Source organism: Coenobita brevimanus, chromosome 100 (genome assembly GCF_032717465.1).
Source record: "Coenobita brevimanus isolate Jiangsu-jjx chromosome 100, ASM3271746v2, whole genome shotgun sequence".
Classification (NCBI taxonomy): domain Eukaryota; kingdom Metazoa; phylum Arthropoda; class Malacostraca; order Decapoda; family Coenobitidae; genus Coenobita; species Coenobita brevimanus.
This window is the reverse complement of record NC_137053.1, coordinates 35,109,231-35,181,319: the sequence shown is the minus strand read 5'-3', so window position 1 is coordinate 35,181,319 and position 72,089 is coordinate 35,109,231. Positions and strand designations below refer to the sequence as shown.

At 41.6% G+C, this 72,089-nt stretch overlaps 1 protein-coding gene across 1 annotated transcript; it reads right to left on the bottom strand.

Moving 5' to 3' along the window:
• Positions 1–23,131: 23,131 nt before the first annotated feature.
• LOC145414630 (uncharacterized) lies at positions 23,132–43,796 on the bottom strand. Its single transcript, XM_080284156.1, has 3 exons — positions 43,739–43,796; positions 31,032–31,238; positions 23,132–23,406 (listed from the first exon to the last, which is right to left on the bottom strand). Exons 1-3 carry the CDS (start codon positions 43,794–43,796, stop codon positions 23,132–23,134), a joined length of 540 nt encoding a protein of 179 aa, XP_080140282.1.
• Positions 43,797–72,089: the final 28,293 nt, after the last annotated feature.

Sequence of the window (72,089 nt, the reverse complement as noted above, 5' to 3'; positions counted from 1 at the left end):
AAGGCAGTTTTTTTAGTTTTCGGATTTGCGTTGAGGAATTGAATTTCCGTTTGTGGTGCCCACCTTCGATATATGTAACGTCTGTCTCAGTCCAATGGGGGGAGACCTCACCGCTTTAACTACCCACCACTCCTCACCTATCTTTCACCTGGTTGAATTTAATGCCTCTTATCCGTCATTTGGCGGTTCCCGTGTCTCTCCTGCTGGACATTGTATCCATGACTTTGCCAATAACCATCATCTGCATCCTTTTCCCACTCCTCATCCCACTCATGTTCGGGGAGGTTATCTCGATCTCGTTCTAGGTAGTAACGTGGTACAACATGCTGTCACTGTTGACATTGTCCATATTATTACAGTATCTCAGATCACAGTGCCATCCTTGCCACATATTCCATTCCCATCCTACACTGTGAGCACTGCCATGTCAGGAAAAATGTTACTAACCCCATTGTGCTGCAACCCACTTTCAAGGACATGCTAACCAACTGGTTTGCCAGTCATTCATTCTCCACATCCACTAAACTTTACATCTCACTAATTACCGTAGTACAGACCTTTTATCATCATTACGTGCTGCAAGTCAACCACACAAACTCCTCTGCCTGCCAGGCTGGGGAGTGGGTACCTAATCACTGTCTACATGACAGCAAGGAGGATGTGAGGCGAGCTGCGGTTGTGTACTGCGCAGACCATATGGCTGACAACCTCCACTCATATCTCACTGCAGCCATGTCCTCCTACAACCTCAAACACACTGTTCGCCAGGAGTATTGGCATGACTTTCTCCAGCATGTTAATGCACACATTCCTCAGTCTAGGGGTTGGCAGCTTGTTTACAGAGTTGTTCATTCTCGTGAGTCTCCTTCCCCTCCTCTCCACTGCAATCCTGTGGAATATGCCGACAACTTAGTTAACCCGCCCCGTCCTGTCGACGTATGGGTACATTGCAACATTTTGCATTTGCCAGTCCCGACGACGTACTGGTATGTCGTGCAATTGCAAGGTCCCTAATTTGCACAATTTTCAATTTTCGCTCTTGATTTTTTGTACATATACACGGGACACCTTCCTCTATTCCTCTACAAGATGCCAAGCAGGTACAATGCCTTACACAGCATAACCTCCCCCCCCATTGTCTCGGCAATTCACCTGTTACCAGTGACCTGGCCAATAAAGACATTCAGGGCCAGAGTGATTCCCCAATCGAAGACAATGTGGAGGACAAAGTTCACATAGCATTAGAGGAAGAAACAGTCAGAAATGATGATCAGGTAATGTGGCAAGAGAAGGTCAGGAATGGTGATGAGTTAGTGAAACAATGCTTATAATGCTTATATTACTGTTTGAAAACCAATATACTCTCATACTACATATAAATTCATACCAAATAAATAAATAAATACCGTTTATGAGTGGTTAGAATAGTTATCCTCCCATAGAACTCATTTTCTTTGCAGCCAGCCTGATAGAAAACCCTGTAAGGTAAGGAGGTACTCCTACCTGTATCGAGTATTTTAAACCTCAGGTGAGCAATTTCTCTATGAATTTTCGATGTTTCTCACCAAAAGCGGAGGTTTTAGCCAAAAAAAAAAATTCCAAAAATGCTCGGGACTGGGGGGTGTCAGAGGTGCGAAAGTGCTAGGGACGTGACGGGTTAAGAAATGGTCCACCCAATCTCAACTGACATCCCCGCCTCCCCCCGATCAAGGCTAGCCTCCCGGCTGCTAGCGGAAACGGGCTAGCAGGCACTGCAGAGGCTCTCTTCATATCCTCTCCCCTCGATGATCACCCCATCACCAGTGATGAGATGTGCCTTGCACTTTTGCAAGGCACTGCTCCTGCCCCAGGTGATGACAGGATAACCTATGCCACACTAAGATTCATCGCTCCATTCCCTGGCATTTCCTTACCTACTCTGTTTAACCTGACTCCCCCCAGAGTGGATCCATAGCACTTCATCCCCATCCCTAAGTCTAATTCCTCTGATTTCCTGCCCATTTCCCTAACTTCCTGCATATGCAATGTCCACGAGAGAATTCTTTTAGCAAAGCTCCAAGATCTTCTTCAGGAACAGCTCTTTCCTCATCTCTTTGGTTTCCTTCCAGGCCGAAGCACACAATTTTGTCTTGCAGAATTACTCACCACACGTCTTTCTCCTGTACAGCCTTCATTGACCTCAATGCTGCATTTGACGTCGCTAACTATGACATCATCCTTGACGAATTTGCCCACCTGGGTGTCTCTGGGTTCAGAACCCATCACCACTCTCGGGTTCTGTTTTGTGGGGCAGCCACTGTATACCGACCCTTCAATCTTGGCACACCTCAGGGTGGGGTACTTAGCCCCTTTCTCTTCAGTCTTCTCACGAATAGACTCCTTCATCTTTTAGGACCCATTCATGGCTCCTCCTTGATTTAACCCATGCTGCTGATATCTGCAGCCACTTCCCTTCCCCCGTCACTCTTCAACGTCTCCTAGTTAAGTTTGGCCAGGCTGCATCTGCTTGTGGAATGATCACCAGCACTGCCAAAACCAAACTGTTCACTCGATCTCTCACTCATAGGCTTGCTTGCACAACCATAACCCTCCTCTGTCTCATCTTGAGGTAGTCCAAGATTATACACATCTTGGAATTCCACTGTCTTCCCTCTTTAACTCCTCCTAGTACGTCTCCACTATCTGCACCCACCTCCACTGCAGGCTTAAACTCCTTGGCATGCCCACTTGTGACTTGCATGAGGTAAGCATCCCCATCACTCAATCATTTTATCTGTTATATATTCACTTCCTTCTTGATTGTCATGCTATCCCTCTCTCTCTCATTCCCCCCAGCACAGCTTTGACCACTTGAAGTGGTACAAAACCGGGCGATGTGTCACATTCTTTGATGTCCTAGGTCTGCCAGAATAGTCAACGTGATCCCTGAACTCAATCTGGTTCATATTACCGATTGCATTCATATGTTTGGAGTCTGCTTTGCCACACAGTGTCTGGCCACATTTCCGTCTCTTACTCCATCCTTTTCCTCCCATCTGGTTGATATTCTCTCAGGTGCCGCCCACCTCAACCTGATCCGGCAGACTCACGTGCCTGGCCTGGCATCCTGGCTAAAAAGAATCCGTTCGGCACTGAACTGTCACCTCCAGTTTTCCGGCAGAGATCCCACCAGTATCCACGCTGATCTTGTCACTCCCATCCCTACTGACCCTTTGCTCCCCTACATTGACACGTACAACTCCTGCTGTGCACTACGCATCTTTTGCCACTGCTACTTTAAGCTTACAAAACCTTTTGCAGCTCTCCATCACCGAAACCCTTAACTCTGTAGCCCACACCTACCCTTCCCATCCCATTCATGTCTACACTGACGGTTCTGTCTTCACTGATGGCCAGGTGGGAGCTTCTTGCATTACCCTTATTAACTCTCCTTCCCCCATCTTCTCCACACCTCCCACCGCATTCCCAACTGGACCAGCGGTACCTAGTGTAAACTATGTGCTGTATGCTCTGCCCTTGACTTCCTTCTCTCCAAACACCTATCAAGTCTCATCATCAGTGATTCACAAGCTTCTCTTGCCCTAATTCTGAATCCTCCCCTACTCACCTTCCATCTCCTTCCCTCCCCCTACTCCCAACTCCATCAGGCTCTTGCTCTTGGTCTCATTGTTTCTTTCTTCTGGATCCCAGCCCATGTTGGTCACATCCGCCATGACCAGGCAGATCACCTGGTCCGAGTTACCTGTAACCTCCCCTTAGCTGCCATCTGCCTCCCTGTGTCCATGACAATTGTCCAGAGAATCTTTCTCGAGGAGTCTAGGATGGACCTAGCCCTGCATACCGATGCGGAATGTCCCAGTAGTGTCACCACCCAGCATTGTGACAACTACCTTGGCGTGAGACACACACCAATGGCAAGCACCCCACCCTCACCTGCCGCTGTGATGTGGCCGCAGCCCCCATTCGCCTGTGGTACTGCTCCTCAGGGGAAGTCACCGGACGACCGGCCGCCAACAGGCCATGTAAACTCTTTCACAATCCCATGGATGAAGCATTATCCCATCACTTCGTTAACTGTCCAGTTATTGCCCCCTTCAGACCCTCTGGAATATTATTTTCTGCTTTGTGTACCTACTTCATCACACATCTTGATGTACTGGAAGACATTCTCACCCTTCACCCTGACGTCCTTTCATTGTAATGCCCTAGTGCTAAAACGATATATATATATCTAGGCTGCTTCCCCAAGGAAAGGGAGGTAGCCGAGACAGGACGACACACTCCTCATGACTCATCCATTCAAACACATTTATTCGCATTTTAGCCCCAAAGGGGACAAGGGACAGATTCTCACCGCACAACACCGCACAAGGGTCAACTGCACAGTGCAATCAGTGACATCCGCAGCAGGGCCCGACAGCAGAGCTGGTTTACCCCTGCCACATCATAATAGACCCATCCCCTTACCTGCACCTGACCTGACTAGCTGATCAGACCAAATGCGGGAGAATATCTCCTCAGGGCTGCGTCATCATTTATTCATTCACAATTTCTCTCCATTTATTTCTGTCACGCACAGCCACTCTTCCTTGCTCAACAGACAACCCTCTCGCATCCAACGCTCTCTTCACACTGTCCAGCCATCCTATTCGTGGTCTTCCTCTCAGCCTTACACCTCTCACATCAGATCTAGTTATCTTTTTCACCAATCGCTCATTATCCATTCTCTCCATATGCCCAAACCATCGCAACGCCCTCGGCTCAACTCTACAAGCCATCTCTCGAACAACTCCAGTTCTCCTTCGCACATCATCATCTCGCACTCGATCCATACTCTTCACTCCACACATACTCCTCAGACACCTCACCTCTATTACATTCAAACTTTTCCTCTCTGCTACACCCATATTCCACGTTTTAGCCCCATATAATGCAGTCGGTACCACAGCACCCTCATACAGCCTTCTCTTTACATCCATTCTAAGTGAACATCTAAACACTTTTTTCATTCCTCCCAGCACCTATCCTACTTCATTCATTCTAAACTTCACTTCTGCATCTATTCTTCCATCCACAGCTACATGTGACCATAAATATTTAAAAGATTCTACCTCCTCAAGCAACTCGCCATTCAAAACTATATTCATTCCCCTACCATCTACCAACCTCGTACACTTCATCACTTTACTCTTATTTTCATTTACTTTAATTTCCTCCTTTCACACACCCTTCCAAACTCCCCTACCAACTGTCTCAATCTGGTAGAGAAGTTTGGAAGGGTGTGTGAAAGGAGAAAATTGAAAGTAAATATATATATATATATATATATATATATATATATATATATATATATATATATATATATATATATATATATATATATATATATATATGCAAGCCTCCTTGTGTGTGTGTGTGTGTTCTTACCTAATTGTTCTTACCTAATTGTATCTTTACAGGAATGAGTCAAGCTCGTACTGTCCCGTGTCTTAAACCATATTTATCGTATATATCCTTAAATTTGTGAATTGTTTTGGCACACACTATTTCATTCGGTAGTGCATTCCACTGATCAATTGCTCTGTTTGGGAAACTGAATTTCCTTACGTCTTTATCACCTCTCTTCTTATGCAGTTTTTTGCAGTGTCCTCTTGCTGATGCTTCTCCATATGTTAAGTAATCATTTATGTCTATTTTCTCCTTTCCTGATATGCACTTATATAGCATTATCATGTCACCTCTTTTCCTTCTCTCCTGTAGTGTAGGTAGATTCAGTTTATTTAGTCTTTCTTCGTAGCTTAGGTCCCTTAAGCTTGGTATCCATCTTGTAGCGGCCCTTTGAACTTTTTCAATCTTGTCTATATGCTTTTTGAGATGAGGACTCCAGACTACTGATGCATATTCCAGGGTTGGTCTAATGAATGATGTCATTATCCTTCTTAGCATGTCTTCATTTATGTATGTGAATGCTATTCTCATATTTGCAAGCAGTGTATACATGTTCCGTACCTTCTCGCTGATGTGGTCAGCCGGAGATAGTCTGTTATTGATAATCACACCTAGGTCTTTCTCTCTTTCTGATGTGTATAGGGTTTTATTTCCTAACTTATAATCCCAATCAGGTCTTTTTCCACTTTAACCAAACTTGATTACATGACACTTGTCCACATTGAATTCCATTTGCCATGTATTACTCCATTCATGAAGTTTATTTAATTCTTCTTGTAGCTCCCTACAAGAGTCTGTGCTAGTAATTCTCCTTTGTATTTTTGCATCATCTGCAAACATATGCAGATAGCTCTAATTTCCAGTGTTACTGTTTATATCATTCATGTACACTAAAAACATGATTGGTGCCAGCACCGAACCCTGTGGTACTCCACTAGTCACTTCTTGCCATGATGAGTAGTTTCCTCTTAGTACTGTCCTCATTTCTCTTTTTATGAGAAAGTCTTGCATCCAACAAAACAGTTTGCCTCGAATTCCTCCTTGATGGTACAGTTTCCATAGAAGTCTTTGGTGTGGTACTCTGTCAAATGCTTTCTTGAAATCTAAATAGATACTGTCCACCCATCCTTCCCTTTCCTGTATTGTGTTTGTTGCTCTGTCATAGTAGCTCAACAGATTAGTAACACATGATTTTCCTTTTCTGAAACCAAACTGTCTTTCTGTTATCATGCTGTGTTCTTCTAAATGATTTACCCAAGCTTTTCTTATAAGTTTTTCTAATACCTTGCTTACAACACTGGTCAGTGATACTGGTCGGTAGTTGAGAGGATTTTGTCTATTTCCTTTCTTGAATAATGGGACTATATTTGCTTTTTTCCAAATATCAGGTAGTTTCCCTTGACTCAAGGATTTCTTGAAAATTAAAAATAATGGTTTACTTAACTCCTTTGCACATTCTCGTAATACCCAACATGAAATTTCATCAGGACCACTTGCTTTTCCTCTGTCTAATCTACTTAACTCCCCCTGTATTACTTTTTCTGCTATTTTTTTATCTGGTAGTATGTGTGGACATGCGTGTTCCACATAGTCCCTCTCAAATTTTTTTTCTTCTGTAAAAACTAATTGGAAATTCTTATTTAGTGCTTCACAAATATCTTTCTCTTGTGTATAAGTGATTCCCTCGTCCGTAATGGATTGTATTATATCTTTTACTTTGGTTTTGCTTCTGATATAGCTGTAAAACAGCTTTGGTTGATCACTACTTTTATTTATTATATCCTCCTCAAACTGTTTTTGGGCTTCCCTCCTTATTCTTGTATAGTCGTTTCTTGCCTGTTTGTAATTATTATACGCCCTTTCACTATTGTGTCTTCTGTATCTATTCCACAACAAATCTCTTCTTTCTTTTAATTTTTTACATTCTGTATTGAACCATTTCTGTATTTTCTTATCTGCTTCTTTGTGCTGTGGGATGTACTTCTGGAATCCTATTTCATAAAATTCACAAAATTTTTTATATACAGCATTCAAATCTTGTCCTCTAAGCTCATTTTCCTAATCAATTTCTAAGAAATACTTCTTTAGGTTTTGATAATTTCCTTTTTTATAGTTTAGGCTCTTTTTGTAACTGTCATTGCTGTTTACTATGTCATATGCTATCCTGAAGTTATAATTTAGTACTGCATGATCGCTTTTGCCGAGTGGAGGGTGATATATTAAACTGTCAATGTCATTTTCTTGCCTAGTAAATATTAGATCTAGCACTGAAGGTACATCAAGTCCTCTTTTTCTGGTGGTTTCCTTTACATGTTGCGTTAAGAAAAACTCTTGTACGAGATCCAGGAGCTTTTGGTCCCAACAGCTTTCTTGGCTATTTATATCTAGAGTATTCCAATTTATATTTGTATTGAAGTCCCCAGTTAGTATAATTCTTTCCTATTCCTCTTCCATTTTATGTAGCAATGATCTTATACTCTGAATTGTACTCTCTGCCAGGTCCTCATATTCGTCTCTTTCCCATGTGTTTGATCTGGGTGGCATGTACAAATTGGCTACAATTACTTTACCTTCAGATGTGTCGATCTTTACTGCAATCAGTTCTACTTGTGATGGTATATCTAGGTTTATTTCTTTGACTTTTAGATTTTTCTTAGTTAATATTATAATTCCTCCTCCTTTTTTTAAATTTCTGTCTCTTCTCCATATATTGTATTCCTCCAAGTTTAGTATGTCATTGGATATCCTTGGTGTTAATTTTGTCTCAGTTAGGCATATTATTTGTGGTTCATTTTCTCTGACATAATCATTCATCTCTAGTAATTTAGATACCATTCCATCCACATTTGAGTACATCAACTTTATCATCATGTTTATATACTTGTCTTGACATGGTTCTACTACCTTCCTCCTTTTTCTTCCATCCTGTTTGTGTACCACTTTCGTACCTGCAATCCTATTACTTTGTAAAAAAATTTCTTCTTCTCCTCTTCTGATCTTCCCTCATTTTTTGTTTTTGCTTCCTCCCTTTTCTCTTTCAGTAATTCCAGTTCCTCTTGTGTTAGGCATCTTTTTATCCATACATTTTTGAACTCTTTTTCCATAAGATTCTTTGCATTTTTTAGTATCTCTTCCACAGTGTTTACACTCTGGAAAGTCACCTTTAGAGGTCTTGTCTTGCTTTTCTCGTATTTCCCTAACCTTTTGTGTTCCTCTATGTCTTTACTACAGATTTCCTCTGATACATCTTTCAGTAAGCTCATTACATTTGCCATCTCCTTTTTGTCTCTATAGTAGGACTCGCCTCCGTTTGCGGCTGTGGTGTGGCCCGCACCTGTGTACAATGGTGCCACGTTTCCCCAACTTGCGATGTGAAACGGAAGCTATTTATGTACAAGGCAACACAAATACGATAAGTTCAGATGAATAAAACTTACACTTGTGTATTTTGATGGATGAATCAACAGTAATCTTATTATGCCTAAAATATTTATACAGTAACACAGAAACATGGCATACATATTGTACAGTGTTGCTAAAAGAAATTGTAGTCACTTTTAATGTTTTTTAGCATAGTTTTAGGGTGGGTAATAATATTACAGTTATGGATATAAGAGAATGAGCCTGAAAAAAGAAGAAATATGCCAATATCCAAAGTAAAAGAAATAATTCATATAATTCTTGTGAGTGGCAGCACTGACACACCCAGTCTGGCCTAAGGTAAAGTACGTACCTCTCCGTAGACACAAGGATAGCTTGTACAGGTGTTGCTAGGGAAAAATGCTCACATTTACTGGCTTTTACCGTAATTTTAAGGGCGAGGAATAATCACATTTATAATCATAAGCTAATATGTAGGACAAAATAGTAGGCATATGCCAATACTGAAAAAAAAAAAAAAAACATTATTCACTCGCGAGCGGCAACACTTCCACACCCAGTCGGTGGCCTTGACCTCAGGGGTGGTGTGGAGAGAGAGATGGAGGAAGGGGAAAGAGAATGAATGAATGAAAATCAATCATGGTACTGCAATAACGGGTCATCTGTCGCCATATACAAAAAATGATAAATATCACTAAATATAACAAAACCAAAATAACAAATGAAAGCACAATTATAAACAACTCATAAAAGAATCAAAAGTACTCAGGGTGGCTCACATCTCCCGCCAGGAGAGAGAGAGAGAGAGAGATAACGTTATAGAAAACGTGGCAACACTGTACACAGGTGCGGGCCACACCATAGCCGCAAACGTAGACGAGTCCTACTATAGTGATCTTGTTTTTAACTTCTTCCTCTTCTATACCAGTGATTACTATTGATTTATTTATTTCTACTGAATCTCTGACTAACTTTGGATTGTTTTGGATTATTCTTTTCACTTCCTTTTTAATGCTTTTTTCCTCCACCCTTGTTTCTAAGTCTTTCTTTACTTTCACCATTTCAGCATACGTGGTTTCTACATCATTTTTGTAGCTTTGCACAGCTTCATTCACCTGTGTTATCTTCTCAATATCACTGCTCTGGTCCATAAGACTGCTTGCTTGTCTAATTGTCTCTGTGTCATTTTTTAACTCTTCCATAACACTCTCGTGATTGACTACTGTACTTGCCATTTCACTCACTTTCTTCCTAAGCGTACTCAATTCCACTGTTAGTTCACTGATGGTTGTATCTTTCTTATTGGCCTCCCTTCCTAGTTTTTCTATCTCTTCCTTTTGCAAGTGCATTTGCTTCTTTATTTCATCAATTTCATTTTTGAAAGCCATTTCTAGTTTGTGTACACGTTCGACCAGTCTATTGTGAGTCTCCACTTCAACCAGTTCTTGGTAGAAATCATCATTTTGCTGTGGTGTGGCCCGCACCTGTGTACAATGGTGCCACGTTTCCCCAACTTGCGATGTGAAACGGAAGCTATTTATGTACAAGGCAACACAAATACGATAAGTTCAGATGAATAAAACTTACACTTGTGTATTTTGATGGATGAATCAACAGTAATCTTATTATGCCTAAAATATTTATACAGTAACACAGAAACATGGCATACATATTGTACAGTGTTGCTAAAAGAAATTGTAGTCACTTTTAATGTTTTTTAGCATAGTTTTAGGGTGGGTAATAATATTACAGTTATGGATATAAGAGAATGAGCCTGAAAAAAGAAGAAATATGCCAATATCCAAAGTAAAAGAAATAATTCATATAATTCTTGTGAGTGGCAGCACTGACACACCCAGTCTGGCCTAAGGTAAAGTACGTACCTCTCCGTAGACACAAGGATAGCTTGTACAGGTGTTGCTAGGGAAAAATGCTCACATTTACTGGCTTTTACCGTAATTTTAAGGGCGAGGAATAATCACATTTATAATCATAAGCTAATATGTAGGACAAAATAGTAGGCATATGCCAATACTGAAAAAAAAAAAAAAAACATTATTCACTCGCGAGCGGCAACACTTCCACACCCAGTCGGTGGCCTTGACCTCAGGGGTGGTGTGGAGAGAGAGATGGAGGAAGGGGAAAGAGAATGAATGAATGAAAATCAATCATGGTACTGCAATAACGGGTCATCTGTCGCCATATACAAAAAATGATAAATATCACTAAATATAACAAAACCAAAATAACAAATGAAAGCACAATTATAAACAACTCATAAAAGAATCAAAAGTACTCAGGGTGGCTCACATCTCCCGCCAGGAGAGAGAGAGAGAGAGAGAGATAACGTTATAGAAAACGTGGCAACACTGTACACAGGTGCGGGCCACACCATAGCCGCAAACGTAGACGAGTCCTACTATAGTGATCTTGTTTTTAACTTCTTCCTCTTCTATACCAGTGATTACTATTGATTTATTTATTTCTACTGAATCTCTGACTAACTTTGGATTGTTTTGGATTATTCTTTTCACTTCCTTTTTAATGCTTTTTTCCTCCACCCTTGTTTCTAAGTCTTTCTTTACTTTCACCATTTCAGCATACGTGGTTTCTACATCATTTTTGTAGCTTTGCACAGCTTCATTCACCTGTGTTATCTTCTCAATATCACTGCTCTGGTCCATAAGACTGCTTGCTTGTCTAATTGTCTCTGTGTCATTTTTTAACTCTTCCATAACACTCTCGTGATTGACTACTGTACTTGCCATTTCACTCACTTTCTTCCTAAGCGTACTCAATTCCACTGTTAGTTCACTGATGGTTGTATCTTTCTTATTGGCCTCCCTTCCTAGTTTTTCTATCTCTTCCTTTTGCAAGTGCATTTGCTTCTTTATTTCATCAATTTCATTTTTGAAAGCCATTTCTAGTTTGTGTACACGTTCGACCAGTCTATTGTGAGTCTCCACTTCAACCAGTTCTTGGTAGAAATCATCATTTTGCTTTTTAATTTTATCCCTTTTCTTTTCCAAATTTGTTTTACTGAAGTATGTATCCATTTTGTAATACTAAATGAACAGAGTATGTACTTACAGAGTATGTACACTTTCCCCGTGTTGCTGTAGTATAAACAAACCCAGCTGACTCAACGCATCGTGGTTCTATGTTCTGTTTGAACCAGTATTATTTAAACTTATTATTTCTTTTCCTTTTAATAATGAAAAATCATTTAGTCTAACTTGGTACAGAGCTTGACTCATTCAAAGATACTAATTTAGGTAATGCCTCTGGCCGTGTTGGTCTGGTATGTGTGTGTGTGTGTGTGTGTGTGTGTGTGTGTGTGTGTGTGTGAGATGTCCACACACGTACACGTCAGGTGCATGTGCATGTATTTTCCTTGTGCAGGGGTTTTGAATCAAGAGATAACATTATAATGCATATTATTTCTGTCTATTTATCTACCTGTGTATGTGACTATGTTTATGTATCTAATTAGAGTATATATATATATATATATATATATATATATGCCTCCCTGTATATGTATATATGAATATATATCAAGTATATGGGTATGTAGTGTATATATATGTATGCACGTCTGTACACATACCCTTATCTTTATACATGCATAATTATCCTGTACATACAATATGTCTGTGTCTACATGTGTGTGGATATATACTCATATATATATATATATATATATATATATATATATATATATATATATATATATATATATATATATATATATATATATAGATATAGATATATATATAGATATAGATAGATAGATAGATAGATAGATAGATAAATAGATAGATAGATAGATAGATATACAGAGTGTTTCAAAAATAGTTCATACATTTCAGAACGAATAGAGTATGAAAATATAAATATTTTTTAGTATGTGACATTTTTGGGAAGTTACCATATTTACCGTGATATTACACTTTTTATGTTTAATAGGAAACTCTAGGGGATGAAAACGATCAACAGCTTACCATCACCTCAATACCTTTATTTTTTCATAATCTTGTGTACATAGATGTACAGTCACACGTACTAATTTCTGCTCAGGGGTTACCCCTTCCTTCCCCCCTCTACCCTGGACAGAGGGAAAGAGGGAATCGCGAACAAGTCTACCCCGGCTTCTGCCCCGAACTCCCCCACCCTCCACCTCCAGCTGCCAGTTACTGATTAGACGCAAATTTTCTCATGTCCTGTAAACATGACTAAACTGTCGTCGCACACGCTTTCAATGGCCAAGATTTGGACTATATTTTTAGAATAAATTATTATCGTATTGAACTGCATTCGCAAATTAAAAATATTCACCATCATTGTAATCCAGTGTCGTCCGCTGCACAATTCTGGGTTCCAGTGCTTACCTTCTCACTTCCCCCAGCTGTCTCTCTCTCTCTCTCTCTCTCTCTCTCTCTGAATTTACTTTTCCCACTCACTCTTTCTTTTTAAATTTATATAACTTTCTCTTTGCTTCTCTCTCCCTCTCCCCCTTCTCTCTCGTTCTTTGTCTTAAGTCTTCCTCGCCTCTCACCCCTCCCCTCCCCCCACCTTAGGCCTGATCAGCAGTCAATTATACCGTCACCGCTCCTTCGTATATCGTGTGCAGGCAACATTTATCACACACACTTAGGTCAGATGTATGGAAAGCTAATTTTTTTTTATAGATAATTGTATTTCTCATTATGTGTCAAGTTCAAATAGAGAACACCAGACCAATATTCGTAATTTTTATTAGAGTGACCGTTCCACTTCACATAGCTGGGTAGCTGGGCTTATAAACTGCACACACACACACACACACACACACACACACACACACACACACACACACACACAGTCAAACTCCTCATTCAATAACCGGTTATTGAATGAGGAGTTTGACTGGGACAGGGAAGGTTTGGAGCCAGCAGATCCAGTTGTTAGAATGACTATATTTGTAGTCGCCACGCTGTCAGTGCAAAATTTAAGTCGTGTGTGTGTGTGTGTGTGTGTGTGTGTGTGTGTGTGTGTGTGTGTGTGTGTGTGTGTGTGTGTGTGTGTGTGTGTGTGCAGTTTATAAGCCCAGCTACCCAGCTATGTGAAGTGGAACGGTCACTCTAATAAAAATTACGAATATTGGTCTGGTGTTCTCTATTTGAACTTGGCACATAATGAGAAATACAATTATATATAAAAATAAAAAATAGCTTTCCATACATCTGACCTAAGTGTGTGATAAATGTTGCCTACACACGATATACAAAGGAGCAGTGACGGTATAACTGACTGCTGATCAGGCCTAAGGTGGGGGGAGGGGAGGAGTGAGAAGCGGGGAAGACTTAAGACAAAGAACGAGAGAGAAGGGAGAATGAAGCAAAGAGAAAGTTATATAAATTTAAAAAGAAAGAGTGAGTGGGAAAAGTAAATTCAGAGAGAGAAAGACAGCTGGGGGAAGTGAAAAGGTAAGCACTGGAACCCAGAATTGTGCAGCGGACGACACTGGATTACAATGATGGTGAATATTTTCAATTTGCGAATGCAGTTCAATACGGTAATAATTTATTCTAAAAATATAGTCCAAATCTTGGCCGTTGAAAGCGTGTGCAATGACAGTTTAGTCATGTTTACAGGACATGAGAAAATTTGCGTCTAATCAGTAACTGGCAGCTGGAGGTGGAGGGTGGGGGAGTTCGGGGCAGAAGCCGGGGTAGACTTGTTCGCGATTCCCTCTTTCCCTCTGTCCAGGGTAGAGGGGGGAAGGAAGGGGTAACCCCTGAGCAGAAATTAGTACGCGTGACTGTACACTATTAACGAAACCTGCTTAAATGTGAACCTGAAGCAGCAAATCATGTTGGCCTCATGGGTCTGAACGAAGCTTCTTGATTTTAAGGTACTATGAGAAGGTGATAGAAAGAAGGATGTACCGGCAGTCTTAAGTCAGCACCGGATATGGAGCCATACACGCCTGCTGAGTACACAGACATGTTACTTACGTTGGGTGCAGCAGGAGGAAATGCTGCTGAAGCAGTAAGGATGTATAGTGTGCGGTATCCTAACCGGAGGCAAACATCTCTGCCTACTTTCCTCCGTGTAGAACGACGCCTGCGGGAATATGGCACACGGAATCCACGTGCAGTAAACAGAGAAAGGCCTCATTCTGAGCACTTACTCGATGTAGAAGAAGATATTCTCAACGCCATCGGAGATGAACCATCTACAAGTACACGTCGACTTGGTACACGATTCGGTGTGGCTCTTGCATCTGTATGGAGGATTGTAAACAGACAGGTCTGTATCAGTATCATCACCAGCACATCCATGTTCTGACCGAACGTGATTATCCCCAGTGAGTGGATTTCTGTAGGTGGCTTCTTACTAATGCGAGGGAGAACAACAGTTTTCTTGCACATGTTTTGTGGAGTGATGAGGCTGTGTTCACAAGAGGTGGCATGCTAAACCAACATAATACATGCACATGGGCGGCAGAAAACCCACATGTAACAGCAACAAGGGGACATCAAGAACACTTTGCGATCAATGTGTGGGCTGGTATTCTTGGTGATTGTCTAATCAGATCATTTTTGCCACCACAACGACTTACAGTCAATGTGTACACCAGATTTCTTCAGGATGACCTCCCCATACTACTTGAAGATGTGCCCCTCAGAACACGTACGAGAATGTGGTTCCAGCATGATGGGGCTCCACCTCATTTTGCATGAGGTATGAGGGATTTCCTAAATGCTATGTACCCTGACAAGTGGATTGGCCGCGGAGGTCCCATTGCCTGGCCACCTAGATCGCCCGACCTAACTCCACTTGACTTTTATCTCTGGGAACACCTGAAAAGCAGGGTGTATGCTACACCAGTCAACACCCATCAGGAACTGTGGCAAAGAATTCAAGAGGCATGCAGAGAAGTAAGGAACACACCAGGGGTATTTGAACATGTACGCCAGTCACTTCTGCGCAGAGCCCAAGCCTATATCAATGAGGGGGTGGGGGAGAAATTTCGAGCATCTATTGTAATTTTGTAGTGTACAATACATCGGTGTACACAAATGTATGAAAAAAATAAAGGTATTTAGGTGATGGTAAGCTACTGATCGTTTTCATCCCCCAGAGCTTCCTATTAAACATAAAATGTGTAACATCACAGTAAATTTGACAAATTTCTAAAAATGTCACATAGTAAAGTATATTTATATTTTCCAACTCTATGCATTCTGCAATTGAAGAAAACTGTTATTGAAACTCCCTATATATATATATATATATATATATATATATATATATATATATATATATATATATATATATATATATATATATATATATATGCATTTATTCCTCTCTCTGCATGTGTATGTACGTATGTGTGTCTGTGTATCCCTTTGCTCATTCTTAAACTTGTAATGATACTAAAGGCAACAACTTTGTCCCATGCATGTGTCATTCGCCCACTTGAACACCAAATTTAGTCACAGTTTCGACCCCCGACTTATGTACCCGGGCGAAAGAGTTATCATATCACCAAGAAATGGGGGCAGGGGTCGGGAGGAAAACTCTGTAGTATAGTAGCGAACTTTTTTGGATACCTCAGCCATTTCTCAAGTTACAAGAAGGATAGACACCAATTTGGAAATCGCATAAAAATCCTTAATTATTTTCATTTTAATAGACAACCCGTAATTCCCAATAGTTTTTCCATAAATCGAGGAAGTGATTTTTTTATAAGGCAGATTAGCGTAACAGCCGGCTGCGCAAGAAGTAACGGTCTAAGGTTGCGTGAGTAGCGCAGCAGTATTTTCCGACGATTGCTTAGAGAGTTCGTTTTAGGAAGTGAGAGAGATTATTTCTGGTGTAATCTAATAAGTTCATTTTAGTATTTTCATGTCAGGAAATCAGAGGAAGATGATGAGCCACGAGACAAAATACAACATTGCCTGACTTGCTCGCTAGCTTGCTCAAACACTTTTCACACTTTCAGTGTGGTCGCCTATTAAACGTTTGAATCTCTTTGTTCAATACTATGTCTGTAATGATAATTGCTTCTATACCTTTTATGCTATATATATGTGTCAATGTAACCCTTTGCTCTCACGCACCCTTCCCTACTTGGCCTTCAGCAACAATGTTCCCCAGTCTAAATAAAAGAAAAAGAGAACATAACAGAATTGCATTAGTGCCATGGTATCTCGGTAAATATACCTACATATCTTTTTAAAAATGGTGTGTGTGTGTGTGTGTGTGTGTGTGTGTGTGTGTGTGTGTGTGTGTGTGTGTGTGTGTGTGTGTGTGTGTGTGTGTGTGTGTGTGTGTTCGAATGTACAATATTTCATGTATTTATGAAAGAAGGAACATGTTGGCTTCAATAAGCCTAACTAAGGTCTTGTTAGTTTTGGTGCTTGGGGCATTGCGGTTGCCAGTTTTTAATTCTAGCTTACAAGCTTAACTGAAGTCATATGACTATTTTTTTTTCTTATCGGAAGCTAGTTCTTTAGGTGTTAGTGCTTAGTAGGGTGACAGCTCCTCGAAATTAAGAAAAATCCTTGTAATTGCTGGATAGCGTACAATCCCCCAAGAGTAAACTTATCTGACCAATCAACTACGTTATGAAGTTGGCGCAGGAGGCCTCGAAAGCTGCCGAAAAAAATTTAACCCAGCTTGGTTATGAATTATTATTATTATTTTTTTTTTGCTAGGAAGAAGGAACCAAAGGCCACGAGCCCGCAATAACTCTTCTTTCCAAGAAAAAACAAAATACAAGACAGAGCCAAATTCAAGATCCCATCATTTCGAGATGCCGGGACACACTGCGTTTGAAAGACTGGAGAACATAGCTAGCAGGAAACACAGACAGAGGGAGTCAGTTCCAGAGTTAACCTGTTGCATAAATGAAGGACTGGGAGTAATGGTTAACTCTTGCATTAGAGAGTTGGACAGAAAAGGGATGAGAACTAGCTGCCAGACGGGTCCTACGCGCCCCATCATAGAGATGTAGGGATGCAAGCAGACAGATCAGAGGAGCAGTGACCATTGAAGTAACAACAGAAAAGAGATAGAGATGCAACAATGCGGTGAAGAGAGTGGTTGAAGGGAGTCAGTAAGAGGAGGAGAGTTAATAAGACGAAAATCCTTTGACTCCACCCTATTGAGAAGAGCTGCATGTGAGGAGCCTTCCCACACATGAGAGTTGTACTCCACACAGGGGCGGACAAACCACGTGTATGGAGTCAACATTTCTGCAGGGGGTGAAGAAGGAACGGAGCCGGCTTAGCACACCCAATCTCTTGGCAGCAGATTTTACAAGAGATGTAATATGATCTTTCCAAGATATGTCCCGAGTTAATGAAACCTCAAGCATATTCAAGGATGATGCAGGATTAAGCTGAATATTATTAAACTTTAGTGGGCACACCTGTGGAAGAGTTTGTCGGGTTGATAGGTGTAAGAACTGTGTCTTTGATGCATTAAAAGCAACCAGATTATTTTAACCCTAGTCAGAGATACTAGCCAAGTCAGACATTAGGTGTGCCATAGCCTCATCTCTTGCTTGTTGAAGTAACTGCTGAGATGGACGTTGCAGGAACCAGATGGAAAGGTGAAGGGTGGATTCATCAGCATACGAGTGGATCGGGTTAGATGTACAGCTTAGAAGGTCATTGATGAATAAAAGGAAGAGAGTTGATGATAAGGCAGAACCTTGAGGAACACCACTGTTGATAGGTCTAGGAGAAGAACGATGGCTGTCTACAACAGCGGCTATAGAACCACCAGAAAGGAAACTGTAGATGAAGGCACAGATAGAAGGATAGAAACCGTAAGAGGGGAGTTTGGAAATTAAAAATATATGCCAGACTCGATCGAAAGCTTTTGAGATGTCAAGTGCAATGACAAAGCTTTCGCCAAAGTCCCGAAAGGAGGATGACCAGGAGTCCGAAAGGTAGGTGAGAAAATCGCCAGTGGAGCGTCCCTGACGGAACCCATACCAGAAAGAAGGTTGTGATAGGAAAGAGCTTTAAAATTTTTCTATTGAGAATTGACACGAACACTTTTGAAATACAGGATGTTAAAGCAATTAGACGATAGTTAGAGGGTTGGGAATGGTCATCCTTCTTTGGGACTGGCTGAATGAGACAAACTTCCAGCAAGAAGGAAAGGTACAAGTTGATAGACAAAGGAGATAAAGTTTACCTAGGCAGGGTGTAAGCACAGAAGCACAGTTCTTGAGGACAAGAGGAGGGACTCCATCAGGCTCATATGCCTGTGATGGCAGAAAATACATCAGCTGAAGACATTTTAATGTCAGACATGAGGAAGTCAGAGGAGGGAAGTGATGGAGGAACAGCACCGGAATTGTCTAAGGTGGAATTGGAGGAGAAAATCTGAGTGAAGAGATCTGCTTTATCAGTAGAAGAAATAGCTACAGAACCATCATAGCAGAAAAGAGGAGAGAAGGATAATGAGATAAAGTTGTTAGAAAAGTTTTTGGCAAGGTGCCAGAAGGAGTGGTAAGAATTCGAGTTGGAGAGTTGAGAGCATTTAGTAGGGATGAAATTATTCTTAGCAGAGCGAAGAACAGACTTAGCACGATTCCGGACAGAAACGTGAAGATGATGTGATTCAGGGGTGGGTTGGTTCCAGTACCTTTTATAAGCCCTCTCCTTGTTGCGGACAGCATTAGAACAAGTGTATTTAAACCAAGGCTTTCTTGCATTAGTCAAAGGATATGAGAAAGGAATGTTTGCTTCCATGCCCCAGAGAATAACCTCCGTAATGCGTAAGGCACACTAAGATGGTTCCCGGCCATGGAAGGTATAATCATTCCAGGGAACATCGAAGAAGTACTGCCTGAGGGCCTCCCAATCCACAGCTCCAAAGTGCCACAGATGACCTTTCTTTGAAGGTCCACAGGCCGCACTGGAGCGACAGGACAGGTTAAGGTAACAAGGTTGTGATCGGAGGGGCCCAACGGAGAGGAAAGCAGAAGGATTAGTTGTAAGGAAGAGATCAAGTATGTTGGAGCTCTCTCCAAGGCGGTCAGGGATACGGGTAGGGTGCTGTACAAGCTGCTCTAGGTCATCAAGGATAGAAAAGATGTAGGCTTGTTCACCAGGTGGATCAGTGAAAGGAGAGGAGAGCCAAAGGTGGTGGTGAACATTGAAATCTAGAATGGAGATTTCAGAGAAAGGAGAAATGGATAGAATGTGCTCCATCGCAGAAGTAAGATAGTCGAAGATTTTTTATAGTCAGTAGAATCAGGGGAGAGTAAACAGCGCGGATATATTTAGTCAGAGAATGACAGGAAAGTCGAAGCCAGAGTGTAGAGAATTCAGAAGCATCGAGTTCAGGAACACGAGAGCAAGGTAAGTCGTTGCGTATATATACACAACAGCTACCTTTGGCTTTGAAATGAGTATAGAGAAAGTAGGGGGATACAGAAAAGGGTTTGCTGTCAGTTGCCTCAGACAGCTAAGTCTCAGTTAGGAAAAGAAGGTGAGGTTTAGAGAAGGAGAACTAGTGTTCAAAAGAGAGAAAGTTAGAGGAAAGGCAGCGAATGTTGCAGAAATGAAGAAGTGAGTCAGTCAGTGGTTCCAGGTGGCTCGAGTCGTTATCGGGAGAGGAGCGGAAGGTGGGGGCATTTATGATCCCCCCCTCATGGGAGCTCTGAGGCTAGATGACTTGAAGCCATGATATGTTTTTGAATTTTGGACAGGAAGTGTAGTGCGTACTGTGCATGTAATTTGGTGTTGAAAGTTAGAGAAACTTGTGTTGGAGAGCATGGTGGGCTACTCTTTGTGTTACTGAGACACTGAAAAAGTTCAGCAAAGGGGGATGGTCAGGAACTATTCCCGAGGGCTGATGAAACGGGAGCTCCAGCTCTCCCTGTCAACAGCTTTCCATCCACCTTGAGAGTATTGCTCTGCTCAACTGGTGCTACAGTCTACTCTTGTACTGCCAAAAATACTGTGCGACGAATTATCGAATCTGAGGTCATTTACCGAATCGACAGAATTAGCACTTTTAATATATATATATATATATATATATATATATATATATATATATATATATATATATATATCCCGACGCCCTAATCCCGCAAAGGGTGGCCGCAGACAAAACGCCTCCAAGTCACTCTGTCACCCACCATTTGACTCCCCTCCCCCCAACTCACCCCCCCCTCCCTCATATACCTCTCAACTCCATCCCTCCACCTCATCCTCGGTCTACCCCTCCCTCTCCCTCCCTCCACCTCACCTACATACACCCTCTTAGTCAGTCTTTCATCCTCCATTCTCTCCACATGTCCAAACCACCTCAGTGTATTTCTCCTAATCTTTTCAACCACATCCACATCTACCCCACAATGTTCCTTCACTTCTTCATTCGTCAACCTGTCCCTCCACGTCACTCCACATGCTCCTCTCAAGTAACTCATTTCCACTGCTCTCATATTATCTGATATCCGGTCAAACAATTGTGTTCAATTTAATTATTACACATGTAATAGGCGTCCACACCGAAGGTGTGGAACGTGTCCGAGCGAGCTAGCGAGCAAGTCAGGCAATGCAAAGTATTGTCTCATGTGGCTCATCATGTTCCTCTGATTTCCTGACCTGAAAATGCTAAAATTAACTTATTAGATTACAGCAGAAATATTCCTTCACACTTCCTAAAACCAAGTCTCTCTGCAATTGTCAGAAAATACCTCTGTGCTACTCACGCAACCTTAGACCATTACTTCTTGCGCAGCCGGCTTTTACGCTAATCTGCCTTATAAAAAATTCGTTTCCTCGATATACAGAAAAATTATTTGGTATTACGGGTTGTCTATGGAATGAAATGCGATTTCCAAATTGGTGTCGATCTTTCTTGTAACTTGAAATTGGCTGAGATATCCAAAAAAGTTTGCTACTGTCCTACAGAGTTTTCCTCCCGACCCCTGCCCCCATTTCTTGCTGATGTGTTAAAACTTTCCCTCGGGTACACAGCCTATGTTGGAGGTCGATACTGTGACTATATTTGGTGTTCGAGTGAGCGAAGCGAGCGAGAACAATAAAACAAAAGAGAAGTGTTCCCCTGTGCTAGACCTTATTAAATCATATAGCCCTGCTAGGTGACAGGTGGGCTCTACCCCTTCCGGCGTGGCAGCTACCGGGTGTGGCTCGAACTGACGACCCTCCGAGCCAGAATCCGACGCTCTACCATTGTTCCACCCTGTTCCCTGTTAATAAGAAGAATCAGGTTTCAGAAATGAAACGTGTGCTCCTCTTTAGATCACCAACACTCCTTGACAGGCTTCAGTTTTGCATAAGCATTGATTTTAAGTGGAAATAAATGTATGTTCATTTAAATACGATATTTTTCGAAAACAGAAGTATGTCAAGGCGAGTTGGCTTTCCTAAGGCGAAACACTTTCGCTAACTTTAGCACATTATCGCTCTGAATCCTGTTTTTTTTTTTTTTCCTGGATTCAAGATAATTAGGTATGCATGAGCCTATGTGGTGATGAAAAAAATACTTTCCAGTCAAAAGTGCAGATCAGTGCCGATTTGGTAAATGACCGCCGATTCGGTAATTTGTCGCAAGAGCGAAAATAACCTAAGCGAAAAGTAGTCAACATACCTGTTGACTCAGACAACATACAGTAAATAGATTCTTGAGAAATCGTTTCGTCTTTCATTCATTCCTTTCGCTGCCCCAAGGAGGAATATGGTGAAAAGTTAGATGTTCACTGCATGCTTTATTGTTCACTTCGAACTGTCAAGACATCAGAGCATAATACATATGATCAATGACAATAACTGGAGTCACTGTACCTAAACATTAGAACTATTAGTGTATAATATATATTCCTACATACATGATGACCGACTCCTGTTTGGGTTAGGTTGACAAAAGGAAAAGCAACTTCAACACATAAACCATTTAATCGAATATTTTTATTTATGATAATTAAGAAAAATATTTCCAGCAAGATGCTTCAGAAACCTGACATTGTATTTGCCAATGCAGCTGTCATTTTCGGGAAAATGGCATTTTTTTTATCACTTATGTTAATACACTCATTCTCTTATTCATGAAAACTACGACACATATTTCTTTTCCCATAATATAAACAGATGCCAACATTTCACTAACACACAGAATTCTTTATAATGCAAGGGTTTCTTACAGTTTAAATGCATAATTTCCATCACACCAGTGTTTCCCACTTTGTACAAATATTCATCTTTCATCAGCGTCCTGGTGGTGGTGGTGGTGGGGGGGGGATGTAGCCTCATACTCCCTACAACGTTATGTTTTCTCTCAAATATTGTTCAATATCTTCCGGTGGAATTGATGCCAACCGCTGGAGAAGCCGACGGAAAAGCCAGGGGTTGAACTCAGGAGATTTGGCTGCTGTGCTGCTGTAGGACTTTCGTTGTCTTGCACTGAGGCGGGATTTGAGGAAAGATCGGGGTACCATGTTGGAATCCTGGGCAGTGGTTGAGTCGGCGAGGACAAACTTGAGAACTGGGGGTAACAGCCTCGTGCCTACATTAGTTAGGTCACTCTCTGAAGCTGGAAATGTACAGATTCACGAAAGTTAGAAATAATATACGTTACTTGAGAACACTGCCTAATAACACCAAACAAGAGAGAGAGAGAGAGAGAGAGAGAGAGAGAGAAGGATATTATTGACTTCCTATGTGAAAGACAGACTAGTCATACAAGTATATTTCCCAGTGACGGGTTAAATCGTTTGTCGTTAGCCAGAGTAAACTAGGTAAGTAATCAGGCAAGGGTATCGGTTTAATAAAGTGTGGAAACAGGTAACAGAAAAATAACAAATGGCCAAATCGAATAATTTCAATTTGTCAGATAATAAATGTATGGGACAGGATTGCACCCTCTAAAGTATTAACTCAGCAGCCTCTAGGCTTTATCTTTCATATATATATATATATATACATATATATATATATATATATATATATATATATATATATATATATATATATATATATGTGGGGGGGGATAGATAGATAGATATAAAAGGACTGCATTATTAGTTTTTTTACCTGATAGTTTCATAAATGGCTCTATCTGAATTTAAATCAGTATATTTATGCACATTTTCCGAAAATGGTTAGCCAGGTTACAGGCTGCTGTATCGAATGATATTAATTAATGCTATTGGTAAAATGAAGAAACAGCATCAGCAGATATTTGTTCAGTTTTGGCATTTTTTCTTGAACAAGATGAACAGGGGAAGGAAAAACAAATTTAATAAAAAATCACCATCATTATTCATAAAAATAAGAGGGGATGGAATTAGGTGTGATATCCAATGTGTATGTAGTGTGGTGTAGACAGTTGGAGGTAGAGGTTTATGAGAGTATGCTGGCCTACTCTCTGTTTTAATGAAAACACTGCAAATGTTCAGCAAAGGAAGATGGTCAGGAATTCCTAAGGGCTGGTGAAACGGGAGCTCCAGCTCTCCCTGTCACCAGCTTGCCATCCACCGCGGGAGTACAGCCCTGTTCGACTGACACTACAGTCTACTCTCTCAAAATTATCCAAGCTTTGTAAAAACTCAGGAGCATACGATATTCTCAATGGAAGAGTGCATCTCAGGGGTGGCGTGAGTAGACAGGGAATGGTTAAATTTTCAAGAGATTGTTTTAGCATACGTCTCTCTCTCTCTCTCTTTACTTATTTATTTATATATTGTATCCTCCCCCCCACCCTTTGTGGCGGGATGGACACAATCTGGCCGCACTATGGAGTGGTACTACCACTCTGCGGCCTGGTTGTGTTAGGAAGAATTCTGCCACCGTATCCTCTGCGGGGTGAGGGGACTAGGGACCCTCTCCTCTGTTTTTTAGTTCCTACAATGAGAAAGGGAATAGAAAGGGATGGGGGACTGAACAGAAAGGGACGGGGGATATCCGCGTATCCCTGAAGATTTGGTCAATGAATATGCGTGGATGTAGTCCGATTGAGGCTAAAAGGGAGGAGATTGGGAGAATGCTTGTGAGAAGAAAGTTGGATGTTTTAGCTTTGAGTAAAACAAAGATGAAAGGGAAAGGTGAGTCTAAGTTTGGAAGTGTGAAAGGAAGGATGTCAGGTGTTGACAGAGGAAGGGCGAGAGAAGGTGTGGCCTCGTTAGCGAGCCCGGAAGTGCAGCAGTGTGTGATTGAATGGAAGGAGGTATCGAGACTGATGTGGATGAAAGCGAACTTTGAATGTGAGTTGTGGGTATCTGTGAGTGCGTATAGGCCTGGTAGCGAAAGGGATGCAGAAGAGACGGAGTCTTTCTGGAATGATGTTGATGAGTGCCTGTAGAGTTTTGGAGCAAAAGTGAATGTGGTAATGATGGGAGATCTGAATGCTAGAGTGGGAAATGTAGCAGTTGAAGGTGTAGTTGGTATGCGCAGTTGGTGTGCGTGGGAAAAAATTAAAATGGGGAACGCATGATAGGGATGTATGTTGAGCGAGAGATTGTGATTGGAAATACCTTGTTTGAGAAGAAATATATTTATAAGCATACATGGGTGAGACAGGAGAGTGGAAGGGTTGTTGACAGAGCACTGATGGACTATGTGGTTGTGTTCAGGAATGTATGAAGAAGATTGTTGGATGTGAGAGCTTTGAGAGGGGAAGGTGGAGGTATAACTGACCACTACCTGGTGAAGGGAAAGTTAAGAGTAAGTATGAGATAGGTGAGAGCTAGGTGTGGCTGAGAGGCTTTGAAAGTGAGTGAGTTAGATAAAGAGAGAAAATGATAAAGTATCGGGAGAAGTTGCAAGATGAGTAGAATGCAGTGAAAAATCAGAAAATGGCAGTGTGAAGGAGGAGTGGCAGTTGTTTAAGAGTGCTGTGGTGGGGCATGCAGAGGAGGTGTGTGGCGTGAGACAAGTGCATGGGTGGTTGTGTAAGAAAGGGAAGTGAATGGTAGTGTGAGGAAGTAAGTATGGATGTGGCTGAGAGGAAATGTGCATGTGAAGTGTGGCTGCAGAGGAAGGATAAGGTGTCATATGAGAAGTATAAGGAAAAGAGGAATAGGGCGAGAAGAGCTGTGCATGATAAAGTGACAGCAGATGAGAGGTGGTGTAGGCGGTTGACTGAAAATTTTCAGCAGAGAAAATGTTTTGGAAGGAGGTGAAAACGGTGCAAAAGGAAGAGTCTGAGATGGAAGAGAGAATTAAAGCAGAGGATGGAAGAATGTTAACTGAGATGGATGCAGTAAGGAGGAGATGGGCAGAGTATTTTGAATGATTGTTAAATGTAGAGGAGGAAAGGGAGGCTGAGACTGTGGCAGACGGAAGAGTGTAAGGAATAAATGTGTTGGGAGAGTTGAATGATTCCTTCATCACAATGGAGGAAGTGCAGAAGGCAGTAAAGAAGATGAAAGCAGTGAAAGCTGCAGGTATGGATGGGTGTGCTGTGGAAAGCCTGAAAGGTGGTGGAGTGACTATTGCAGAGTAGTTAGTAAGATTGCTGAATGTGTTCTGTGAGAAGTATGGTGCCAATTGATTGGGCAAGTGCTTGTGTGGTTCGGATGTATAAAGGTAAGGGTGATAAATATGAATGTACTAGCTTTAGAGGTGTAAGTCTGTTGAGTGTTGTAGGTAAGGTGTATGGCAGAGTGTTAATTACGAGAGTTAGAAAGGGCAAATAGGGAGTGATTGATGATGAGCAGCATGTCATTAGGAGAGAGAGAGAGGATGCTTGGATCAGGTATTTGCTGTGAGACGTGTGTGTGAAAAGTATTTAGCGAAAGGTAAGGATGTGTTTGGGCGTTCATGGATTTAGAGAAAGCGTATGACAGAACTGATAGGGAGGCTTTGCGGACTGTTTTGAGATTGTATGAACTTGATGGTAGGTAGCTAAAAAGAGTGAAAAGTTTTTACGTAAATAGTACAGCATGTGTTAGAGTGGGAAACCCTGTGAGTGATTGGTTTCTCTTGAGAGTGGGGCTGCGACAGGGATGTATGATGTCGCCTTGGTTGTTTAACATTTATATGGATGGTGCTGTAAGGAAGGTAAATGCGAGAGTGTTACGTGGAGATTTGAGTCTGGTGAATGCTGATGGTAGAGACTGAAGTCTGAATCAGCGCTTTTTGTGGATGATACTGCACTGGTGGCTGATTCGGAGGAGAGATTGAGCGAGTTGGTAGAGGAGTTTGGAAGGGTGTGTGAAAGGAGGAAATAGAGAGTAAATGTGAATAAGAGTAAAGTGATGAAGTGTACGTGGTAGGCAGATTGTAGGAGGATGAATATAGTTTTGAATGGTGAGTTCTTGAGGAGGTAGAGTGTTTTAAGTATTTAGGATCACATGTTGTTGTGGATGGAAGAATAGATGTATAAGTGAAGTTTAGAATGAATGACGTAAGATAGGTGCTATGAGGAACGAAAAATGTGTTTAAATGTCGTTCGCTTAGAATGGATGTAAAGAGAACACTATATGAGGATGTAGTGGTACCGACTGTGTTATATGGGGCTGAAACATGGAATATGGGTGTAGCAGAGAGGAAAAGTTTGAATGCAATGGAGATGAGGTATCTGAGGAGTATGAGTGGAGTGATGCGTATGGACTGAGTGAGAAATGATGAAGTGCAAAGGAGAACTGGAGTTTTGTGGGAGATGGCTGATCGAGTTGAGCAGAGAGTGTTGCGATGGTTTGGGCTTATGGTGAGAATGGATGATGAGCGATTGGTGAAAAAGATAAATGGATCGGATGTGAGAGGCATATGGTTGAGAGGAAGACCACCAATAGGATGGATGCATAATGCAAACAGAGCATTAGATGTGAAAGGGATGTCTGTTGAGCAAGGAGGAGTAGGACTAACTGGAGAGAAATTGTGAATGAATAACGGTAATGCAGCCCCGAGGGGATATTCTCCCGCATTTGGTCTGATCAGCTGATCAGGTCAGGTGCGGGTAAGGTGATGGGCCATTATGACGTGGCAGGGGTAAACCAGCTCAGCTGTCAGGCCCTGCTGCTGATGTCGCTGATTGCACTGCGGATTTGACCCTTGTGCGGTGTGGTACGATGAGGATCTGTCCCGTCTCTCCTCGGGGCTAAGATACGAATAAATGTGTGTGTTTGGATGAGTAAGTTCGGAGTGTGTCGTCCTGTCTCGGCTACTTCCTTTTCTTTGGGGGAAGCAGCCTAGGTATATATATATATATATATATATATATATATATATATATATATATAATCTCATCAGCAGTTTGAATGTCCACTGCAGGACCGGCCTATCCCCACCGAAGTGGGGACGATACAGCCAATGTATCTCTACCAAGTGGCTTAGGCTGTCTAGCAGAGATTGTATGTAGGGTGAGAAGTGCTTGTAAATGTAATTGTAGTGTTGGAGTGGCTTTGGATGTGTGTGTAGTCTGTGAACCAAGTGTAATCAGCCTGCGCAAGCAGACTGGGTGCAAGCATACTTTATATTATGCGACACTGATTCAACCACAGCATCCCTTATGTCCGCCAATGCAGTACGTAGCCTGAAGAACGCTTCCAAAGTTTATTACCCTGGCTGGCTGCGTACCCTCGTTCTTCAGTGCACGAAAACGCACAGTTTACCACTGTACCACAGAGGCTTGAGAGAGAGAGAGAGAGAGAGAGAGAGAGAGAGAGAGAGAGAGAGAGAGAGAGAGAGAGAGAAGCATGTGTGGGAAAATTCGGAGTGGGAGAATGGAATGACAAAGGTGAGTGAAATGATGGTAAATTTTGCTGAACAGTATATCCATCCACCCATCATCCAATCCTATGCATGTATGTATGTATATATAATATGTTTATGTATATAAATATAAATATCTATCTATCTACCTATCGATATTGCAGCTAACTAGTTACCTAGTTAACTATAGATACAGAAGATAGATATTCCTGTAGGATAAAGTTGTTCCGGAAGCTACCAAGGTAATATGACAGAGGAAGCAACACTCCTATGTTAATTGCCTTGCATGCTTAATTATATGAGTATCTGTTCTTAATTATTTCCCGTCCTGTTTCCACACTTTGTTCATTTGTTTACTCATTCTCACGCTCTTTCTTTGCCGCACCACACCTTCTTCATTATGTCTTATAATGCTCCGGACAAATAAAACATTTCACTTCTAATTTATAATCTATCTGTACAACCATGCATATCTCTATCTATCTATCTATCTATCTATCTACCTATATATAAAATAATGTGTTGCTCACGCTGCATAAGTCATTAAATTAAGTAATCTTAACTCGCAAACACAAGAACGATGGACAGTGACAAATTTGACGCATGGGGCAACTGATTACGACCTCGGGTGTCATATGGCTTTCATGGGTCTAAGCACCACTCACTAATAATATGAATAATTTCACTGAAGCACGAAAAATAATGACGAAATGTTACCTTGTTAAAATTCTTTTGATGCGTCTACTTTAGATGTGCATATTTTCACCTTTTAAGAATACGGGGAGGTCTAGTTAACGTGCCCCACACATTGCCCCACGGCCTTGGTTATGGGAAATGGAACATTTGACAGTGATGCTCTATAGTATCATAAGGCAGTCACATGTTAATTTCCTCCATCCCCCCCCCACCCTCTCTCTCTCTCTCTCTCTCTCTCTCTCTCTCTCTCTCTCTCTCTCTCTCTCTCTCTCCCGTTGTGTGTGTGTGTGTGTGTGTGTGTGTGTGTGTGTGTGTGTGTGTGTGTGTGTGTGTGTGTGTGTGTGTGTGTGTGTGTGTGTGTGTGTGTGTGTGTGTGTGTGTGTGTGTGTGTGTGTGTGTGTGTGTGTGTGTGTGTGTGTGTGTGTGTGTGTGTGTGTGTGTGTGTTTTAAAATCACCGAGTCGCAGATGAAACCATAATTGAGATCTCCACTTCGAATGCCTTCCTTAACCGCCACTTGTAGCCTACTCGGAAAGCGACCATTTGAGCGAGGTGGAAGGCTGGAGAATGGGAATTTAGAGAACGTAGGTGATGGTTGGAGCTTTCAGGGGGTTGATGGGAACGTAGGGGTTGATGGGCTGGAAGGAGTTGATAGCATGGGGACGGATAGGTGAGTGGTGCGAGGCTAGGCAGGTAAAAATGGCAGCCACGCGTTCACTCAGACTTGTACGATCCTTGGTGACAGGATATTTGACACATTCATGAATTAACCATTCTCACCGATCTGTTTCTTTTTTGTCGTTTTTTTTTTCTATTTCCCTGCATACGAGTGTATAAGTGTTGTGTTAATCATATGTTTCGGCCATGCTTTAAGAAAACTAAACAATCATTAATTAACTCACGATTTTGTTATTTAAATCAGTAGTTGGGTGCAAGATGAAGTAGGGAGTGAAACATGCAAGACGAAGGAGACAGATTTTCAGTATAAGGAAAAAAGGACAGACGTCAGAGAGAGAGAGAGAGAGAGAGAACTAAGTAGGTGAACTGCTAATGGTTTCTGTAATGTGTGTGTCTGTGTGCTTTTAATTGCATGTGAATGTATGTGCGAATGTGTACGTCCCTGTATGCCTGTGTGTACCTTATTCACAAAGTTCATTTTCTTGAAGACCACCTACGTACGCTTAATTAATTGTCTAAAGCAATCTCTCTCTCTCTCTCTCTCTCTCTCTCTCTCTCTCTCTCTCTCTCTCTCTCTCTCTCTCTCTCTCTCTCTCTCTCTCGTGTAAGGTATCATTTCCTGGTATGGCGTGGGGGCGAGTAATTTTCCTTTGATAGCCAATTGGTGGTTGGATAGGCATCGACTGAGCAAATTTCTTAATCTCGCCCTTTCCTCTAACATTTTATTGAATATCTTGATAAAATGTTCACTTTACGCAAAACCAACCCAGCCACTTTTACTGATCGCATTAAACCTTGAATCAATAAACTAGAACTTTTTATACTGAAATGACGCTTGTCTTTGTCAGCACAAACATACCTAATCTGACTCATACCCAGTGCTTGACCAAGATTCTGCACTTTATACCGTCTACGAGTATATCTGTTTATTAGCTTCATGTGAAATGTGACTACAACAAAAAGACGTTTTTTAACTCATTAGTGACTTCTTCTCTCAATTGACAACAAACATTTCTCTCCTCCCATTCCCATGGAAACTGTACGGCAATAATAATAATAATAATAATAATAATAATAATAATAATAAAAATAAAAATAATAATACAGTATATGTCTTCAGTCGGTCACCCACCTTGGCTCTTGCTAGCTTGAAGTTTGGCGGGCGCAGCTAACTGAGACTCTCCATTCTCCTCCACGTCAACACCCAAGCCATTCAGACCACCCACACCCTCCAACAACACTCCCATGTCACCTCGATCGTCCACGCTCCTGAGAAGAGTCCGCTTACCAACCCTTGGAGAAGGAATGAGGTCCTGCCGCTTCACTCGGCTACACTCACCTGCCAAGAAGCAAAGTTTGGTGGTGAGTGACGCAGATGGTGAAGTAAGGAGAGAAAAAAAGAAGACGAGCATGGGTTGTATGTGTGAAAAAAAAAAGTTGGAAAAAAAGAAAACAGGTCAGTGGGATTCATGAATGACACAGGTAAACAAGGAGCGATAAATGTAATGGCCTCATCTTCTTGAAACTCCTTGCTGCAGGGGAGAGTAATACTATGGTATTTCTTTGGCTTAAGAAGGCAAATACAGTATAACGGAAAGTTTCCCCTCCCACTGCCAACAGCTCCCTCCAGCTAAAGCCGTAGGAAGAAATGAAGCTCGATGAAAAATAATACATTAGTGGGAGATTTTGGGCGAACGATTACAAATGAATGATTTACGTTGTCTTAATTTATAAGAGTATGGGAAATAAAGACAAAGTATTGTGCAGCTGCAGTCTATAAAGGATAACCAACAACAGGGCAATGGTTTCGTGCAGGAGCTATATTTTCATGACGTGCCGCAAAATAGTGTTACATATTATACCACTTTCTTTACAGTACAACAGTCACATGAAGGTGTGTGGCACACAGTACGACTGCCGAACTTCATGGAACTAAGTGTCAAACTATATCCTGAGTCAGAAATTCTATACCTATATATATATATATATATATATATATATATATATATATATATATATGTGTGTGTGTGTGTGTGTGTGTGTGTGTGTTGTTATGCCGGCATGAATAGGGTAGTGTTAATATCTAGGGATGTGAGGAACATTCTAGAAATTAAGTATTCTGTCGTATTTTAGGCTGTTATTTGCATTTGGAAATATGAGGAACATTCTGGAGATTTTGACATTTGTTTTGGTTTTTTCCTCTCTTAAGAATTAGTTCTTGTCATTTTTGTTATTGCATATCGTTAATTTAAGTGTATTATTGTGTGAGAAAATGTGAGTTCTCTCCTAGGACGTAGAAAGTGCATGGTTGCATCAGAAAATGTGAGCTCCTTTACTACAATATTCTGGACTGCATTAATAGGGGGAGTCGGGGGGATATATTAAGGGGTCCGCCTGATTTGCTGGAAGTTTGCCAGAGAGAGAGTGCCAGAGGAGTTTTAGTGAGTTAGCCACGAGTTGGGTTTTTCGCCAATGAACAATCAGTGCAGAGTAATCAATGAAGGACGGAGCTGTAAAGCAGAGTCAGTGAGAGTTAGCCAGTGAAAGAGTAGTACTGAGTGAAGGAGTTAATGTGGGAGAAAAAAGTCAGTATTTTGCAAGTGTACCTCGGCCGTACCTAGAAGGAATAACACCCAAAAGTGATCATCCGCTTTTGATTAACCGTCTGAGTTGTCTACATGCCATTCTCGATGTATCAGTGAACCACTACTGCATAATTGGAGCAATTGGTGTCAGGAGTGGAACGAATCCTACAATTGCAGCAATTGGTGTCAGGAGTGGAACGAATCCTACGCTTGTAATAACTGGTGTCAAGAGTGGGATTATGTTTTGAGAGATGAAGACACATGGACAGGTTGACAAAACGGCGGAAGTATCACTGGAAGATATAATTGTAGTGTTGAGAGAAATACATAAAGAATGAAAGAAGTATGAAGAACAAAAGGAAGATATACTTGCCATGTTGAGAGAAAATCATAGATAACTAGAGAAAGATATACCCACAATGTTCTGAGCACATCACAGAGAACAAAAGAGCAATTATGAAGAACAAAACAAATATCAAGAATTACAACAAGAAGTGGCATACATCAATAAATGACTAGGTAAGAGTAGTGAGGGAAGAGAGTTCCTGTATAGTGGAGGATGAATTAAGATGTGAAATACAGGAAGTGAGTAATGGGGTCAAAGTCCTTGAACAGTGTTTGGCTGAGAGTGAGCACCCAACACACTCCTTAGGTGCCAGTGACAGGTGCACAGAAGGGGATGGTAAGACTGAGGGTGTAACGTGCCCAATGGTCACTGAAACAGGAAAAGAGAGGCAGCTAAGAGTGGTGGATCATTGACAGCTTCCAGAGACTTCGCAGCAGCTGTGGGGAGTTACAGGGAGCTACCCTGGGTTTTGGGGACCAGTGGGTGTCGGGGTGCGGCAGAGGGGTAAGGAAGTGACTCTGGTAGTGTGTGCTGCCCACACTAGGGACCCCTGCATCTTGGGTTTGGACTGCCTAGTATCCCTCCGCTGCCTGCTTGACTTCCATTCAATGCAAATGGGCCAGGAGACAGGAGTGTTCCACTGAGGGCCATGGACATGGAACTTTGCTAGCAATGATCAGATGGACTACATTTATCCCCCCCCCCCCCCGAGCCAGATGTACTGCTGCCCTGCAAGTTCTAAGACACGTTGAATGCATCCCTGGGCTTGATGGATCACAGTATCCCATGCATTAGAGAAAGGAGAGTGATGGTTGACAGGACCTTAGTTGACACTACAGTAGAAGAAGTACCCTTTGTCACAGACAGATGTTTCACTTCGTCCTAAGGAGATGCATCAGGACACAGTTGGGGGGATAGTGCCAAGAAGTCGATCAGGAGCCGCCAAATAGTGTATACAAGAGGATTACGGTTGAGCTTCAGGAAAAGCTACCTGACCACTTGCGAGATCTGTTTCGCATTAGTGTCCAGTGTCTGGAGAGGCCACAGATGGAGCAGTTGAGGGGGCTCTTGGTGAGGGATGCTGATGAATGTTCCTCAGGGGATATCATGGACCTGAGAAGTGCTCTTGGAATGGACCCAGGGACCTGCTGAACACCGAAGATGAAAGAACCCAGGAGAATGACAGAGTTGGCAGCACTTTAGATACGGTTCTTCGCAACGTGGGACTTTGACAGAGGCGACAGCGATGACCCATTGCTCTGGAAGTTTATGCTGTATATACTTGCATATAGGTAGGAGGGTTGGTTGTGTCGGGGATGACACAGTACTGAGAGAGGGGCAGTGTTATGTTGGTAGGAATAGGGTAGTGTTTTACATCCGGAGATGAGGGGAACATTCTAGAAATTACTGTATGTGTTCAGTCGAAGGTTTAGCCGGGTGTTTGCTCCTGGAAATGTGAGGAACATTCTGTAGATTTCGGCATTTGTTTTGTTTTCTTCCTATCTTACCTGAGGAATTAGTTCTTGTCATTATTGTTATTGTATATTGCTATTTAAAATGTATTAGTGTGTGAGAAACTGATAGTTCTCTCCGAATATCTAGAATATTTATCATTACACCAGAAAATATGAGTTCCTTCATTAGAACATTCTGGACTGCTTAGCAGAGGAAGACGGGGGGGAGTATATTAAAGGGCCCGCCTGGTCTGCTGGCAATGTGCGAGAGTGGCAGACAGTGATGTTTTGGTGAGTTGTCACGAGTAGTGTTTTTCGCCAGTGAACAGTCAGTGGATCAGTGACACAGTCAATGAGTTAAGCAGTGAGAGTAATCACTGAAGGATGGAGTAGTTAAGCAGAAAGTCAGTGAGAGCCAGTGAACGAGTAGTAGTGAGTCAAGGACTGAGTTAACGTGGAGAGAAAAGTAATTGCTCTGCAAGTGTACCTCAGCTTTACCTAGAAGGAATGAAACCCGGATGCGTTCATCTGCCTTTGATTAACCGGTTGACCTGTCTATGTGCCATTTGCGACGTATCAACGAACCAATAAAATTGTAGCTGCTAATGTCAGGAGTGGAACGAATCCTTCGATTGTAACAGCTGGAGTCAGGAGTGTATATATATATATATATATATATATATATATATATATATATATATATATATATATATATATATACACACAGATTATATAGATAGATAGATAGATAGATAGATAGGTAGATAGATATATAATCTCTCTCTCTCTCTCTGTATATATATGTTCATATATTCATATTTATGCATGTACGTATGTATGCATGTACACACACACACACACACACACACACACACACACACACACACACACACACACACACACACACACACAAAATTCGATGTGAAAAGTGTGATTTTGATCCACTTGTTGGAAAAGCCGGCCGATATTTCATTGCCAGAACCTCTCGTGTAAGTTGTGAGGTAACTGTCTCCTGCCAGATTATCAGGGCTTTCAAAGCAGAGGAAGGTGAAATGAAAATATGAAAATGAAGAGGAAGGGAAAAATAGAATGGGTCTGAAGATGAGAAACAAAAGAAAAAAAGAGAAATAGGAGAAGTTGAGGATGTGGATAAACAAGAGGACAGGGAATCCAGAGAATGTGAAAAACCTATGAAAACTTATTTATGGTTTTGAGAGAGAGAGAGAGAGAGAGAGAGAGAGAGAGAGAGAGAGAGAGAGAGAGAGAGAGAGAGAGAGAGAGAGAGAGATCGTTGAAAAGAACTTGAAAAAACTATCTAGTTATTGCCCAATACTTTTCTTACCCTATTACGAGTGTAGTAGCCTGGGAGAATGGTGCTGATTTTCGAAATTTAAGACAAGAGTGGTCAGCTTCGCTTGCCCCTGGGTGGCATTATATGGGCAACAAATCAGCCATCTCTCAGATTTAAACTCTTACGTACCACACGTGGTATGAGTGTCTTAATCTACCAGAGCAGCACAGAAGATCAAAAATGAGCAGCCAAGGTAAAAAAAGAAGTGAATGTATAACTACTCCTTATGAACGACTACAGTATATATATATATATATATATATATATATATATATATATATATATATATATATATATATATTCGTGTCCGACTCTGGGCACAGGCTTCAGGGCCTATCCCCAAGGCTCTATCAGTCATCCTTGGGGCCCAGTAGTCTCCTACAACTCCACATGTCACCATTTCGGCGCTAACACCCACCATCCATTTTGAATACATGCTAGAGCTATCTCATCCATGACTAGTGTACTAATATTAGCCGGGGTACTTTTACGACTTGTCGGGAGGTCATCTGGCAGATCAGAAAAGTCTGCTTTTTATTACAGTCAGATCCTTAAACTGTTCCCTCCCCCAGCCGGGATTCGAACCTGAGTCCATTAAGACTTCAGGCCGCAGTGGTTTATTCATGTACAGTACACGACAACGAAAAAGAAAGGTACTTCCATGGCATATTTTGAGCACACATTTGACCCTTGACCCTGGCGTTTGTAGTACGGCGCATGATTTGGGATCGAAGATTCATTATATATAGACAGATAGATATACATATATAGATAGATAGATAGATATAGATATTATATAGATATAGATAGATAGATAGATATACAAATATTTTCTCGTTTGAATAATAGTTTGAAAATAAATGAAACACGAAAATTTTTCTTATCCAATCTAGTGAAACTACATTAATTTGTCATCTAGCTCAGAGAGTGCATAGAATATCAGCCGCACGAACAAGCAAGCAAACCGATAATAAGAAGACATGAAAACCAATAAACACAAGCATGAACATTCGTATAAATAAAACATAGAATCTGTGAACAGTTCAGAGGCAGTCAAAGTGTGACAGCTGGAGACACATGGGAGAGGATGGATATGCCTTGGAAGGGGCAGTAAAGAAAATACCCTTTCTTAACAATAACAAAAATGCAATTTTGGGATATGAGACTCCACCATATCATCGATCTTCCGCGAAATCTACTTATCCAACGAGTGGGAGAACAAATGAAGATCGACAGGCGCCAAGAGTTAGCGGGACTTAGTAGGTGTTGGAGGTGGTGGTGTTGGTAGAAGTTGAACCAGTTTGTTGGGTTTATTTTTATTTTTTTATTTTTTTTAGTTTTACTATTTATTTGTGTAATTATCATTAATTCCAATATATTTTTTCTCTATTTTTAGACCATGATGATCAATTATTGCAGCACTTCCGGACTTGTAAAATATGACTTGAACATGTCTAGTATAGACTTGACCTCCTTCATGAATTATTGAGCAACATGAAACAGCCAGTCTCGACTCGTTAGCATATATAAACACCGTGTTGAAAAAAAAAAAAAACGTGGAAAGTTGTTATCCCCTTAAGAGGAATCGAACCCTAGATCTGTAGGTAGAATTGAGGCGCCGCCACCACCACACCACGGAGTGAGAAAGTCGAGGCGACATAAATTCTCTGAAGAACTAGGTAAATCTCTAATGGGAGGAAGTTTTTCAATCCCAGCCTACATGTATATCATGAATATCATGGTACATATTTCGGACACACCAGGATTTTTACTTAGCTCCAAGCAGCTGGGCAAGTGACATGGCAGTTTTAATCTGCCCCAGCCAGTGCACAAGCGTCTTTCTATATATGTTGGAGAAACACATTACACGCGCGTACACATGTGGAAAGTCATATTCCTTCCCTTACGGTGAAGCTTCCGGAAAGACTTAAAACGAGTCATTCTAAAAATTCAGGTGAACCAAATCAAACTTCAGTGATCGACGAACTAAATGTGCTCTCTCTCTCTCTCTCTCTCTCTCTCTCTCTCTCTCTCTCTCTCTCGGCATGAGAAAATTAAAAAGATGTACGGTCCCATAAAGTCAATTATTTAAGTGTAGGGGTAGGATGGGAAGAGTTAGGAAGGCTTTTAACGAGTACCGGGTAGAGGTAGTTACTTGGCTGATGGGTGGGTTTGGTTGTTTTACTTCCGCACACATTTATATTTTCACTCACAGGTGTGATGTACACACGATTCGGACCAGCACAAAAATGTACACACACACACACACACACACACACACTTTATACAAACAAACCGTCACTGAAGCTGCCGCAAACACAACAGGAGTTGTGAATAGATAAACCGATGAACAGATAAACAAATATCCAGCAATGTATTCATGTGGACGTGTATATGCAATGATATTACGGAGAGAGAGAGAGAGAGAGAGAGAGAGATTAATAAGCATGAAAGACGACGTACGCCGAGTCACAAAAGTATGGGTGCACAACATGCGTGAAACATTTAGGACCACAGAACGAAGGTCACTGAAACATTAGTATCCGACCTACCACACGTTGGTAGCCCTGATGTTGGGAGGTGTTATATATCGCCAACTAGCAATATCCTCTTGCAAACATACAGCAAAATGTAATGTTTATATAGACAGACACTGATGATACACAATGAGACGTTGGTAACGTCAGCAGTTGTTCGAACCTTTTTGGTGGCATCGCACCCCCTGTGCACCGAGACTTTTGAGATCCAGAGTACAATAGGTAACTGTATCTCATACCAATTAATCTGGCCAGGCATGTATGGCAACACTTTCCCACCGAGATTCTGATTGGCTGAAGGTATTTGTTCGATTTCGTTGTTGCTTAAACCGACACTCTCCTTATCATCAGATATGATACTAAGTTTGTCGACAATACAATCGTCAAAAGCAATAAGAAATACGTTATATACTTAACAACAAAGAAATTTTCATAGGAAGATAGAGATATGAGTCAACAAAATATTATAATAGTCCAAGTCAAGTTCAGCATTAGACCAATTCCTTTATGTCTTAGACACTCTTTAATATAACAGACAATTAAGGAAACCTGCTTTAGCTAAGCTTTGCTATAACACACATTTAAATTTTAAGATCAGTCGTTACTGTGATAATAGAGGAGATATAATGAAATAATTTTCCGTTAGCCTACTTTGATTTTCGCGATTTTTTCAAACCTCCCTCCCCGCAGAACTCGTCTATTCATTAGAATTTTTAATTATTCAAAGTTGAGTGAGAACAGGATCTTTGCAGTAAAGTTCAGTTTTGTAAATGTCTGCTAGCGGTGTGGTCTGAAAGTGGTTGTAAATATGGGTACAACGAGACTGTTAAAAGAGAACGTGACTCGCGGGGAGATCTGCTGACAAATGAAGAAAAAGTAGTTGGTGGAAAATTTTAAGTACCTCGGTGCAGTAATAGAGGAAAAAATGTGACATGCTGAACGAAGACGATACGAAACAGAGATCTGAGAAAGGGGGCTGTAAGTGAAGTGCAAGAATTTTTTTCATGCATACAGTACACTACCGCATGGGTATGACACTGATGTGTTTGGAAAGTCCGTAGTGAGCAATGCGGAAATTGGACTGTTAATGATTATATGCAAGATGCTTACGCAGAACAGCATCAGAAATATATAAATCTGTGCAAGATATGAATTAGGTGAATCTATTAAGTTATGCAGGAGATGGCTAAAAGAGTTGAACAGAGTGTTGCGATGGTTTGCGAATATGGAGAGAATGGATGAAGAGACTGGTGAAAAAGAACTGGATCGGATGTGAGAGGCATAAGACTGAGAGGAAGACCACGAATGGACAGCGTGAAGAGAGCGTTAGATGAGAAAGGGATGTCTGTAGAACAAGGAAGGGTGGCTGTGCGTAATTGGGATAGCTGGAGAGAAATCGTGAATGAATGAATGGAGAAGCGGCCCCGAGGGGATATTCTCCCGCATTTGGTCTGATCAGCCGATCAGGTCAGGTGCGGGTAAGGGGATGGGTCCATTATGATGTGGCAGGGGTAAACCAGCTGTGCTGTCGGGCCCTGCAGCGGATGGCGCTGACTGCACTGCGCAGTTGACTCTCGTGCAGTGTGGTGCGGTGAGGATCTGTCCCTTCTCCCCTCGGGGCTAAGATACGAATAAATGTGTGTTTGGATGAGTAAATTGGGAGTGTGTCGTCCTGTCTCGGCTACCTCCCTTTTGGCGGGAACAGCCTAAGTATATAGACAAATAGATTGTTCAAAAGCTAGAAGCGAGTGTGTGTAGACATCATGGTCCCATAGAGGACGTGAATTCAAATATGGTGGTTAAGGGGTATTAAATGAGCGACTTTGATGGTGAAGGAAGTATAGTACCCTACGAAGATGAATGGATTTGGTATATAATTATGAAAAAGGTAAAAACGCTAAGGAAGTGACCAGTGATCGCAGTATATGGAGGAAGTATTACTTGAGATGCACATGATTTGGGATGCAGTCCTTTCTTAATTTGATAATTGACAGAGTAACTCCATCCCGCAGAAAAGGAAGAGAAAAAAAATGTGGAGAAAGTTTTTGTTTGTGGGGTGAATCCAAGATTTTGAAGGCCTGAATGGTGTGTGAATTACTAATATGCCCATTTCCTTGGATGCGCTGTCATATAGTCTTATATTTATGTTATTCTCTCTCTCTCTCTCTCTCTCTCTCTCTCTCTCTCTCTCTCTAATATATATATATATATATATATATATATAATTTCAGTATACATATTTTTTAATCATTGCATTGTCTGTCGTCATCTTCAGCAGAGAGGGAGGGGAAACGAAGTACACGGAATATGGCAATGGATTATTTTAGGGAAAAATTAGGTACTGTATAATGAAAGTTAAAAGGTGATGACAGCTGCAGTCAAACTGGCAAAAGCAAATTCCGAAAAGAATTTTTCTTGTCCAACTGGATATTCATGTCTCGAAAAATTATTCACTCTCCCACGGCTGAATTGCATTCTTGAGGAGTCAATGGAGAATTTAAAGAGTTGAAGTAGGAATGGATTTGAGGGAAAATCAGATGTGATAACGTTTGCAAGAAGATGAAATAGATCTAAGTGGATGAATGAGAAACTGTGATGTGAGAAGTCAGGTACCGGCACGCGTGTGCGTAGTAAAGAAAGATGATTGTCGAACAGCAATGAATGGTTATAAATTTATCAGCTCGAGGTCTATCTGTATAAAATTTAACCGTAAAATGAAAGTTGTTCTGATTAATGAATACGTTTCTTGTGACAATAAAGGTAGATGTAGGAACCAGAGTAATGGAACACAGGCATGGAGTTAAACTATTGTGATGAGGGATATGATTGGAAGAATTGACATGGTCCCTGTGAATGACGAATCGTTTTAGAACGCCAGAGGATTTGTGTCAGGAACGAGGTATATGCTTTAGTAAATTATTTTCAAAAGTATACACACATATACATAGAACAGAGAGACTTGATAAATGCTGAAGGAAGCTTGATTGGTTATGTGCTTGTGGTGAGAGTTACTGTCACGAGTGAGATAAGAGGATAGTGCGGATATTTATCTGACCATATGAGTGCGGTGTACAAGGTAAAACTTAGATTTTAGAGGATAGGAATTGAAAGGAGTACCCGGAGTTAACTAACCTAAAAATGTAAATGATACCATGCCCCCACCCCCCAAGTAAAAGGTAGTGTAGCCTAGCCTTAAGTTACTCTAATTTTGAAAAAATAAATAAATAAATTACTTAACCTGCAACACCTTAACGTAAGCTGATCATTCCTAACCAAACCTAGCGAGCACAAGGTTGTCAATGAAAGAACGTATCAAAACCCTCAAAACTATTACAATCATCCTTGACTTCAGTATGATACAAGGGACATTCTCGTCTTCAGAACCAAACAAGGGGCTCTTCAAGTTTGTCATCGCTATTCATATTGGTGCTTGTTTTGTTCATCCAGATTCTACTTGCCATCATGCACATTGTTGTTAACGTTTCATAATCAGATTCTTACATTTTATCATTTGAACCATAACCTGGAGTCCAGATTTTAAGTCAACTTTGGCTTCGAAGGCAGTTTTGAGTAAACGTCTCGTGTAATCAGAATAAGGGAAAGAATCATCAGACACAGTATCATCCCACGCATCAAGTACGACTTACTACCCTAAGCACTTACAGCCTTACATGCACCATCACACAACCTTCCCACTCCCACTACCTCAGTTACAATTGTAATACAAAACTGAGAATGCTAAATGTTAAACTCAAAAATGGCAGATGAATCATTACATATCGTGCTTTTATTTCAGATCGCTGATGCGAATAGTAAAGCAAACTTTTCGATAGTTGATCCAATGAAATGTGAATTTCCAAAACCAAAAAATTTATCTACGGAAACTATTAAGTCTAGCATAAATTGTGGAGTTCAGATTCGTGGATGTCGCTTACCGTCGGTAATTTTGCATTTTATAAATACTGTATATATATATATATATATATCTGCGTCTCACTTAAAAATGCCATCAGCTGGACCTCTCATGTCAGATCACTTGCTAAAACCGCCTCAAAGAAACTTGGATTATTGTACAGAGTCATGTGCGCTCCCACCTTGAATATTGCTCACCCTTGTGGAGTGGATGTGGAGAGGTTGCATTAAAACAACTAGACAAAATCCAGAACAAAGCTGCTGGAATTATTAATAACCCTGCTATTATAAATAAAGTACCTTCCTTACAAGTAACAAGGAATGTTGCCTCCCTTGCATTGTTTTACAGATACAGTATTTTTATGGCAAATGCTTAGACAAAGTTCCGTCCATTGTGCCACCTCTCCACTCCATCCCTCGTGCTACACGGGCATCTGGTAGCGCTCATGACTGGAACGTCATTCAGCCATATTGCAGAATTTCTGCCTATAAGAATTCTTTCATTCCCCGAACTGCATCTCTCTGGAACTCGTTTCCCCAGAGTTGTTTCCCTCCAAATTTCAAACTACAGCTGTTGATGTCCGCCTGTTACAGATATTTTATGAATGGAGGACACCAGTAATCAGGTGTATGAATTTTTTTATTCATTTGTTTTTCCTTCCTCTGTTCTAGGTGGGGGCGCTCACCATCCACTCACTGGATGTAGTGCTGCTGTTGGGTGTCTGCCCTTTCCTCTCCTCCATCCTTCTTTCCTTCCATCCTCTTCTGTCTTCCTTTCCTTCATTCTTTCCTTGTCCTTCTGCCTACGGGTAACTTTACACTCCCTCTTCTGTCTTTCTTTCCTTCATTCTTTCCTCTTCCTTCTGCCTGTGCGTGACTACACTGAGTGACAAGCCAAATGGTTTCCTATACACAAGGAAACCATTTACTACGCTGGGTGGTAACCATACAACCAAATTTTGACGCCTGGTGGTTTAGTGGGTAATTATTGCGCTCCAATCGGATTGAGCCGGTGAAGGTTTATATCCAAGGGACGGTTGGGGTTACTTGCTCATGTAATGCCACTCAGGGATGAGTAAGGCTGGTCACTCGATTAAATGTCGGGACCAACTGCCTAGCCCCGGGCTCCTACGCTCCTCATGGGGCAATGTAGGACTGGATGATGGATGGGTGGATGTTGTGTTATTTGAAAAAAAAAAATACATAGTATATATATATATATATATATATATATATATATATATATATATATATATATATATATATATATATATATATATAATATGTGTGTGTGTGTGTGTGTGTGTGTGTGTGTGTGTGTGTGTGTGTGTGTGTGTGTGTGTGTATGTGTAAAATTCTGTCTGTAAGTGCTCTTATAGTGGATCTGGTGAGTATGGAGTGAAGAAACACGAGATTGTGGTTAAAAAAAAAAAAAAATCTGGGTGTATGCATGACGAAGAGAGGATGACATCAAATGCCGGGATGGAGAAGTAAAGAAGAGACTTTTCTTCCTTACTTTTGAGAGTGGTTCGGTAAGTAATAAGAGTATTGTGTAAGAATATGTGAGTATTCAAGTTTCGTAGGAATAATTTGTGGATTACAATAAAAAAATAAAAAAATAAACTAAAACAATTACGAAAAGTCAGATACTCACATCCTACGACGACCAGTGCGAGGATCAGGCCCATCCTGGAGAATGGAAGACTCGTCATTGTAGCTAATGCCTTAAATATTTTTCAGAAAAATTACAGAATTCCCTCTTGTTCAGTTATACTTGGCTGCTGTAAGCAACGCAGCGTAATTGTAATATCTTTCCACGGACTCAAGGGAATACAGTTCGTCTATGGCAAACAGTAACGAATGAAAATGTTAACAAAAGAAGAGAAGGCCACTTGTTTTCAACGGAGCTGTTGTGGCAAGTGAGGTTAAGTTGTGGCGAGAAGGCCTTATATACTGAGGCTAGGCCGGGGGAGGGAGGGCAAGAGAGGAGGAAGAAAACCCACGCGCATGAGAGAGAGAGAGAGAGAGAGAGAGAGAGAGAGAGAGAGAGAGAGAATGTGCCACAATTGTTCGATTAAGGCATAGTATCCACTCTCTTCTGCAGCTAGGATTCTCTCTCTCTCTCTCTCTCTCTTTCTCTCTCTCTCTCTCAGATGTGTGTGTTGAGTTGTGAAAGCAGTCTTCTAGTAGCCTAATATCTGTATGAGAGAGAGAGAGAGAGAGAGAGAGAGAGAGAGAGAGAGAGAGAGAGAGGGAATTTTAAGCACAGCATATTTTGAATTTTTATGCCTTCAAAAAATCACGTTTACGTGGATTTGTATATACTATAGTCTATTTGAGTGATCTGTGCAAATGAGATGCATGGGCCAAGTAGGGTGAATCTGATTCGCGGCTGCTGATTGGTCGTCGATGATGTAAATCTACAGCTCTTTTATTTTAGCACATATATCTATATTTGTATACTGCGTGCATTACAAGCAGCCAGGTTAAATATTGAATAATTTCCGAAGCTAAAGAGGTAAAAAAATAGCTTGAAAAGTTTACCGTTATTTTTTAAAAAAAAGTTGATTATAAAGTTTCATAAAACGATGAATGACTTTTGAAGTAAATTATCCACCCATGGTGTACACCCACGTCCGCATGTTGCACTGCATCCACCCACGGTGTACACCTACGTCTGTATGTTGCACAACAATACATGCCTGCATTTACTTCAGTGACATCACCGGCGGCCAAACAGCAGCCGCGTACCAAACACACCCTTCTGTACTTGCCGCATACATCTCAGCTGCACAGGTCAGTCAGATAGACTATAGTACTATTAGCTGCAACACAAGGCTTATCAGATTTGAACAAATTGGAGTACAGAAAACTGTCCCACCATCCTCATTTCGGAAGGTGAAAAAGTTGAGAGACGTTTGTGCATTCGTGCGGGTCCTCCTTCGAGGTGGAATGGTAAATATATATACATGCATACATACATTATATATGTATGTATGTATATCCCACTGACTCCCAGAGTTCCTGTGCGAGGGATTTTGTTGACAGGATACTAAGCGTACCGCCCTCCGCCTGTCGGCTCATGGTCGCGAAGCTCAAAGGTCCCTACCCCGGGGTTCCCTTCTTTTTCTAGTTTTGAAAGGGCCCACCTCCGTCCTATTTTGAGGACACTGGGCGCCAATGGGATATATATATATATATATATATATATATATATATATATATATATATATATATATATATATATAGCCAGAGCGAGAGAGAGAGAGAGTGAGAAGGAGGTGGGCAGGTGGGAGCAGTTGCCATCCCATTGGTTGTAGTGGTGTCTTCATGTGACTGAACACCGAGTCACAGGCGTGGCCAACCTGCGGTCCCAGAGAATCCCCTGTGCGGCCTGCTGAACAGTGTGAAAATTAACATGAAGTTTCACTCTCAGCTCAGGTCAGATATAAGTTCAGGTCAATGTACTGACTTATCAGATGTATTACCCTGAGCTGTTATAAGTACATATGATAAGACGTTCACTAAAATCTGGCACTGAATCGGTGCTTATACTCTTATACTCTTCAGCTTCAGGAAAATAAAAAAAAATATATATATATACTCGTATTGAATAGAAAATAGTTCTGAAGAGAGAAATACCCAAACATCGCTACATTTGAAAGGAAGAAACTTGTCTTGTTCAGCAGCACCTAATTATGTTAATAGTTCTTCTCGCAGATGAAGTTTGATAAACCAAGTTACACATCTCAGCCCAAAGATGAAGATTTAGAAAATAATTTCAGAGTTCCGACGGTAAATATTTCTCCAAGTTTTGACTGGCATGTATAAGAAATCCAAAGCCCAGTGTCCAAGTAAAGAAAAAATAGTTATAATAGTATGAAGTGGAATGCATCTTCACTCGTTTTTACTTTTAGTTTGAATCATAGTTCAGAAGTCATGTAAGTTCTTATGACAGTTGATCATGTTGGGAAGAAATTCACTTCACAGTGCATTACTTGTATAGCCTAATACTGAAAACGAATTATTATCTATAAAAATATTTATATTTACATAATAAATACTAAAATAGACGACAATTAAACTGTTTAAACATGTATCTAGCTGGAAGTAAAAATCTTTTTACACTCATTCCAAAGGACGTGATCGAGGATCTATAGCAAAATCATACTGTAATTCGTCCCTCCGACTCACAAGGGTCACCCATACCTGGTTATTATTAACCCATGAAATCCTTTACTACTCTGAATGGCAACGAAATACTGTTGATAAGTGAAGCCAGATGGCCAGGTGGATTAAGGCATTCCAGCTGGATGGGGCTCAGAAGGAATTACATCGGAATGTTGGTTGATATTTATTGCTCACATAATACCACACGGGGGCACAGGAGGCTGGTCACCGTCGCAAATCGGTCATTTGCAGATTTCTCAGTCAGTTTGGAAAAAAAAAAAATACATAAACTGGAGCGATTGCAAAATTACCTTAAATATCTTGGTACTTTGCTAAAGTCCATGAAAGAGAGCTATTTTTCAAAATCATCAACAATTTATTCTGTCAATTTGCAAAAATGTTAGGTTAATTTAGGCTGCGGTTAGTTTAGGCTGGTATAATCTAGAATAAGATTAGGTTAGGTTAGGCTAGGTTAGTAAGGTTAGGTTAGGTTAGGTGAACGCTGAACATGACTTAGCATTCTCCCAAGTTAACCTAACCTAACTTAACCTAACCAAGCCTAACCTATTGTAAACTGGCTACTTGTTTACCCTTCACGCTTCTTACACACACACACACACACACACACACACACACACACACACACACACACACACACACACACACACATACACAGTGATTTTGCAACACAGCCGTTTTTCATGTGCTTTTGCAAATTACCCAGGCATTTAAGGTAATTTTGCAAACTTAACAGAGTTTCGGTTTCTTTGCTAACTAACCAGACATTTAAGGTAATTTTGCAAACTAACCAGGGTTTTGCATTCTTTGCAAACTAACCAGGGTTTTGCATTTTTTGCAAACTAACCAGGGTTTTGCATTCTTTGCAAACTAACCAGTAAATTTGGGAAATGACCAACATTCCAAAATAACGGTAACATATATATATATATATATATATATATATATATATATTGTCTATAAAAAATGAAATACAAGGCTTTCTTCTAGTCCTTTAAGACATCATAATGTAATCCTGAAAATGTCTTAAAACAATACGAGTACACGAAAGTTCGGCATTCCACTTATTTTCTTGTCAAGTTATACTTCATTTTACATATCTCACGTATTTGTGAGTTATTCTTCATATAGATACTATATATATATATATATAACTAGCAGGGGTACCTGGCGTTGCCGGACTAAAGAGGCGAACCCTGAAAATTTTACTCGTTCTATTTCAATCTTTCTTTCAACTCCAGAAAGACCATTTAAGAAGACAGATTATAAGAGGTCCAGGAACTTTAAATTCAAGCTTTCCCAGACTAACGCACAATATCTGTGCACACTTGTTTACTATTATCGGTGACCTCAAATGACCTTGGAGGCCAGCTTCACATACTGGAGGTCATGTGAATTTCCATGCCAAAATTTAGGCTGCTGGGTCCAGTCGTTTGAGCGTGTATTACCAGTGACCTCAAAATGACATCCGACCAGTGACCTCAAATGACCTCGGAAGTCAACCTCACATAGCCTATGTCCGAGCTGGAGGTCATTTGAATCTCCATCCCAAAAATTGGGCTGCTGGGGTATCCGGCGTTGCTCGGGAGAAAAAGGCGAGCACTCTACCGGTGACCTCGAATGACCCAGATCTTAATTTTGACTCCCCTAAAACGACCCTTGGGTCACCCTGATTAGGAACATATATGGGTCTGGGGGTCTTTAGCCCATGGTTTGGGAGTAATTGAAGGACAAACAATCAAACAACACAGCTTTTATACTCCTGTATATATATATATATATATATATATATACTGTATATATCATCATCATCCGGACCTCCTTTCCCACCCAAGGGCAGGGTGAGGAGTAGCAATGTCCAGACAGCACAAACTTGCCCAATCCAAATAGGCAACACTCCATTCACTCATCATTCAAGCCCCCGAAATCCTGGCTCTACCGGATAAGCCAAACAAACATTCACCACATTCTGCAGCTTCACACAAACGTATCCGGCTGAGTCAATCCGGACGCTGCCATGCTCTCAAGGGGTGCCAAAATCCCTGATCATGCATTTCTCCTCACCACATTCATCCAGCCAGCTCGATCTCTTGTCAGTTCCCTAGCCTCACCGACTTCCAAATCTCTCTTCCTCAAACACTCATCCACCGTATCTCTCCACCTTTTCCTTGGCCTACCTCGCCTCCTCCCTTCTTCAGATTCGCTCAGGCAAACCTTTCTCACCACTCTATTGTTATCCATTCTTTCCACATGACCATACCATCTCAGGATTCTCTCTTCGATTCTGGTGTCCACCGACTTCCTCACTCCAAACCTTTCACGAATCACACTATTTCGTATCCTATCCACCCTCTGTAATCCACATACATTCCTCAACAGTCCCATCTCCACTGCTCTTACTCTTGACTTTTCATTTTCATGCCACACCATAGTCTCACACCCATAAGTTAGAGTTGGCACTAACACTCCCTCATGTAAGCTTTGTGCAGCTGCAACACTCAAGCCTCTGTTTCTTATCAAGGCCTTCATTGCACCAGCTACTTTTCTTCCTTGTGTTACTCTACTTTCAACTTCTTTTGCACATTTTCCTCTCTTTTGTATCACTGTACTCAAGTATTTGAACTCTCTCACTAATTCCAGTCTCTCTCCATTCACTGTGACATCACACTGGGAGTCACCTTTTCTCTCAATAACCATCACTTTACTCTTCTTTACATTTACTTTCAAGGCACGACTCTTACAGACATCAGCAAAACTCTGCACTAGCCTACCAAGTTCTTGTCTGGTACTTGCAAGCAGTACTGCATCATCAGATACAACAAATTTGAGATATTCCACCCATCACCATTCATTACCTTGCATCACCATTCATTACTTTGCATTTAAAAAAAAAAATCTGTTAGTGATGGTGAGTAGGATGGATGAATTAAAGTATGATTTTGGTATCGATCCTAGATCACGTCCCTTTGAAATATGTGTGAACAGATTTTTGTTTCCAGCTAGATACATGTTAATACAGTTTAACTGCCGTCTGTTTTGGTTATTATTTTGTAAATATAATTATGTTCATGTGGTAGGTGGGGGTGTTCATCATCCACTCACTCGATGCAGTGCTGCTCTCGGTTGACTGCCATTTTCTCTCTTCTTTTCTTATTTCCTTCCTTCCTCTTCTGTCGTTCTTTTCTTTATTCTTTCCTCTTCCTTCTATCTACGGGTGACTACGCTGAGTGACAAGCCAAATGGTTTCCTGTACACCAAGAAACCATTTACTACGCTGGGTGGTAACCATATACCCAAATTATGGTGCCTGGTTGTTTAGTGAGTAATTAAAGCGTTGCAATCGGATTGAGCCTCTGATGGTTTATATCCAAGGGTTGTTGGGGTTCATTGCTCACGTAGCCTAATGTCACTCAGGGATGAGTGCGGCTGGTCACTCTCATCATAGATGTCGGGACCAACTTGCCTAGCCTAGCATCCTATTAGATGATGAATGAATTAAAAAAAAAAAAAAACGTGTTTATAGATAAAAAATTCGTTTTCAGTATTATACACTATATAGTGACCATTCTTATTTGCACTGTAATGCATTGAGAAGTGAATTTCCTCCCTACATGACCAACTGTCATAAGAAGCCACACGCCTTCTTAACTGTATGATTCATACTAAAAGTAAAAACGAGAGAAGATGCATTCCACTTCATACCACTGTAACTATAATTATTATTATTATTTTTTTTTTGCTTGGGCACTTGGCTTTGGATGTCTTTTATAAGCCTCTCAAAACTTGGGAGAAATATTTACTGTCGGAACTCTGAAATTATTTTCTAAATGTTCCTCTTTGAGGTGAGATCACTGACTGGATTTATCAAACTTCAACTGCGAGAAGAACTATTCACATAATTAGGTGCTGCTGAACAAGACAACTTTCTTCCTTGCAAATGTAACGATGTTTGGGTATTTCTTCCTTAAGAACTATTTACTATTGATTTTTCTTCTTTTGTTTTTGTATTTTCATGAAGCTGAGGAGTATAAACACCGATTCAGTGCCAGATTTTAGTGAAAGTCTTGTCATATGTACTTATAACAGCTCAGAGTACCATATCTGGTATGTCAGTACATTTGACCACACCAGAGCTCTGAATGCAATTTCATGTTAATTTTCACATGGTTAGGCTGGCCGCACAGAGGGTTCACTGGGGCTACGTGTGGCTCGCGGGGCGCTGGTTGCCCATATCTGCATTATAGTATGCACAAAACTGAAAGAGCTTTGAATTTCATGTAACCCGGAAAATTTGGTATGATGATCGGTAAAAAAAGAAAAAAAAAATTACAACATAACCGTTAATAATTACGTATGCAGCAATAAGACCATTTTGCTCTCCACACACGAAAAGGCAAGATGTAAGTAGTCCAGCACACCATATTCTTGGGCAGTTGACTGAGACACTGCACAGGAAACCTCATCAGAATAGTGTCATGCTCCTTCCGGTACGGCTGATGTGATCAGAAAGCAGAATGTTGAAATATCAGTGGCCACTTGGAAATCAGACACGGTGCTTAGTAAAAAGATAAAACAGAAGTTTAAGAAACAACGATGGAAATGTTTCGTGAAGCAAGTTGAGGAAGCCAAAGTTCTAAGATAACGGGAGACTAAGATGGTTGCGGTCTGACGGGAACTTTACGTGCAAGAGAAATACAAATAATAAGACAAGCAGTTGGATTCCGTAAACAGCGGGGATTTAAAGCTATTACGAGAATACTGAGGGTGAAAAACAGACAGTCTTGATAGGGCAGCACAGTTAGTAGTAGGCTAATGTAGACAATGAGATAACTTACAAAAGAAAAAGATGTGGAGGCTCTTCTCACTCATAATATTAAATGACGTAATGGGTAGAGGGTATAGTAACATTCTAAGCAATAGTAAATGCATTCTCAAACAAGAAGTTTGTACATCCTACAGTCATGAAAACAAAAACATAAAGTGTTCAAAGTGTGCAGCTTTTCATAACCTGTGACATCGTGGGTTCTACTGTATACAGTACAACACAGACACCGAAGCTTTCTAGAGACTTTCTAATCTGTCATAGGAAACTCCCCTTTTCCAAGCCTGCTCATTGTCAGGTGTATAGGAGATCCCAACTGTGTGACGTACTGAAGATATTTACTGGATGCTGCACACCTGGTCGCAGCAACCATGAAAACTTCTGTCTTTGCTGTCTTAAGTCGACCATCGGTGAGTGGAGGGATGAGGAGCAGATCATACCAGCTGAATGATGAGAATTAGTAATAATCTGACTACAAAAGGCGACTAGTGCAAAATTTTTGTGGAAAAGAGGAGTGTTGTTCGTGGCATCCTTCATTTACGGCAATAAAATCAGTTTTTAGTGCTAACCGATTTGGCATGCAGAGACGGAAAGGCCCAGTATTTACACTCTACTGTACAAATCATTCTTTACAAATTAAAAAGAAAAAAACACACAAAAATTTGATTATTTCGAGACGCCTAGAAACACTGTAGTTAAGGGACAGGGGATCATAGGTATTGGGAAAGATAGACTAGGGAAGACACTTGAGTTGACCAAATGAGGGCACAGGTTAACTCTTGCAATAGGGAGCTGGACAGAAAGGAGGTGAATGCGTGTATGTAAACGGGTGGTACGTGCCCGCAACAGGTGAACAATGACCACAACAGTAGTGACAAGAGAGAGAGAGAGAGAGAGAGAGAGAGAGAGAGAGAGAGAGAGAGAGAGAGAGAGAGAGAGAGAGAGAGAGAGAGACGCAACATTGTGGTGCAAAAAGTGAAGCTGAAGGAAGTCAGTGAGAGGAGGAGAGTTGATGAGACAAAAAGCCTTTAACTGCACTCAGTTTACAAAATGTCCCGGGAGTTAAGGCGAAAACTTTGGTAATTGATAGATGAGGAAGTTCATAGTAAAAAATGTTAAATGAACATGTGTGCAAATCTGAACCGTTACGGAGCTACAATTACTCATGACCTAATGGGTGAATTATGAAGGAGACCATTTTCGCCCATAAGATCATCAGTAATTGTAGCTCCGTAACGGTTGAGATTTGGACACATGTTCATATAACATTTTTTGCTTAGACTTCCCTCGTCTTTCATTTCCTAAAGTTTTCGCCTTATCTCCCGGGACACCCTGTAGAACGTGTTGTACAGTACGTTGTTAAAGCACACACACACACACACACACACACACACACACACACACACACACACACACACACACACACACACACACACACACACACATTAGATCAATACTGGGTATAGTGGCAAATATGGGCAGTGTACAAAGTCAGTAGTAGAGTGAGGTTAACAAATGCCCGGAGTGGGTCCAGTATAACTACCCTCTACTGAGTGTTTTTGTTAAAGTAATGTGATAATTCTAAGGCGGAAAAAACAAAATTATTAAGATGAAGGACTGAGCTGTATGCTGTTCTGTTGATAGTATGGAGATAGAAACATGGACGAATGTTTTGAGCCGAGGGTCGTACGCCATATTACATATTAGTACAGAGATCAGTGAGAGAACAAAGTACTGTACATCAGTTGAAGATATTTTAATGACAAGCATAAAAAAGTTAAAAGGAAAGATGTAGAGATGCTACGAGAATCGTCCAAAGTATTTCTGGCGGAAAAAGTTTAGGCACTTCTGCTATATCAGTAGAGAAACAACTCCAGAGCTATTAGAGGAGAAACGAAGAAGGAAGGATGGAAAGCATTTGGCAAGATGGCAACAGAAGCGGGAAAAGTTTATTAAAGCTACTGTAGAGTGTTCAAGAACGATGGAATAGGTCGAGTCATTTTAGCAAGACGAAAAAGACTGCTTGATTCCGAGCAAAAGCGTAAATGTGAGTGATTCGAGAGTAAGGTGGACAGCATCAGAAGTAGGTAATTTTGTGTCACGTCAAGCATAAGAGAAAGGAATCTTTGCTTTTATGCCCAAGAAAATAACCTTCATAATGCGCTAAACACACTCAGATGCTCTCGACCATGGAAGCAATAATCTATCTGTCTATCTATCTGTTGCCAGACTCCTCAATCCCGCAAGGGGTGGCCACAAATAAATCGCCTCCATGTAGACCTGTCCAATGCCATTTCACTGCCATGCTCCTAGCTCACCTCTCTCTCTCTCTCTCTCTCTCTCTCTTTCATAGGCTATACCTCTCCACTCCATCCCTCCGTCTCATTCTCGGACTCCTCTCTCTCTCTCTCTCTCTCTCTCTCTCTCTCTCTGATGCCGGGAGGGGTAGCTCCCTCCTGTAACCCCAGCGGGGCTATATGGCCTTAGCTGCCTAGCTCGGGGAATTCATTTCTCCATTTCTCTCTCTCTCTCTCTCTCTCTCTCTCTCTCTCTCTCTCTCTCTCTCTCTCTCCCCGCCCCCACCTCACTCGCATACACTCTCCTCGTTAGTTTCTCGCTCTCCATCCTCTCCACACTGCCAAGCCACCTCAGTTTATTTCTCCTAACGTTTTCTATCACATCCACATCACAACGCTCCTTCAATTCTTCATTTGCCAGTCTGTCTCTCCACGTAACTCCACATGCTCCTCTCAGATAACTCATTTCCACTCTTCTCACTCTTAACTTGTGTCCTTCCAACAAGGTCCAAGCTTCACTTCCATACGTTAGGGTTGGTATTACAGTACTGTCATGCAGCGACTTTTTTTTACTTCCATGCTCACTTTCCTGTTCCTTATCACTGCTTTCAGGGAATCAGCGACTTTTCCTCCCTGTTGCACCCTTTCAAGCACTTCATCCTCAAAACTTCCATCCTTACCCATCACACTACCCAAATACTTAAACGCACTCACATTTTCCATTTCCTTTTTCTCCAGCCTTACCGTAAATTCAGTGGCTTCATTTCTCTCGAAGACCATAACTGTACTCTTTCCTACATTAACCTTTAGATTCCGTTTCTTACACACTCTCCCAACAATTATCGAAGAAGAGTCAAGGAAGAAAGTGCAAATCCTTGAAGCTGGGGAAAATAAGAATTCTTACATGTAACTGAAGACAGGAAAAAGTTCATGCCTGTTATATGATGTGTTAATTCGTAACTCTGACAAACGGGGTTACTATCCAGGAGTTAATGAACATTTGTGATCAGAGTTTTTGCTTATGTTGTACCGTTTTATCAAATGAATATTTGTTGCTGATGTGTAGTTCGAAAACGTTCGATTTCACAAGTAGCAGTATCGTAGTGAACTGCCACACGTGTAATCTAGGAAAGCTTTAGACAATGGAAACCTTTAATAGTCGCACCCATTCCTGCAGTATTCTAAGCGATAAAATAACTTACTGATTTAAACACGTAAACGACATCCTTGTTACTCAGAGGCCTGCCCAGTATAGCTTTTTTCATACTGGTGCATAAGTCTACGCGAAGTAGGTGTGGGGTCAACAAATATTCTAATATACTGTATTTCTGTGTGTGTGTGTGTGTGTGTGTGTGTGTGTGTGTGTGTGTTTGTCTATGTATGAATGTATGTATGTATGTACGAACGCTTGTATGAATGTATGTATGAATGTAAGTATATAGGAACGCGTGTATGAATGTATCTAATATCCTTAAACAATGTTGGAGAAATGAATGAAAGGATAAAATATACCGGGATGCACTAGTATTAAATAAAGAAAACACCGACAACTGCCAAGCAAGCTTTTTGGAAATTAATATCAAAATAGAAAAAGTTATATCAACAAAACTCTATGATTAAAGAGATTATTATATTTTTGAAATTGTATCATACCCAAATTTATTGGCAAACATACCTAGAGTTCCAGCGTACGGTGTATACATGTCTCCATTGCTACGGGTCGCAAAGGCAAGTACGAATTTCGAGAATTTTACTACAAGACTCCAGCAGATCAAAAGAAAATTCCCCAGTCAAGGATTTTTCAAAACAGAATTATGTAAGACATAAAAGAAAACGTATCATAGTCACTAAAATTCCTTCAAACACCTGAAAGGAGAAATACATGGCCTTACAAGAGAAATATTTGATACTGCTACGGATACAATAGTATCCCAAGGTCGTCGACGGGCAGGTGCTCACCGGATCCCCCATGTTTCTATAGCAGATTAAGACCGACTATAACAAAAACCAATTATACCTACCAATTTGGACTCAATTGGATGCTACTAAATCGACCATAACAACAACAAACTATTCCTTTCAGTTACAACGACCAATCACACCTACCAATTGAGACACAACTGTGTGCGACTTAATCGACTATGACAACAACAAACTATTCCTAGTTTCCTACCAAATTGAGCTCCACTGGAAATGGCATATTTGTCCTAGCTTTTCATATATGCATGTACATAATGTCCGGTCTTTCCACTCTGTATTAAATGCGGCTATTCCGGCAAAACACAGGTATATTGTCAACTTCTAATCTTGCAATGTGTTTTTATGAATATGGCTGTATGTAATTATGTATATATATATATATATATATATATATATATATATATATATATATATATATATATATATATATATATATATATATATATATATATATATATATATATATATATATATATATATATATATATATATATATATATATATATACCTTAATTACATTCTCGCAGCGAAGAAGGAGCATGGTCAACTAATACCTTGGCGTTGTGTATTCCTTTGTATAGATGAAAGTATACATGCATGGAATACTTTGCTTACCCCTTTGTATAATCAAGGCTTTTTTGGCCCACCGTAGGTACACAGTTGATTATCAGAGCGATTTTTACCAGCAGCGATAGCGAAGCTGGTATTGTTTTCAGTTTGTGCATGTGTGTATGTGTGTGTGTGTGTGTGTGTGTGTGTGTGTGTTAACACGATAACTTAGCAACCTCTCAATATAAAATCACAAAATTTTACAGGTGTGTAGTAGGGGGAAAAAAAAAAATGATCACAAGTTCTAAATTGATGAAAGTAGGTCAAAGTCTGTTACCACGATAACTTCGCAACTGTTCAAGATTTCATCACAACATTCTGCAGGTGTGTAGTAGGGATGAAAATCTACGAGTATTGTTTTCAGTTTGTCTACGTGTCTGTGTGTCTGTTAGCACGATTACTTCGCAACCGCTAATGATATCAGCACAAAATTTTGAAGGTGTATAGTAGGGATGAAAATCTCCTACGAGTTCGAACTTGGTGAAAGTAGGTCAAGGTCTGTGTGTTTGTTACCAAGATAACTTCGCGGCCGCTCAAAATATCATCACAAAGTTTTACAGGTGTGTAGTAAAGATAAAAACTCCCTACGAGTTCGAAATTGATGAAAGTAGGTCAAGATCAAGATCATATTCCGAGCCGCTCTAGATATGTATCGGCTCGCGGCTAGTGTGATCTCCCGTTTGGGGGGCCTCTAGTGTGCTCTGTATTTCCTTTTTCTCTGTATTTTCCTCTTCGTCCCTTCTTTACGTGGCATTTTTCTTCTATATCCATTCTGCCTCTGGTCATACCCTTCTGTCTCTTGCCTTTCCTTCTCCTCTGCCTCTCCCTTTCTGATTCACCATTATGTTCTCTTTACCCATATCCCTCTCTCCATAGCATCATAAAATCTCTCAACTTGCCCTAAATTCTCCATTCCGCTTTCCTTTTCCAGTCAGTGTCATTCTCTCTCTCTCTCTCTCTCTCTCTCTCTCTCTCTCTCTCTCTCTCTCTCTCTCTCTCTCTCTCCTGGGAAGATGGGGAAAGAATACTTCCCCAGTATCCTCGCTTGTCGTAAGAGGCGACTAAAAGGGGCCTTTTTGTCTACCATCTATCGCTCCTTACTGTTCTCTTCTTGTTGTCTGTCCTACCTCTCTTCTTGATATATCCGTGTTTCTTCCGACCTTTATTTTCCTTCTACTTCTACAGTGCCATATAGCCATATTATGGCTTGGTGCTAATTCTTGACTATTCCTTCCTTCCTTCTCTCTCTCTCTCTCTCTCTCTCTCTCTCTCTCTCTCTCTCTCTCTCTCTCTCTCTCTCTCTCTCTCTCTCATTTCTTATTCTCTTTTTTTTTTCTCTCTCTCTTTTCTTTTTCCCACTCACCCCTTCTTCTCTCCTTTTCCATTCATCCTTTATATCTCTCCTCTTCCCTAAGCTTCAACTCTCTCCCTCTTCCTCACCTTTCTCCCTCCTCCTCGCTCCCTCAACTCTCCCTCTTTCCCTCTCGACACCTCCCTAACTTTAACACAAGAGCCTTTATAGCACACTACCAGAAGTACGACGTCCCAGGAGGTGGAGAAAAGAGCTACTAAGAGATGCGAGGGTATGTGGAGGTGTGGAGCAGAGACAAGTGTAGAGAGATGAGAGAGTGTGGGTGCGTGGAAGTGTGGAGCAGAGACGGGGTGTGGAGAAAGGGGTGAGGAAGAGTTATGGATGAGAAGAGACGGGTATGGGAAGCTGAAGGTGTGGAGAGGTGAAGGAGGTGTGGAGCAGAGAAACGTAGCCGGAATAAAAGTGAAGCTTAATGATGTGCGAGGCGTGGAGAAAGACAGGAGGGAGATGTGTAGAGGCTGAAAGGAGAGGAAGGTGTGAAGGTTACGAGAAGAGGGGAGTATAGAGAGGTGAAAGAAATACGAATTATGAACGTGTGGAGGTGTAGAGGTGTGTGTGTGTGTGTGTGTGTGTGTGTGTGTGTGTGTGTGTGTGTGTGTGTGTGTGTGTGGAGATGTGCGGACAGAGGTGACGAAAGTGGTTGGTGTAATAAATGGTATAAAAAAATAAAAATAAATGGACCCTAAACAGAGATGAAGAGGAAACGGAATGTTATGAGACAGTGAGATCAGAAATGAGGAGAGATGAAGCAAGGAGGGAAGACTGAAGAGGAGAGGAGAGGCTTGTGAGTGAAAGAAAGCTGAGAAGAGAAAAGTTTGCTAAATGCGGATGAAAAGGAGATAGAAATGGAGTGAAATAGAAGATGGAGTTGCGAAGCAGGCAATGAAAATGGGGAAGACAGAACGGAGAGAGAAAAACAAATTAATAAACTGTGGAAAAGAAATGACATGCATCACAAAGAAGAACTGCAAATAGGCAAAGAGGAAGTAGACAGATGCCGATAGACACTATGAGAGAGAGAGAGAGAGAGAGAGAGAGAGACTGTATGTGTGAGTGTGTGTAGGGGCGAGGTGGGATGAGAGGGAGGTGTGTAGGGAACAAGGTAATGGAGAGTAACTACCTTTAGGAGGCAGGGGAGGGACCATAACTCAATTAACTTGCCCCTTACCTGTCGCAACTCTCCTTCTGCGTAGGTGGGGCGCACCTCTATAGGACCTGTTATGGAGACTGCTGAACGACAGAGAAAATGAGTAATAGGAACAGAGAAAAAATGAAGGAAAACATTACTAAAATGGTATGGAAATAGAAGTGTATGAGAAGTAATTGAAACACTGGATAGCGACGAACAAGATGAGTTTTGACTGGAAAGAGTGTGCGTGTGGGCCAGATTCTGGCATTCAGAAAAATAACCGAGAGTACTTGAAGAGCAGTATGAAGTTGAATGCAGCGTTTTGAAAATGCTTAAGCCCATTGATAGAAAGCATTGTTGTATACAACTGAAAAATTTCTACTGCCAGCGAACAGTTTAACGTGCTGCATAGTACACAACATTACAGTCGACTGAATACAGCGTATGAGTGAATAAACAGTGTTTTGAGTACATGCATTTGAGACGGGGCTTGAAACTGCGGTGTGATGATCCTGGCTGTTTATTGCGTACGAGTAAGGCGAGGAATGACCAGGGAAGCTAGAATGAAACCAATAGGCAAAGAGACCAGAATTAAGTGCTCATCTGTGTGCAGATTATCCTGTACTGTTTGGGGTGACAGGAGAGTTGCAAAGATTAAATAATGAACATGGGAATGTAGGTAAGCAATAATGTTTGAGAGTAGATGGTTATGAAAATAGTACTTATATTATGAAAGATGCTCATGTACTAAGTGGTCTGTAAAGACAGTCAGTTCTGTTAGGGAGCAGATTTATGGAAAATTTATTTGGGAGGATGGAAAACAAGTTTTGGAGAGGGAATGTAGAGCAGGACTGAAAAATGGCAAGTCCTCTGAAATGGGTGATCAGTGTTTGGAACGGGAGTATGAAATGATCCTTATATACAGTAACAGTAAGTTGCTGCCAGATGCGACTTAACGGAGCCAAGTATGAAATATGTCGTAAGAATAGCAGCCATTAATGATGACGGTAAAGATGAATTATCTGAACAATGCAAAATATTATGGCATCTCATCACCCAGCCTCGGAGTCCCCGGGGGGGGGGGACCATAAATGCCCCCACCTTCCGCCCCTCTCCCGGTGACGACTCGACGGTGCCTGGAACCACTGTCTGACTCTCTTCTTCATTTCTGCAACATTTGCGGCCTTTCCATTAACTTTCGCTCTGTTGAGCACCACCTCTCCTCCTCTAAACCTCACCTTCTTTTTCTAACTGAGACTCAGCTGTCTGAGGCAACTGACAGCAAACCCTTTTCTGTATCCTCCTACTTTCTCTATACTCATCTCAAAGTCAAAGGTGACTGTTGTGTATATATACGCAACAACTTATCTTGCTCTCGTGTTCCTGAACTCGATTCTTCTGAATTCTCTACACCCTGGCTTCGGCTTTCCTGTCATTCTCTGACTAAATATATCTGTGCTGTTTACTTATCGCCTAATTATACTGACTATCAAAAATTCTTTGACTATCTTACTTCTACGATGGAACACATTCTACCCATTTCTCCTTTCTCTGAAATCTCCATTCTTGGAGATTTCAATGTTCACCACCACCTTTGGCTCTCCTCTCCTTTTACTGATCCACCTGGTGAACAAGCCTACATCTTTTCTATCCTTAATGACCTAGAGCAGCTTGTACAGCACCCTATCCGTATCCCAGACCGCCTTGGAGAGAGCTCCAACATACTTGACCTCTTCCTTACAACTAACCCTTCTGCTTTCACTGTTAATCTTTTCTCTCCGTTGGGCTCCTCCAATCACAAACTTATCACCTTAGCCTGTCCTATCACTCTGGTATGGCCTGTGGACCCTCCAGGGAAACGTCATCTGTGGCATTTTGGAGTCGTGGATTGGGAGACCCTCAGGGAGTGCTTCTTTGATTTTCCCTGGAATGATTATAGCTTTCGTTGCCGGGAGCCATCTGAGTGTGCCTTGAGCATTACAGAGGTTATTCTCTCGGGCACGGAAGCATGCATTCCTTTCTCATATCCTTTGACTAACGTAAGAAAGCCTTGGTTTAATCATGCTTGTTCTAATGCTGTCCGCAACAAGGAGAGGGCCTACAAAAGGTACCGGAGCCAACCCACCCCTGAATCACATCATCTTTACGTTTCTGCCTTGAATCGTGAAAAGTCTGTTCTTCGCTCTGCTAAAAATAATTTCATCCATACTAAATGCTCTCAACTCTCCAACTCGAATTCTTCCCACTCCTTCTGGCATCTTGCCAAAAACCTTTCTAACAACTTTACCTCATCATCCTTCCCTCCTCTTTTCTACTCTGATGGTTCTGTAGCTATTTCTTCTACTGATAAAGCAGATCTCTTCACACAAACTTTCTCCTCCAATTCCACCTTAGACAATTCCAGTGCTGTTCCTCCATCACTTCCCCCCAGACTTGCAGTCCACCTCTCGCCGAGGCAACACCTCCACCGCTGTTCCCGGCGGGACCAGCTCTCCACAGCAGCCGCACCAGCCAAGGGGCGGGCCTGTCCCCTCCACCATCGGGAGTGCCCTGGTCAGCCCACCAGGAGATGTAGGCCGTCCGCCCTTTCCATGGCCGACCGCCATTCCTCCGACACGACCTTGGCCAGGGTTGTGCCCTACGTGTCCACCGGGACCGGGCCTACCCTCCACGCCACCACCTGCTGCTGTGGAGAGCTGGAGCGAGTCAGATGGGGGTTGAGGGCAGAGTTTGGGACTTCCACCTGAGCTTCGGCGCCCTTACCATCGGCGCCGTTTTGTCCATCGCTCTTTCGTCCCTCTCTGCCCTCTGTTAACATCCGAGCAGCCAGCCGCATTCCATCACCGAGTCGTTTGGGGGTTCGACCTGAGCAAGCCGGCGCCCTCTCCATCGGCGCCGCGCTGTCTACCGCTCTCCCCCTTGCCTCCACGATCATCGGGTTGTTCTCCATCGCCACCTCGTTCCCTTCCTCTGCCGCCCTTGCCCTGTCTGCACGCCTTCGTCCCTGCTTTGCTCCTGAATAGGAGCTATTTTCGCCACTCTGTGACGGGCTCTTTGTTTGCCCGTTCCCCACCATGCTGTGGGGAGAATATTCCACCAACCAACCAACTTCCCCCCTCTGACTTCCTCATGGCTGACATTAAAATTTCTTCAGTTGATGTATTTTCTGCCATCACTGGCCACAATGCTAACAAGACATATGGGCCTGATGGGGTCCCTCCTGTTGTTCTCAAGAACTCTGCTTCTGTGCTTACACCCTGCCTAGGCAAACTCTTTCGCCTTTGTCTGTCAACTTGCACCTTTCCTTCTTCTTGGAAGTTTGCTCTCATTCAGCCAGTCCCAAAGAAGGGTGATCACTCCCAACCCTCCAACTATCGTCCAATTGCTTTAACGTCCTGCATTTCAAAAGTTTTCGAGTCAATTCTCAATAGAAAAATTTTAAGGCATCTTTCCTATCACAACCTTCTTTCTGATCGTCAGTACGGGTTCCATCAGGGACGCTCCACTGGCGATCTTCTCACCTACCTTTCAGACTCCTGGTCATCCTCCTTTCGGGACTTTGGCGAAAGCTTTGCCATTGCACTTGACATCTCAAAGGCTTTTGATCGAGTCTGGCATAAATCTTTAATTTCCAAACTGCTCTCTTACGGTTTCTATCCTTCTATCTGTGCCTTCATCTCTAGCTTCCTTTCTGGTCGTTCTGTAGCCGCTGTTGTAGACGGCCATCGTTCTTCTCCTAGATCTATCAACAGTGGTGTTCCTCAGGGCTTCGTCCTATCACCAACTCTCTTCCTTTTTATTCATCAATGACCTTCTAAGCTGCACTGTACATATAACCCTATCCACTCATATCCTGATGACTCCACCCTTCACCTTTCCATTTGGTTCCCACAATGCCCATCTCAGCAGTTACTTCAACAAATAAGGGAAGAGGCCATGGCACACCTAATGTCTGACTTGGGTCGTATCTCCGACTGGGGTAAAAATAATATGGTTGTTTTTAATGCATCTAAGACTCAGTTCTTACACCTATCAACCCAACAAAATCTTCCACAGGTATACCCACTAATGTTTAATAATATTCAGCTTAATCCTGCATCATCCTTGAACATGCTTGGGGTTTCATTTACTCGGGACTTATCTTGGGAAGATCATAATACATCTCTTGTAAAATCTGCTTCCAAGAGATTGGGTGTGCTAGGCAGACTCCATTCTTTCTTTACCCTTGCACATTTGTTGACTCTATACAGGGGTTTTATCCGCCCCTGTGTGGAGTACAACTCTCATGTGTGGGGAGGCTCCCCACATACAGCTCTTCTCAATTGGGTGGAGTCAAAGGCATTTCATCTCATTAACTCTCCTCCTCTTACTGACTCCCTTCAACTTCTGTCTCTTCGCTGCACTGTTGCATCTTTATCTCTTTTCTATCGCTTCTTTAATGGTCGCTGCTCCTCTGAACTGTCTGCTTGCATTCCTCCACCTGTATGACGGGCGCGTAGCACCCGTCTAGCAGCAAACTCTCATCCCTATTCTGTCCAACTCTCTAATGCAAGAGTTAACCGTTACTCCCAGTCTTTCATTTATGCAACAGGTCAACTCTGGAACTGTCTCCCTCTATCTGTATTTCCTGCTGCCTATGATCTCCAGTCTTTCAAACGCAGTGTGTCCAGACATCTCGAAATGATCGGATCTTGAATTTGGCTCTCAATTGTATTTTGTTTTTCTCCTGGAGGGAACTGTTACTGCGGGCTCATGGTCTTTGGTTCCTTCTTCCTCGCATTTAAAAAAAAAAATGATAAAGCGAGATGATGGTTTAGGCAATAAGTTTATGCAGAATACTAGCAAGCAATCAGAGAGCACATATCTCCGCCAATGCCATTGCATGATCCGGATCCACATCCGAATCAAAATATAATAATTTCTTTCTTGGCACATGGCCAACCCTTCCAGAAAATTTCATTGAAATTTGAGAAGTTTTGGAAATATCGCGTTAAAAAAAAAAAAAAAAAAAAAAATCTGGGATCCGGATGATGATCCGGATCACAACCACAATCAAATGGATTTTTTCTTGGGCCATAGCCAACCCCTCCAAAAAAAATCCAGCAAAACCCGCCCGTAAGTTTTTGATTAATCCTGCGAACAGACAGACAAAGAAACAACAAACGCGGGCAAAAACATAAACTCCTTGGCAGAGGTAATAAGGATGACAATGAGGTGAACTGGATGCCAAGAAAAAAAAATAAAGTAGAAGAAGGAGCAATCTAGGAGTACAAGGCCCACACCTAACGGTTAGTTAATGACCGAACATTTGGTGTTGTCTTGTGACTTTGATTAGTTTAAGATTCTGATAACTTTGCCGAACCTTTAACCGTTCCACCAAACGTGGGCCAAATCGAATTAAAACTTTTTGAGATGATCTAGTTTGCTCCAAATCGAATCTCTTTATTTTTACTTAACCCTAACACTTCCATCAAGTTTGGTTCAAATCGAATCAACTCTGCTTCAGTTATGGGTGAAACCAGTTACCTTGACCTTGGCCCTTAACTGGTTCCAAGCTCGAACCAGTTTACAAAAGCTTTACCTCCAACCGTTCCATTAAGTTTATTTAAGATATTATCACAACTTTTCAGGTTGATCTTAGTATGTGCATTTGACCTTTGACCTCTTGAAGAGAGAACCTGTATTTTTTTCACAGGAAAAATCATCAGAGAAATTACCAATATGCCGGGAATCTAACCCGGGACTCTCAGGTGAGAGCCAGGCAGCATACCACTACACCACGACCAGGTAAAAGTTAACTCACGTTGTCACAATCTTGTAACCAACGTCCCTCCGCCCCCACTGTGGGCATGAAGAGGATGAGTTAACCCCCTGGCCGTGGGGGTCGTGGTCGTGGTGTAGTGGTATGCTGCCTGGCTCTCACCTGAGAGTCCCGGGTTCGATTCCCGGCATATTGGTAATTTCTCTGATGATTTTTCCTGTGAAAAAAATACAGGTTCTCTCTTCATTCTGACTTGCCGTAAGTGTTTGGGATAGATTAAAAGCATCTACTTGCCTGAGTGCCAGGGGGTTAACTCATCCTCTTCATGCCCACAGTGGGGGCGGAGGGACGTTGGTTACGAGATTGTGACAACGTGAGTTAACTTTTACCTGGTCGTGGTGTAGTGGTATGCTGCCTGGCTCTCACCTGAGAGTCCCGGGTTCGATTCCCGGCATATTGGTAATTTCCCTTTGACCTCTTATTAAAAAGGTAAAAGGTTAACTCCATGGAAGATATTTCACCTTCTTATCCAGTATGGTTGAACTCGGACAAAACATTCTGAGCTATTCACACGTCGATTGAGGGCAGAATGAAAGACAGACTTCACACACACACACACACACACGCTCGCTGGCGCAGTGGTAACGTTCTCGCTTGCCATCTGGTAGACGGGAGTTCGCGCCTCGCTCAGGTTGCGAAAAGTTTCACTGACAAAGTGGGTGGGTACTGTCCCCCTTGAGCAAGGGGACGGGTGTGTGGGTGTGTGAAGGTCACAGCCTTGCCCTTAGATCGGACTATATGAGCTCTCAGCTCCCTTCCGGGAGGGTAAAATGCTGACGATCACGACCATCAAGTGATCCTGACCGACCCGGTGAATTACACACACACACACACAGTACAATTCAGAGTTGAAAAGCATTACTACATAGAATGGAAGAGAAATCGGAAAGAATTATACTAAATGGAGATTTTAATACAAATGTAAATTGGAATATTCTAGATATAATAAGCCAAGAAAGTTGTTGGGACCAAAAGCTCCTGGATCTCGTGCAAGAGTTTTTCCTAACGCAACATGAAAGGGAAAGCACCAGAAAAGGAGGACTCGATGCACCCTGAGTGCTAGATCTTATGTTTACTAAGCAAGAGAACGATATTGACAATTTAATGTATCACCCTCCATTTGGCAAAAGCGACCATGCAGTCCTAAATTGCAACTTCAGGATTGCATATGACATAGTTAACAGCAATGAAAGTTACAAAAAGAGCCTAAATTATAAAGAAAGAAAACTATCATTATTTAAAGAAGTAATTCTTAGAAACTGATTGAGAAAAGGAGCTTAGAGGACAAGATTTAACTGCTCTATATAAAGAATTCTGTGAACTTTATGAGATAGGAGTCCAGAAGTGCATTCCACAGCACAAAGAAGCAGAAAAGAAAATGAAGAGATTTGTTGTGGAACAGATACAGAAGACACAATAGTGAGAGGGCATATAACAACTATATAAACAGGCAAGAAATGATTATACAAGAATAAGGAGGGAAGCCCAAAAAGAGTTTGAGGAGGATATCAAATAAAAGTAGTGAGCAACCGAAGCCATTTTACAGCTACATCAGAAGCAAAACCAAAGTAAAAGATAAAATACAATCCATTACGGATGAGGGGATCACCTATACACAAGAGAAAGATATTTGTGAAGCACTAAACAAGAATTTCCAATCAGTTTTTACAGAAGAAAATAATTTTGAGAGGGATGATATGGAACAGGCATGCCCACACATACTATCAGAAATACAAATATCAGAAAAAGAAATACAGGAGGAGCTAAGTAAATTAGACAAAGGAAAAGCAAATGGTCCTGATGAAATTTCATGCTGGGTGCTACATGAATGAGTAAAGGAGTTGTGTAAACCATTATTTTTAATTTTCAAGGAATCCTTGGGACAAAGTAAATTACCTGATATTTGGAAGAAAGCAAACATTGTTCCCTTATTCAAGAAAACAAAAATAAACAAAATCCACTCAACTACCGACCAGTATCACTAACCTGTGTTGTAAGCAAGGTATTACAAAAGCTGATAAGAAAAGCCTGGGTAAATCATCTAGAAGAACACAATACGATAACAGAAAGAAAGTTTGGTTTAAGAAAAGGAAAATCTTGTGTTACTAATCTGTTGAGCTACTATGATAGAGTAACAGAAACATTACAGAAAAGAGAAGGATGGGTGGACAGTATCTATTAAGATTTTAAGAAAGCATTTGGCAGAGTACAGCACCAAAGGCTTTTATGGAAACTGTACCATCAAGGAAGAATTCGAGGCAAACTGTATTGTTGGATGAAAGATTTTCTCAAAAAAAGAGTTTGGTAAAAGTGGAAAAAGACCTGATTGGGATTATAAGTTAGGAAATATTACCCTACGTGTCAAGTGGGGTTGGTGGAGGATTAGTGCCCTTCCCTGTAAAACAATTAACTCTAAGCCATTGGCCACCCCGTCTGGGATACATGGCGTCTGGCAATGAATGATGAATGATGAATGAAATATAACCCTAAACACATCAGAAAGAGAGAAGGACGTAGGTGTGATTATTAACAATAGTCTATCTCCGGCTGACCACATCAGTGAGAAGGTACGGAACATGTATACACTCCTTGCAATTATGAGAACAGCATTCACATACATAAATGAGGACATGCTAAGAAAGATAATAACATCATTCATCAGACCAACCCTGGAGTATGCATCAGTAGTCTGGAGTCCTCATCTCAAAAAACAAATAGATAAGATTGAAAAAGTTCAAAGGGCCGCTACAAGCTTAAGGGATTTAAGCTACGAAGAAAGACTAGAAAAACTGAATCTGCCTACACTACAGGTGAGAAGGAAAAGAGGAGACATGATTATGATATATAAATGCATATCATGGAAATAGAAAATAGACATAAATGATTAAATAGCCTCTGGGGATACATCAGCAAGAGGACACTGCAAAAGACTGCATAAAAAGAGAGGCGATAAAGACGTAAGGAAATTTAGTTTCCCAAATAGAGCAATTGATCAGTGGAATGCACTACCGAGTAAAACAGTGTGTGCCAAAACAGTTCATAAATTTAAGGATATGTACGATAAATATAGTTTAAGACACGGGACAGTACGAGCTTGACACATTCCTGTAAAGATACAATTAGGTAAGAACACACACACACACACACACACACACACACACACACACACACACACACACACACACACACACACACACACACACACACACGCACGCACGCACGCACGCACACACACACACACACACACACACACACACACACACACACACACACACACACTCCTGGCAAATCATAACACCTGCCGCCGTATCATGAGCGTAGGTGTAGTAATAGGAAACTTGACAGTCATTAAGGGAAAGAAAATAAAAACTTAAGTGCCAAAATGTAAAGAGAGGAAATAGATGAGGGAATGAGACTGTATAAGATCCATAAAAACAAACTTGCTTGTGTAGAGTAGAGAAAGTATCAGTATTATACTGATGAATGTGTCCACATCACTTTTCTTAGGACTCTGAGTGTAAAGGCAAATTAAACATATACAGTAAGGAGCTTCAATTGCATAATAAACCAGTTTCCACTCTAGATGAGTCCTGGTACAGCAGTTGAAGCCTTTGTGCTTTGCCCAGTCTTGTGAATCAGATACTGCTTAATACTGTATAAGAAGGTTCGGTTGCAGGATTTGCGGGGGACTTTTGATGGATGGTCGTGGGGAGTTCAGACGTGTATTTGCTGTTCTTTCCTCTAGTGTTCCTCACCGGCAATAGTTTTGTACATAGACCAATAAAATTAGGTCAGTTAGATCTAATTTTCCTCCCTGGCCTTAGTAGATATAGTAGGTGTCTATATCTAATTACTGAGATCGCCTTTGCTTACTCACCTCTGGAGTGTACCCCCCACTGATCGCGCTGGGGTGTGAGATACATACAGGCGCGTCCTCCCGAGAGTGGTTTGAGAGGGTAATCTCAGCCTAGGTGTGTTTTCCCCGGGTGATTTGTCCCTTGCTTGTTTTTCCTCCCTCTTCCTACTTCCCCCATTCGGGGGGAGTGGTTACTATGGCGGACACCCCTGCCGCCTCCTCCCCCCTGACGACCGTAGGCATGACCAGACTGACCACCCCCAGACGGACGAACGCCAGACTCGTGCCCCGCTTGACGTCCCAGTAGACAACGCAACCTTTGTCACTCTCCATGCGCTAAGTTCCACTCCCCTGTCCAGTCTCAATCCCTTCCTTATTAAGAACGTGATTGACCACTGTGCGGGAGAAGTCGAACAGGTAAAAAAACTTGCGAATGGAGATCTCCTGATTAAAACTGTTAATTCGTCACAGGTGAAAGACTTGCTGAAACTGCGTAAATTCTACTGTTACGATGTCGAGGCCAAAATCCCAGTCTCCATGAATTCTTGCAAGGGTGTTGTCACTAGCAGGGATCTCATGGTGATGAGTGAGGACGAAATCGTAAGTGAACTGGCGCACCAAGACGTAATTGAGGCTAGATTTATTGCTCGTTACTCAGTAGGCATAAGGACGAAGACGGCAACCATTGTCTTGACGTTTGCCAAGGTGTCTCTTCCCAGTTCTATCAAAGTTGGATACGAAATTGTTCATGTTCGGCCTTACATCCCTAACCCTTTGCGTTGCCTGAAATGCCAGCTGTATGGGCATGGTGCAAAGACTTGTCGGGCTTCCCAGCCAGTGTGCGGCAAGTGTGCAAGGCAGGGTCATGATGCAGACCATTGTACATCTGAGGCGGTATGTTGCTTTCACTGCAGGGGCACTCACTCCACTTCCTCTAGGGACTGTCCCAAGTGGAAGGAGGAGAGGGAGGTCTGCACGGTGAAGTCAACTGAAGGCATTTCCTATTACGAAGCTAGGAAAAAGGTGAAGGAGTTGCATGCAACTCCCACGCCGAATAGGTCCTATGCTTCGGCGGTAATGTCCCGTCCTGTGATGTGCTCTGTAGAGACGCAGACTGATCTTGTCCTTCTCTCTCCTGCCACTCACAGTACCTCTCCATCTCGGCCTCCCATTCGCTTCAACTCTCTCACTGACATCCCTAAAGTTTCAACCTATTCTCAGGCTGCTGCTGCCTCTCCATTAGTACGGCCTAAAGCGAAGTTTGACAAGTCTAGTAAAAGTAACATGACCACCCTCACAAAACAATCTCGTCCTCATGTTCTTCCAGTTCACATTCCAGCGAAAGAGAGGAAGGTTAGCTCTTCCTCGGGGGAGTCAGGGAACCTAGTAATTGATGAAAATAAGGAGGTTTCCGTGAACAAGCACCGGGATAGGTCCCTGCCGGCGGGCGACAGAAAAATACAAAGCACACTGGCCCCCAACGAAAATCTTAAACCGCTGCATTCACTCTATTACAGTGGAATTGTAGAGGTGTCGGGAATAAGTTACCAAATATAGCAATCTTGCTTTCACTACATAGGGCAGACGTTGTTTGTTTACAGGAGACTCACCTGGAGGATCATCCTGATCCTCCACAGTTCAAACACTACCACTCGCATAGAAGATATGAAGGTCACGGAGTTGCCATTTACACACACAAATCACACCCACAAACGGAAGTGATTCTAAATTCTACTCTGGAAGCTGTGTGCAGAGTAAAATTTAATAACACGTATCTGTCTATTTGCTCTCTGTACTGTCCTTCACATGGCCCCATTGATAGCGATGCTTTAAATTCACTTTTCGAACATCTTCCTGACAATAAGTTAATGTTGGGCGATTTTAACGCCCATCACTATTAATGGGGTAGCTTGAGGATTGATGGTTGTGGGGAGCAAGTAGCCGACCTAATACTACAGTCCAACCTCTGTCTTCTGAACGATGGTAGAGCGACTCGTGTAGATGATCGTACTGGTAACTTTTCGGCCATTGACTTATCTTTGGCCTCCCCTGGTATACATCAAGATTTCTCATGGGACCCTTATGACGACTCCTTGGGAAGTGATCATTTACCCATCTGTCTTTCTTATACACGCGACATCGTTTCGGACCCTCCACTTCCAAAATTTAACTGTAAGAAAGCAGATTGGGGATCCTTCTCAAGGATCGCCAATTTAGATATATCTGGGGAGACCATAGATGTTAAGGAAGAAAATGTAACTACTTCCATATTACACACAGCTGAGGCTGCTATTCCCATGACTTCTACAGTTCATGCGAAGCATAGAGCACATTGGTGGATGCCGGATTGCCGACAAGCATTAAGAAAACGCAATAGGAGATACAGGATTTTTGATAGTCAGCCACCTGAGGAAAATTTTATTGCATACAAACAGGCACGGGCTGAGGCAAGGAGAATAATAAGAAGGGCCAAACGTGACTCCTGGCGGTCCTTTGTGTCCACGGTGACTCGTACAACACCATTAAGTAAAGTCTGGTCCACCATAAGAATATTAAATAATAAAGGCCCATACTTCCCTATTACCATCCTGCAGATCAATAATAACATCTATGACGAGCCCTTAGACGTTGCTAACATCCTCGCCAGGAGTTTTTCTCATGTAAGTAGCTCAGCCAACTATGATCCGCGTTTTCACCATCATAAATGCATGGGTGAGCTACAGATTATTGTCTTTGCCACAGAAGAAGTAGACTCCCCGTACAATCAAGAGTTTACGCTAGATGAACTGCTCCTTGCCCTTAAATCCTGTAAAGACACCAGCCCTGGACCAGACACCATCACGTACGGTATGATCCAGCATCTTAATCAGGACAACCTCATTAAGATGTTGGCACTGTACAATTAAGATTGGGCGTCTCGAACGTTCCCAAACTCATGGCACTTTGCGCACATCATACCGATACCCAAAGAGGTTGGTAGTCTTATGAATCCCACTTCATTTCGTCCTATTGTGTTGACTTCTTGTCTATGTAAGGTCATGGAAAGAATGGTTAATAACAGGCTTCTCATTGTTTTAGAGTCAAAGAATTTGTTAAATGATCAACAATGTGGCTTCCGTAAATACAGAAGTTCACTAGATCATTTAGTGAATTTGAAGCATTGTATTTCAGAGGCATTTGCCAATAAAGAATTCATGATAGGGGTGTTCTTGGACATCCATAAAGCCTATGACATGACATGGCGACACTGTATACTAATGAAACTCTATGCTTATGGTTTAAGAGGAAATTTGCCTATTTTTATTTCAAATTTCTTAAGGGACAGGACTTTCTCTGTCAAATTGCCCCGTAACGTAACATCGGATATATTTATCCAGGAAAATGGGGTGCCGCAGGGAAGTGTGCTTAGTTTTACTTTATTTAGTATTATGATCAATGATATTCTGTCATCAGCCCCCATCCCCAGGAATCTTAAATACTCGCTGTATGCTGACGATTGTGCAATGTGGCACTCCTCCCGTAATGCACAATTTTCGGCTAAGCGGATTCAAGCAGCCCTTGACTCTGTCCACCAATGGGTCTTGCAGTGGGGATTTAAGTTTTCCGTCCGTAAGTGTGTCGCTGTAGTTTTTACGACTCGTAACGTACCTAATTTGTGCTTAACTTTGGATAATCAGACAGTACCTTTTCAAAATTCTATAAAGATTTTGGGAATTCATTTTGATCATCGTTTGAACTTTAAAATTCATATTAATACTTTGTTTGCTCGTTGTGATAAACCAGTAAATGTCCTCAAGTACCTAGCGGGTACTACGTGAGGTGCTGACAGAAAATCTTTATTAATGGTGTATAAGTCCCTCATTCAATCAAAACTAGATTATGGCACACAGGTGTATGGCTCGGCATCCGATGCCACGATGAAAGGATTGGA

Coding starts and splice junctions, on each gene's coding strand:
- LOC145414630 (XM_080284156.1), bottom strand. CDS start 43,796: ATGACGAGTCTTCCATTCTCCAGGATGGGCCTGATCCTCGCACTGGTC. Junction 31,239..43,738: donor CGCACTGGTCGTCGTAGGAT/GTGAGTATCTGA, acceptor GCTTCTTGGCAG/GTGAGTGTAGCCGAGTGAAG. Junction 23,407..31,031: donor TCAAGCTAGCAAGAGCCAAG/GTGGGTGACCGA, acceptor GTACATTTCCAG/CTTCAGAGAGTGACCTAACT.